Here is a 62,624-nt window from a genome sequence, read left to right on the forward strand (position 1 = left end):
TGTTAGTTTTGGGAATGAAAATTTACAGGGTGATTCCATAATTTTTTCCTCAGAATTGAGTTATTCCATAATTTTCCCCTATGCTTGGTTTAAAAAAGTAACCATTACTGACTACCACATTTTTTGTTCTTGATTTCCTTCAGTGTTTCTTAAAGCCAGAAAGTTGCCATTTGAATTGACTTTAGTTTTATGCCATGTCTGTGATCTGCTTTTTTTCTACAAAATTAAACAACTGAATGAACATCCTCCAAGGCCGGTGATTCCATAATTTTTTCCAGGGGTTGTAGAATCCAAGATCCAAGATAAGGCATTTTATTGGAGAAGGATATAATCCAACCAACTAGATGAATCATGCAGGTGGGAGTAAAAATTATAATTGCTGTCTTATGGGTGCTGAAGCCTCCAAGTGTCATAGAGCTGCAGTCGTAAAAAGGCTCTCCTGATAAGCTTAATAGCCTCAAAAGAGAGATGTGACATAGTGGGTCAAGGGTAGCATTGAGGTCCCACAAAATATTATAGACCCCTCTTCAGGTGCTTCACAGAAACTGAAGCAATGTGTAAGGAAAAAATAAACATTTAATTTTTTTCACAAAAAAAATTTACTAATGACTAGAGTTGAGCGATACCGTCCGATACTTCAAAGTATCGTATTGGATGGTATCGGCCGATCTTTAAAAAAAGTATCGGTATCGCCGATTCCGATACCGGAAGTCCCATTCAAGTCTATGGGACTTCCGGTATCGGAATAAGAAAAACCCTTTCCTGCCCTTGTACAGCCTCTCTGGGGTCTGTACGGGCCTTTCGGGGGGCTGTGCCGGCCTGCCAGGGGGTCTGTGCAGGCTCCGGTGGTCTGTGCCGGCCTGCCGGTGGTCTGTGCAGGCTCCGGGGGGCTGTGCCGGCCTGCCGGGGGGCTGTGCCGGCCTGCCGGGGGGCTGTGCAGGCTCCGGGGGGCTGTGCCGGCCTGCCGGGGGGCTGTGCCGGCCTGCCGGGGGGCTGTGCAGGCTCCGGGGGGCTGTGCCGGCCTGCCGGTGGGCTGTGCCGGCCTGCCGGTGGTCTGTGCAGGCTCCGGGGGTCTGTGCAGGCATCGTCCGATGGGACTACAAGTCCCATCGGGCGATGCCTGCTACCATGACAGTGATTGACACATTAGCCAATGATGGGACAGTAGTAGTCCCATCATCCGGCTAATGTGTTAAATGTAAAAAAAAAAAAAAAAAAAATTACATGCTACATACATACAACATGCATACTACATACATGCTACATTCATACTACATAAATACTACATGCAACATACATACTACATATATACTACATGCATGCTACATACATACTGCATGCTACATACATACCACATATATACTACATACATACTACATGCATGCTACATGCATGCTACATGCTACATACATAACACATATATACTACATGCATGCTACATACATACTACATGCTACATACTACATATATACTACATGCATGCTACATACATACTACATGCTACATACTACATATATACTACATGCATGCTACATACATACTACATGCTACATACATACTACATATATACTACATGCATGCTACATACATACTACATGCTACATACATACTACATATATACTACATACATACTACATACATACTACATGCATGCTACATGCATGCTACATACATACCACATACATAACACATATATACTACATGCATGCTACATACATACTACATGCTACATACATACCATATACATACTACATGCATGCTACATACATACTACATGCATGCTACATACATGCTACATACATACTACATATATACTACATGCATGCTACATACATACTACATGCTACATACATACTACATATATACTACATGCATGCTACATACTACATGCTACATACATACTACATATATACTACATGCATGCTACATACATACTACATGCATGCTACATACATACTACATGCTACATACATACCACATACATACTACATATATACTACATGCATGCTACATACATACTGCATGCTACATGCATGCTACATACATACTACATACATACTACATGCTACATACATACCACATATATACTACATACATACAATACATTCATACAATACATACATAGACATACAGTACATATAACATAGAGTAACATACTTACCAATACTTGTCACATTGTTCCCCGAAGCCATTGTCTTTTCCGGAATAAATATTAACATAACAAACCACAAAAATACTCACCCACGATCCGAAGCAGTCCACGAGTGTGTCCCACGACGATCTTGGGTAGAGAACTGCAGCATCAGCTGTTGCTGCCGTTCTCTACGGGCTGCAGGAATCCAATGACGGAAGGTAGGTATCCTTCCGCACTGTATTCCTCCGCCACTTAAAAAAAAAAAAAGTCCCTAGTCTCACTTTATGCCATTGCTGTGTGGGAATTTCCCACGCACTTGTAGTCCCATCGGACGATGCTTGCACAGACCCCCGGACATCAGCACAGCCCCCCGGCAGGCCGGCACAGCCCCCCGGCAGGCCGGTACAGACCCCCACAGGGTGCACAGACCACCGGCAGGCCGGCACAGCCCCCCGGCAGGCCGGTACAGACCCCCACAGGGTGCACAGACCACCGGCAGGCCGGCACAGCCCCCCGGCAGGCCGGTACAGACCACCGGCAGGCCGGCACAGACCACCGGCAGGCCGGCACAGCCCCCCGGCAGGCCGGTACAGACCCCGGGCAGTCCACACAGCCCCCCGGCAGGCCGGCACAGCCCCCCGGCAGGCCGGCAGAGACCCCCGGAAGGCCCGAAATGACGGCGCATCATGATGCGCACACACCGCGCATCATGATGACGTCAGTCTGTCAATCAACTTTGAACTTCCGATTCCGATGCCGAATTCCGATATTGAAAAAATATCGGAAGTCGGTATCGGAATTCCGATACAGCAAGTATCGGCCGATACCCGATACTTGCGGTATCGGAATGCTCAACACTACTAATGACCCAAACTTTTTTATTTTCACAAGGGTAACAGGAGAAAATGGACCCCAAAATTTGTTGTGCAATTTTTCCAGAATACGGTGATACCTTTTGCGGAGGAAATCTAATGTTTGGGAGCACGGCAGGGCTCAGAAGGGAAGGAGTGTCATTTGACTTTTTCAATGTAAAATTTGCTGGAATAATTAGCGGATGCCATCTTGTGTTTGGAGAGCCCCTGATGTGCCTAAACAGTGAAAACCCTTCACAAGTGACCCCGTTTTGGAAACCAAAAGGGGTTAATACTCTTATAATAATTATATAGATATTACTGATTGATACCACTTGGATTGATAGCTGACTTTGCAGAGCCTCAGTACAAAGCTTTCTGTCAGTTACAGTACTGGGTGGTGACTGCAGCTGCATCAATGGCGGAAAAAAGTACATTTTCTCATGAAAGTCGTGCTTTCAGTATGGTGGCTGGACACCTATCAAATGCTATTAACCTGCAGATTATTCCTATTTTTCACCAGTTGAATAAAGCAGCCAATCAACAAGCTTTAATGCTTTGTGGCCAGTTCCAGCCCCAACACAGCCATGCTTAGTTCTGGGGGGCGGTAGATGACAGCCAGCAAGATCCCACCGCTGACACCGATATGTCACGGGCCTGGGAGTGTGACCTACGGCCGCACACGGCTATCACATGTACAGGGGGCTTATGTCAGCTATCCCACCGCTGCCACAATGTGATAAAAAAACAGCAAGCTAGCCTTGCCCTAACAATTTATCACGGGGGGTTATTTTGGTTGTCCCACTACTGCCAGCAATACTTCACGAACTGCAGGGATTTATGTATATCCCACTTTTGAGTTCCACTTTGGAACTCACAGCTCTCCAGTGCCCCCACTTACCCTCAGGTCAGTGAGGGAACTACACCTGGGATAATTGGTCGCCGACTGCTTCAATGTGGACGGGCCACCCGGCACACTGCAGCAAGGGAATTATAAATGCTCTGGCCGCAGTCACACAGAAGCTTCTAAAACCCCTTCCATCACTGTCAGAGGTACCCTGGACCCAGAACACACTTCGCTGCCACCAGCTTCGATTGCTCTATTAATTAATAATTAATAAAGGGGTCCGAAGCCAACCCAAATTAGTAGCGTAATTATCTTATATGCACGTGAATTAGTCACAGAGCAAGGAGACAAAGCTAATAAATTTGATAGTTTATTCCCAAAAATGAGCAGTGTTTATAGAAGATAAAAAAAAGGCTTTACAAAATGAGACAATAAGAATATGTACAATACGATTACAAATAAAATAAGTGTTAAAATGGAAAGTAGACACTCACATGTTGGTCAGATCATCTTAGGCAAAACCATGCGGGGAGGAGGAGCCAAACGTCACCATTCATTTGAGATCTTACTGGCACAGTATCTCAGGCTACATTTTTGTAATGGGTAGTAAAATACATAATGGGGTGGGGCTCGTTGATTCATTACCTAGATGATTTTTGGTGTGTAGGCCCCGTGCAATCGGAAGTCTGCAATACCATCTTAAAAATAAAATGTAAGTCCGCAAGGACAGGGTCCTCTCCCCTCTGTACCAGTATGTCATTGTAAATTTGTTTACTGTTAACAATATCTATAACTTTGCATGTAACCCCTTCTCATGTACAGCAACATGGAATTAATGGCGCTATATAAATAAACTAGATGGTGGCCTGATTCTATCGGGTATTCTAGAGTCTCTGTTAAAATAAGAAATAGTTATATACTCACCTTCCGACGGCCCCGGAACTCTTTCTCTCCTCTCCACGCTCCCGGCATCTTCCGGTTCCAGTAAGGCTTTGCGCGAAACACCGCTGATGACGTCGTGCTCTTGCGAGAAGCTAAACATTACTGGAACCGGAAGATGCCCGCCGCGTGGTGAGAGGAGGGACAGAGTCCGGGGGCCGTCGGGAGGTGAGTTTATAACTATTTTTTATTTTAACAGAGACTCTAAAATACCCGATGCGATAGAATCGGGCCACCATCTAGTGTATTATACTCTTGTTACACCTGGAGCTGCTGTCAGTGTTCTTCTGTTACGTAATGTATTGTACTCCAGTTACACCCAGAGCTGCTGTCACTGTTCTGCTGTTATCTAATGTATTGTACTCCAGTTACTCCCAGAGCTGCAGTCATTGTTCTGCTTTTACCTAATGTATTGTAGTCCAGTTACACTGAGAGCTGCAGCCACCGTTCTGCTCTTACCTAATGTATTATACTCCTGTTACAGCCAGAGCTGCAGTCACTTTTCTGCTCTTACCTAATGTATTGTACGCAAGTTACACCCAGAGCTGCAGTCACTGTTCTACTGTTACCTAATGTATTGTACTCCAGTTACACCCAGAGCTGCAGTCACTGTTCTGCTCTTATCGAATGTATAGTATATGTACAGGACTGTGCCTGAGTAATGAGCGAGGCAGCAGTGATGCCTTTAACGGCTGTAATGTGCCTGTACAATAAGCAATGCGGCCATGTTGCCGCGACGACTAAGTGACTGTTGTAGATTGGTCACGGCCTAACTGCCGCGACCAATCAGCGACGCAGGATTTCGGTTACAGACAGACATGATAAGACAATTATATATATATATAGATAATAATATGTTGCAGACCAAATCATGTGTGCTCTGCCTTACAGCATCAGTGGCAAGGTCAACATAACCACCGATATGTGGACCAGTATGCAAGAGCAGGGACGTTACATCTCCTTAACTGACCACTGGGTAAATGTATTGGTGGCTGGGCGATAGGCGGAAGGCATTCTAGCACATGTTTTACCACCACCGAAGATTGCTGGATGTTTCTCTGTCCATGTTTCCTCCTACTCTTCCTTCACCACCGCCTCATCCAGTCACAGTAAGACCTGCAAAACCAACTTCAGCACACTCAGGTGGAACTGACAGCAGGTCGTTTTGAAACTGATCTGTTTGGGGGACCAATCCCACACCGTGCAGGAGCTGTGGATGGGGATCAAACAGCAGACAGCAGTGGTTGGTGCTACTGAACCTGTAGCCCGGCCTGGTGGTGAGCATTGATGAGCGAAATATTGTAGCAGCTCTGGGCCTAGCTGGTTTGAGTCACATCCTTTGCTTGGCGCATGTGCTGGATTTGGTGGTCCTGAAAAATTATCCAGATATGTCAGAGCTGCTGCTGAAAGTGAGGGCAGTGTGTGTACGCTTTCACCGTTCTCACTCTGCTGCTCAACTGTCTGTGCTTCTGCCTTCCTGCTCACCACCTATTAGGCAACGTACAGTAGTGTTCTAAATAATAGCAGTCCAATATGACTAACAAGATTAATCACTGTTTTTGGTATAAATGATATTACCACATGTCAAACAATTTACCAGTTCGTGCAGTAGATTCTAAGAAAACCAACAGACTCCGCATTCATGATCTGCATGTTATTTAGAGTCTGTGTATTAGAATAATTAATTAAAAGGGGGTGTGTTCAAAATAATAGCAGTGTGGAGTTCAATTAGTGAGGTCACTCATTCTGTGAAAAAACAGGTGTGAATCAGGTGGCCCTTATTTTAGGGTGAGGACAGAACATTTTGTACATGCATTTCTCCTTGAAAGCCTGAGAAATATGGATCATTTGAGATATTGTTCAGAAGACTAGCGTACTTTGATTTAAAGTCCAGAAATAGAAGGCGAGCACCATCACAATAGTCCACACATCCGAACCATCATACGTGTATAAAAGAGACGCAGCCGCCAATACAACTGTTTTACCCTTAGGTGCACATTCATGAAAAATATGCTAATCCACATAACAAAAAATAGTAGAAAAGAACGGCACTCATCGGGTAGTGTAGTCAAGGCTTTATTATAAAAGCATATCAGCGGGAGAACGGGTGCAAAAAGGAGAGAGCAACGACGATCGTTTCGCGCTGCAAAGGCGCTTCCACAGGTTAACCTGATATGCTTTTATAATTAAGCCTTGACTACACTACCCGGTGAGTGCCGTTCTTTTCTACTATTTTTTGTTTTTGTACTTTGATTTAAAAAGTTGATTGGAGAGGGTAAAACTTATAAAGCAGTGATCGGCTGTTCAGCTAAAATGATCTCCAATGCTTTACAATGGAAAATCAAACCAGAGAGACGTGGAAGAAAACGGAAGACTACCATTTGAATGGCTGGAAGACTAGTCAGAATGGAAAGTGTTCAGTCAAAGATCAGCTCAAGGATGATCAAAGACAGTCTCAAGTTACCTGTGAGTACTCTTCTAACAAGAATTGCCCACAAAGTTCAACCCCCAAACTCTGCATTCAAGCCACAGTACACTCTGAAGACAGTGAAGCATGGTTGTGCAAACATCATGATATGGGCACGTTTCTCTTACTATGGTGCCGGACCTATTTAGCACATACCAGGGATCATGGACCAGTATGCATATATTAAAATACTTGAAAAGGTCATGTTGCCTTACACTAAAGAGGATATGCCCCTGAAATGTGTGTTTCAACTAGGCAACGACCCTAAGCACACCAGTAAACAAGCAAAATCTTGGGTCCAGGCCAACAAAATTGAGGTTACAGGGATCATGGACCAGTTTGCATATATTAAAATACAGGTTCATGTTGCCTGTGATGGTGTGATATGTTTGTGGGTATCATTTTGTGTCTATATTTTACGGATTTCCATAGTGTTCTCTTGTTGCCCTGTATCATTCCGTGTATTCCCCATATTGTCTAGAGTCTCACTTACCTTCCAAAAGTCTGATAATTGAATTAGCTCACTTACTGTCTGCAGCCTGACTGTATCTATGCCTCTTGATGAACCCCCTGTAGTGCCTTAACCCCTTCATGACCAAGCCTATTTTGACCCTAATGACCAGGCCATTTTTTGCAATTCTGACCAGTGTCCCTTTATGAGGTAATAACTCTAGAACACTTCAATGCATCCTAGCAATTCTGAGATTTTTTTGTGACATATTTGGCTTGATGTTAGTGGTAAATTTAGGTCGATAATTTTTGCGTTTATTTGTGAAAAAATCAGAAATTTGGCGAAAATTTTGAAAATTTTGCAATTTTCAAATTTTGAATTTTTATTCTGTTAAACCAGAGAATTTTGTGACACAAAATAGTTACTAAATAACATTTCCCACATGTCTACTTTACATCAGCACAATTTTGGAAACAAAATTTTTTTTTGTTAGGAAGTTATAAGGGTTAAAAGTTGACCAGTGATTTCTCATTTTTACAACAAAATTTACAAAACAATTTTTTTTAGGGACCACCTCACATTATGAAGTCACTTTGAGGGGTCTATATGGCAGAAAATACCCAAACGTGACACCATTCTAAAAACTGCACCCCTCAAGGTGCTCAAAACTACATTCAAGAAGATTATTAACCCTTCAGGTGCTTCACAGGAACTAAAAACGTGGAAGGAAAAAATGGACATTTTAATTTTTCCAACAAAACTTTTCTTTTATCATCAATTTTTTCATTTTCACATGGACAACAGGATAAAATAGATCCTAAAACTTGTTGGGCAATTTCTCCTGAGTACACGATACCTCATATGTGGTCATAAACCACTGTTTGGGCGCACGGCAGGGCTCAGAAGGGAAGGAGCGCCATTTGACTTTTTGAATGGAAAATATGCTGGAATATTTAGCAGTTGCCATGTCGCGTTTGGAGAGTCCCTGTGCGCCTAAACATTGGAGCTCCCCCACAAGTGACCCCATTTTGGAAACTAGACCCCCCAAGGAACTTATCTAGATGCATAGTGATCACTTTGAACCCCCAGGTGCTTCACAAATTGGTCCGTAAAAATAAAAAAGTACCTTTTTTTTTTCACAAAAATTTTCTTTTAACCTCAGTTTTTTCATTTTCACATGGGCAACAGGATAAAATGGATCCTAAAATTTGTTGAACAATTTCTCCTGAGTACACCGATACCTCATATGTCGTCCAATCGTTATCGGACACCATGTCGCGTTTGGAGAGGCCCTAATGTACCTAAACAGTGAAAACCCCCCACAAGTGACACCATTTTGGAAACTAGACCCCAAAGGAACTTATCTAGATGTGTAGTGAGCACTTTGAACCTCCAAGTGCTTCACAAAAGTTTATGACGCAGAGCAGTGAAAATAAAAAATTATTTTTTTTCCTCAAAAATGATTTTTTAGCACGCTGTTTTTTATTTTCACATGGCTAACATGAGAAATTGGACCACAAAAGTTGTTGTCCAGTTTGCCCTGAGTTCGCTGGTACCCATGTACCGTCCCCTTCCTCCCCCTCCCAGACCCACCGGCCACCACAGCACCAGCCCCTCACTGCTCTGCTGTGCACAGGACCTATAATGAGGTCACAGAAGGGGAGGAGTCAGGGGTTACGTGATCAGGGGCTTCAGTGGAGGCCCCGATCATGTGACACCTGACTCCTCCCCTCCTGTGACCTCATCACAGGTCCTGTGCACACAGCCCTCAATGTATTGTATGTGGGACTACTGTGCTGGTTGTCATGGTGCTGGATGAGGGAATTATGTGTGGGGTCAGGAAGGGTTTACAGGTTGGATGTAGCTGCGTGTGTGTGCGAGGTGTTTGGAGCGGAGCTGTGCACGAGGTGTACGGACCGGAGCCGCGTGTGTGTACGAGGTGTACAGAGCGGAGCCGCATGTGTATGAGGTTACGGTGCGAAGCTGCGCGTGTGCGAGGTGTATACAGCGGAGCCGCATGTGTGTACGAGGTGTACGGAGCGGAGCCGCGTGTGTGTACGAGGTGTACGGAGCGGAGCCGCGTGTGTGTACGAGGTGTACTGAGCGGAGCCGCATGTGTATGAGGTTACGGTGCGAAGCTGCGCGTGTGCGAGGTGTATACAGCGGAGCCGCGTATGTATGAGGTTATGGAGCGGAGCTGCACGCATGCGAGGTGTACGGAGCGGAGCCACGTGTGTTCGAGGTGTATGGAGCGAAGCCATATGTGTGTACGAGGTGTACGGAGCGAAGCCACGTGTGTGTACGAGGTGTACGGAATGGAGCCCTGTGTCTACAGAGCTGAGCCGTGTGTTTACGGAGCGAAACCGCGTATGTACAAGGTGTACGGAGCGAAGCTGCATGTGTGTATGTGGTGTACGGAGCAGAGCCGCGTGTGTACGAGGTGTACAGAACGGAGCCGTGTGTGTACAAGGTGGTCCTCCACATGCTGAACATCTGGGACATGACTAACATTGCGCAATGTGCGCTTGTTCGTCGCCAGATGCAGTGTCGTGTCCAGTGTGTGAGGAGATGGCGACTTGTCTGTGGCGTTAACCCCTCTGCTGACATGTTGGGCACAGCCTGTGAGGAGGAGCGTCTCTTCCTGTGTATCCGGCCACAGGCTGCACATCGGAGGCTGCTTCTTCTATCTGGGTAAGTTCATGAAGCAGAAGCCTCTGTGTGACTCATGTTAAGTAACTTGTCTGACAGGTTGTTGGGTCCAGGTCAGCAGGTGACTGCAGACTATTAGCTGGTTTCGATGTTAGGTACAGGTGAGTCAGGACTAGATGTTGGGTGGAAGCCTTCCAGTATTTGTAAGGCCTCGTGCACACGCTGAGTATTTGGTGCGTTTTTACCTCAGTATTTATAAGGCCTTGTGCATACGCTGAGTATTTGGTGAGTTTTTACCTCAGTATTTGTAAGGCCTCATGGACACGCTGAGCATTTGGTGTTTTTTACCTCAGTATTTGTGAGGCCTCGTGCACACTTTGCGTATTTGCAGAGGTTTTTTTTACCTCAGTATTTAACCCCTTCCCGCCCCTTGACGCACCGTATGCGTCATGAAAACTAGTGACTTCCCGACCCCGTCACATGACCGGAGGGTCCACAGAGTCTGAACAGCCCGGGGCCCTGGTTACCCTTAATCCACCCCTGGTGGTGATGATCGTGTGAAGACAGCACATCAGAGAGAAAGGGAAGCATATGGACCCATTTTATCCTCTGTCTGCTGGATTATTGGACTCTCATCTCCTTGGACATTCATCCTGTTACTGAACTACATTCGTGTTCTGGACTATTGTATACTCAGTGTGGTGGATTGTTTATGGATCTTTTAGTTTTGCCTATAATAAAGGTCTTGGGCTTGTTCACACTTCCCTCGCTCTGTTGATTGTGTGGTATCGGAGAAGGACCCCGTGACATTGCCTTACACTGAAGAGGATATGCCCTTGAAATGTGTGTTTCAACTAGACCCTAAGCACACCAATAACCGAGCAAACTCTTGGGTCAAGTCCAACAAAATTGAGGTTACAAAGTGACCAGCCCAATCACCAGATCTTAATTCGATAGAACACTTGTGGGGTGACATAACAAATGCCATTTCTGAGGCAAAGCCTTTAACAGTGTGTCCCTTCCCCGGCTTGTGTTCCTGGACTGTAATGTAATCAGGCCTAGCCTAGGTTCACCTCGCTTGTACATCTAGTGGGGGATTCTGTCTTTGTTCTTCTCAGCATGGGACTCATCCAATACACAAACCTGTAACAGAGCGGAGCCGGTAGCCAATAGACTCTTGTTTTTGGCTGAGTCTGTTGGTGGTGACCTGCGAACTGCTGGGATCTTGGGCTGAGGCAAGATCCCAGTGACCATGCGTATTGTTAGAAGCTGCCACGTGGGACTGCGTTGTATCCCTCATCTGCTGGATCCATTGAACTCATCCAAAGACAATTTCTATATTTCCCTGGTGTTGGATTACCGGGTGGTGCTCCTGGGTCAGCTTCCTTTGTGTGGACCCATTGTGGACTCATTACAGACACTGTAGCATTATCCTCATTTGTGCTGCCAAGCTCCCTGTTCCAAAAGGTCTCGTTGGATTGTTTATCAGCTTGGTGTCTCTTCCTGTTCTGTCGCATACCCCATCACAAAGCCGACAAATGACAAAAAAATGTGGGATGTAGTCAAAGCATCCTGGACTGGACTAACAGTTGACAGGTGCCAGAAGTTGATTGACTCCATGCAACATATGAAGCAGTTCAAAAAAACTGTGGGTATACAACTAAATATTAGGTGATTCATAGGAATGCTAACTCATCATAAAAATAGGACATATTGTGAGTTTGTAAAAACAAATGCAGACACTATTTTGTAGAAAAGCCCAATGTTCATTTTTTATTTTCTGTAAAATAGTTAAAAATTATATATATATTTCTCTTCATGTTTTGAATTAGAAAACCATGTGCAATGTCTTCAATGAATGGAAATAAAAACTAGTATAGTTAGTTGCTAACTATGTATAAAGATTTTGTGACTAACTCATGTTTTTGAACACACTGCTGCTATTTTGAACACTACTGTACCAACGAGGTGGAACTCCACCTTGCATGTGCTGGAGAGACTGTGTGAACAGCAGCAGGCAATAGTGGAGTTTCAGCTGCAGCACGCGTGGGTGAGTCACTCAACGGAACACTTTATGACCAATGAGTGGGCCTCCCCTCTGGAGGTGTGTGTCATATTGCACTGCTTCAGCTATTCCACCAACATGTCTAGCACTTATGACGCCATCATGAGCGTTAGGCCGGGTTCACACGTGAGGAATATGGCTGAGACTCGCATGTTAATACCCGGCACTGCCGCTGGCACTCAGGACCGGAGTGTGTGGCCACATAGCAATACATGGAACCGCACACTATGCTCCCGAGTGCCAGCGGCAGTGTCGGGTATTAACATGTGAGACTCGGCCGTATTGCTCGCATGTGTGATCCTGGCCTTACTATACTACTTTTATGCCTGCTGAAAAAATTATTCAGATGTTGCTGGATGAGGTGGTGGCCCAGAAAGAAGGAGAGAAAGAGGAACAGGAACCATTCACACCATTATCAGGTCTGTCATCCACACATGGCTCGGAGGGTGGTTTCTTGTACCAACAGCAGCTAGGTACACGACTGTCCAGCTAAGGGATAGTTAAGGAGGATGAGGAACCATGTTCACAACAGGTTGGCACTCAAAGCAGCTGACGGGCACCACTGGAGCGTGGCTGGGGGATACAGAGGATCCAAGCGATAAATCTCCCACCGAGGACAGCTTGTCATTGCCTATGGGCAGCCTCGCACAAATGAGCCAATACATGCTGCTGTGCCTATGCAATGACTGCTTGGATTGTTAACATTGCTGATTACTGGGTGGCCTCCCTGCTGGAACCCTGCTACCATGACAACGTACAATTATTAATTCCATCGCTGGAGCGGGATTGGAAATTGTGTGAATACAAGACCACGTTGGTAGAGGCACTACTGACAGCATTCCCACCTGACAGCTGGGACTCAGTGGAAGATCAAGGCATAGGAGGAGGAGGAAGTCACCAATGCAGCTGGGGCACCAGCACCACCTCAGAAGGTAGAGTTAGCATGTCCAAAATGTGGAAACATTTTTCTTAACATGCCAGAACAATCAGCACCATCTGATACGGTATCATGGGGTTATCGCAACAGAGAGGAGCCAGAAGACCACAGCGTCTGAATGCTCCTCCTGGGCTGAAAAGAAGCACTTCACCTTTATAAATGGTGTTAATTCCTTTTGGCAGAACAAGGGTTAATCGGCTATGTTGGGTGCTCTGGAAGTCTGAGCTCTCAGCTGAGCATGGTTAGCCATGCAAATCCCCTTTATGATCTTGGTCCTGATTAAAACCCATCTGAGAGCTAGCTTATGCTGCATGGCTTGGAGGAGAGGTGTTTACATGAGGAGTTTGGTTGAGTTTTCTGTTTCTTTGCAAGCCTGGTATTTTCAGTTACCCTTGTTCGTCGGGTTGGTGTACTGCAGTGCATGGCTGCCCCCCTCTCCCCCCCCCAATTTGAACCTTAATTCTATTGATACTGTATTTAACTAAAGTCTAAGCCAAGGTACATTCCTGTTTTTTCCACAATGCTTTATTTAACTCCCATAAGTTCCCCCATAATGTCCTGAGATTTCCCCCATAAGGTCCTCAGGGTTCCCCCATAAGGTCCTCAGATTTCCCCCATAATGTCCTCAGGTTTCCCCCCTAAGGTCCTCAGGGTTCCCCCATAATGTCCTCAGGTTTCCCCCATAAGGTCCTCAGGTTTCCCCCATAAGGTCCTCAGGTTTCCCCCATAAGGTCCTCAGGGTTCCCCCATAATGTCCTCAGGTTTCTTCCTCCTCCCCCCTATATGTCCCTCATAGTTCACCACACCATATCAATGTCAGCACCCTGGCCTTGCTCCTCACGCACTGTCCTCAGTCAATTTACTCCCCCTGCTCCTTCCCTATCCATGTGAGTCCTCAGCCATCCTCCAATCTTCCCTTGCACTGACTCCATATAGCGTCCATCCCCAACCATCCCTTCATAGCCCCAGAGCATGTCCTAATAATTTCGACCAATAATCTTCGGTGTATTCAGCTCCATTACCCGTCTGGAGCACTTACCACCAACCGCAATGCTGACTCACTTCCTGAGTCTTCGCCTCTGAAGAGCCGGCGTGTGACGTCAGCAGCGTGATCATGTGTCCTGATCACTCTGTTGACGCAGCTTCATTGATGCAGAAGTGCCGGCGGCGGTGAGGCGCCGCTGACACATCGTCTACAAGTGAGTTTGACAGTGAGTGTCAGTTTGACAGCCGGCTCAGAGAACGGGAGAATCTGAGTGTGGGGACGGGGAGCCTCCTCCTTGGACCGCTGCATCAGGAGGCCCGATGACACCCCCTGTCAGCTGCACCCGGGGGCCGGGGCACATGCCCCGGCTGCCCCCCCTGAATACGCCCCTGAGCTAGGGTGTCCCCTAGTGTTAGGGACAGGGAAGGAGCCTCTAGTCCTGGGTCACCCGACAGCTGAGTCATGACATATGGTCCTGATAGGAACTGAAGGAGTTAAATTGAGTTCTGTCTATGTTGCATTCTCTTGTTTAAAACCTTATCTGTTCTTCGAGGAGATGTCTCAGACATCTCCCTTGTGAACCAAGGTCAAATACCTCTGCTTTTTCGCCTAAATGACTTTCTTTGTCTAAAACAAGTTGTAAAATCATTTGTACTGCGCATGTCTGTAAAATGTTTAAATTCTTTACTATAAAAGACGGAAGCCTAACTGATAAGCCAGAGGCGTCTTGGAGGCATCCTGAGTTGTACCATACAGCTGGTGTCTGTGTAGTTCTTCTCCACGGAGCTGATTTAATTAGAGACATATGATGCTTCACACCCAAGAACATCGGTCCTTCAGATGAAAGAGTAATCTGAGGGATCCCGACAGTTTCCTGGCGCCCGAAACAGGGACCTGATATAGGCACCTCTCCAAGACTACCCGATCTACAGACCACTCCAGTTACTGATGAAATTGTGAACAGCAGACCTAAACACCTGGCCAGGTAAGAGATCAATTTTTCTCTTCTCTGCTCTTCATAATCTATCATTATAACTAAGGTCCGTATAAAGGGGAATCTAGTAGAGGAGGGGGCCGTAAAATCAGGTCCATATAAGAACTCTGAGGAAATCGGGTGTGACACGCATATGTAATTTCTGCTCGAATGAGAGGTTACTGTAGGTTCTGTGTGTGCACAGCTATTTTTAGAAAAAGAGCTGATGCAAATCAAAATGGGAGAGGTCTGACATTACGGAATATAAGGCTGGGTGAACAGTTCATACTGCGCAGCCCGGACGGACAAGTTTTTCACAATAGACGATTCCGCACTAGGAATAGAGGAGGTTGTTGAGTGACTGCCTTGATTTGAAGGACTGTGGAAAGTAGAAAAATAAGCTGCACAGTAGGTATTCGTTCAAAGAGTGGTGATATTGCCTAACTGGGCCATGTGACAGCGTCCTTTCGGGGAGGTCACCGCCTAAGCTTAAATCAACACCCTTTACGAATAAACCTTGTGACAGATAAGAGTGTGACCGAATGAGCACAGGACCGTGAAATGAGCCTGTGACAGGATATGACTGAAGAACCCCAGTAGATGGACACTTTATTTACAATCCTGTGTGTTGTGGGAGTATTTCTGTTCGGATGCTACATAGCATATAAGTACACGAAACACGTAGTACACCGAGGAACAGACACTCCATTTAGCCTGTTAGCACCTTAGGAAGAAGGTAACGAGGTATAGTAGAGCCTAGTCTTGAGCTTACCCAATACACCACCTAAGGCAGGGGACTAACAGGAAGACAACAAGAGAGACAGGATAAGAATAAAAGATAAGATGGGGAACAGTCAGGGAAAGATACCTGAAGAAGGAAATCGGTTATGTGATATAATTGAGGATAGATATGGAAGTAGTGCAGCAAAGAACCTGGAAAAAGTATTAATCAAATCCAAAGTGCAAGATAGGCAGGCTGTGTGAATCCTTGTATATATGTCTATGAGAACCTCTGAATAAGATGAGAGATGAGTAATTGAGTATAAAAAAAAAAAAAAAATCAGTGAATGAGCACGTATGAATGAATCATCACACATCATTTTTGTGTCAAGAGATTTGTGACCTTTCTAGTTGTGGTGGAATCCCGGACAGATGCGTTATAGATATTTCAAATCTACATCTGAGACTGAATGAATTGAGTAATGATATAGTTCGTGTTATATGTGGCATTACATTGTAAAGTTTCCTGAATGCATTTGGCCAGAAAAAGGGCAAGGCATGGTTAATCTCATTATACAGTTATCTGCTCTTACAGTGAAATCCCGTGATTTTGAGTTTCTTTGTAGAAATTGATTTTGATAAGTCTAAAGAACTACAGAATTCTGTGAAGGACGACGCTGCATTCTGACGGGAGGGGTGAAGGATGGAGCTGCGCAGTTTCTTCTCCCTTCGCTCTTATCTCTGCTGAGTGTGAGTTGTGCTCAAAATTCTCTGTAATTCTATCCGTAAGGTACGCGCTGAAAGATTTGTGCATTTTAAAGCAACAGTACTTAATTGAAGATTGGAAGTTAAAAGTAAGATATGGTGCCTAATTTAGAAGGGAATTGTAAGTGATTGCTTGGTCATTAATGTGTTTGAACCTGCTTCTAGTTGTGTGATTGATTTGTATAGCAAATTGTGTCAAATTACAAGAGACAGAGAAGGAAGGAAGCAGTAAAACAAGTGGGACAAACATTGAAAAAGGCAAAAATACCAGAGTGTGAATGTTTGGATGTACAAAAAGGCACAGACAAGGGAAGAAAATAGCAAGTGAATAAATGATGCTTGAGAATGTGCAGCAGTGTGGAAGGTGTATTATGAATGTTTGATTGACAAAGTGTAACCAGAGACCCAGACAAAACAGATGGACTTGTAAACACTGTGGTCAGACTCAGACAAACCCAGACTGAATAGCTACTTGTGTGACCTGTGCTACTGACCTAAGAGAATTGCACTAAATCCTATCCAGACAAGATCATAAGAAGCTGACATAATAGTGTGGATAGTGGGTAGTGGGACATTGGCCCTTGAGGAGTAAGCTGACAGTAGACATCAGACGGCCAACCCCATCAGGACCTAGAAGTGTGACTAGAATAAGAAAGATGCAGGTGTATTATCCCTGGAGCCCCTCTGACCAGCTAGCTTTGCTGAAGCAGCTGCCTGCCCCTGAAGACCAACCATTCCCGTTTTACAGACACATAAAGGAAGTACAGCAGACATATAAGTGTACCTGGGCAGACCTAGAGAGGTTGATGAGTTTAAAGGCAGGTGACGCACTAGATCATATAATTAAGACACATACAGATGTGACAAAGAATCAGGCTTGGGGCATGGATGATAAATCTGCACAATCTGGGGAGACGTACTGTGAGTCACTAAGACAATGGGCTGCAGTGGAACAATCAGAGCAGTCTGTACTCCTGACTAATGTGACACAGCAAAGAGGAGAGAGTGTAGAGATGTACTTTGGACGGTTACAGCTGAAATGGGCAGACATGGGGTACATTTGCATAAACCCACTTGATGTTAGAATACTGGTGAATGCATTCATTGACGGTATGAACAAAGACTTACGAGACGCAGTACAGACAGCCAGACCTGAATGGAGACATGTAGATCCGAAAGACCTCCTTTAGGTAGCTAAAGAAATTGAGCAAACAAGGATAATAAAACGACCTGTCATGTATGCTGGAGCACAAGGAAAAAAGTGGAGACGTAATAGGGAAGGCATGTGAGATGACACTGACGATCCATGCCATACTCCTACAAGTTCAACCAAAACATCTGTCTATGGCCAGACAGCTCCGACTTGAGTGTGCTCTACTAATTCCTGAGTATGTCACTCCTCAAAAGATGTAACGTTCTGAATCCAGCCACCCTCCTGCCTGTGGATTCAGAAAAGGGGGAATTGGTGACCGTATTGGCAAGTGAGGAAGGATACTTTGACATGACGCATGAACATGTCTGCATAGAACTGATGAGTCAGGAGACAGTTGGGTTTGCACACATTCATGAAAAACCTGTTCCTAATGCAGACTTTGAGTTTCTTTTTTGTAGATGGCCCCAGATACCACCAGGATGGACGATTCTACACTGGATATGCAGTAGTATCCTCACATGAGGTAATCCGAGCGGAACCACTCTCTCCTCACATGTCGGCGCAGGAGGCAGAGTTGAAGGCACTCACTGAGGCGTGTAGAGCCGCTGCAGGTAAAGTCGCTAATATTTTCACAGATTCGAAGCCCATTAAAAATGCAGAGCTGGTGAAACAATTGATGGAGGCATTGATGTTACCAGTCCAGGTTGGCATTGTCAAGGTAAAAGCACACACAAAGGTGACTCCGTGGAGGTAGAGGGCAATAGAAGGGCGAATGAGGCTGCTAAAATAGCACAAGGCGGCCTAGAGAGAGCAGTGGACGGTGGCGGGGAGTCAGCGTATTCCAGCCACATTGGGTCTAGATGTCCTGAAATCCCTCCAGCAAAAGGCTGCCCAAACAGAGAAGGTACACCGGGGGAGACTGGGAGCTGAGCTGAACTCAAATGGAGTATGGGAGAACAAGGATAAAATGTGCCCACCAAAGTCCCTGTTCCCAATCATGGCGCAAGCAGCACATGGCCCCAATCACACCTCAAAAAGTCACATGTGTGCCATGGTAGATGCCTTCTGGATCGCTCCTGGCTTCAGTTGCGCAGCCGCGAAACTTGTACAATCATGCCTCATCTGTGCACAGCACAACCCAGGTAAAACTGTAAAAGTCCCTAAGAAAGCGACACCTAGGCCTCTCTACCCGTTTCAGAGACGGCAGATTGACGACATACAGCTACCAAGGTAGGAGTGTATGCAAATATCCTAGTATGTGTAGATCTCTTCTCTGGATGGCCAGAGGCCTACCCGGTGAAAACGGCTACAGCTCGAGCCACTGCAAAGAAACTGGTGATGGAACTAGTACCACGATTCGGTGTCCCTGAAACAATTGAATCAGACAGAGGTACACACTTTACTGCTGAGGTAATGCAAAATGTAATGCAAATGATAGGTGTAGAACAGGCATTTCATACACCCTACCACCCACAGAGTTCAGGGAAGGTAGAAAGAATGAACGGGACACTGAAATTGAAAATACAGAAAACCATGGAGCAGACCCATAGACCATGGCCAGAGTGTCTCCCATTAGCATTATTCTCAGTAAGGTACACACCCACGGGGAAAACTAAACTGTCACCCTTCGAGATACTGTTTGGAAGACCACCGAACACAGCGTTGTACTACCCACAGGTCTTAACACTTAATGTGGATAATTTGACAAGTTATGTAATCCAGTTGCAAAAGCATTTAACTCAAATGCATTCTCTAGTTTTCTCTTCCATTCCAGATCCAGATAGTGTGGAAGGAACTCACTGTCTACAACCTGGTGATTACGTATATGTCAAGAAACACTCCAGAAAGACCCTTGAACCCCGATATCAAGGACCTTACCAAGTACTCCTAACAACGCCTACTTCTGTTAAGTTGGAAGGACAACCAACCTGGATCCACGCATCGCATTGCAAACTAGCCACAGGACTTAACAAAGCATAAGAGTGCATAATGTTTTGGTTTGGTTTTGTTGCATTATCTGTAATAATGGTAGCTGCGTGGGACAATCTAAATTCTCCAATGTCCTTGAATAATAAGTTTATACAACATCATGAAAAATTACTGAATGATTGGTCAAATCATTTGCTGGATCTGCACACATTCACCAGTATCAGCCACTAGTATTCCGTTCCTTGTTATTCCTATGCCACCCGAGGAATTATTTGCCTGGACCAGTTGTTCTGATACACTTGCTAATAATGCCACAAATAATGTGAAGTTATGGAACACAACTGTTGGAATACCTATTGTGGGATGGGTAGGATACCCTTGGTGGCAGGGTAATCTTTCAGGAAGTAATACATACCTTCAATATCTGGCATATAAAGGGGGGGCTTGGGTACCCAGGAATAGAACTCGATTAACCTACCTGGGGCAAATTCCAATGTATGGCCTACAAGTTAGTTTTAATGTAACTTCCCACTCTACTGATGCCTTCAAACCAATACTGCTAGAAAGAAGGTTGCATAACACGTCCTGGGAGTATTCCAATTTATTTCCCCAGGGCAATAATGAAACTTGTTTTAATATTTCAGGTAATATACCTTGCAACGAGTCATCTGGATATGAGAAAGGAACTCCCACCTGTGGAAATCCCGATGTAGGGTAGTGTAGCCCTTTAGGACAACTTCCAAATTGGTGTATGCTTCAGAATGTATCTGCGTTCATAGATTTAGTTCATAGACTGGTATTACAACATTCAGCCCTATGGGACCTACCTAGTGACATGTACTGGGTATGTGGAGACAATGCATATAAATGGTTGCCAGTAGGGGTAAAAGGTGCTTGTACTCTGGGTCGTTTGACTCCAGCTACCTTTGTTATTCCGAATGACCAGTTGAATACTCAGAGCATACCTAAACACACGTTGTACAAAAGAGCTGCTGACAATACACCTCGCCTCTCTGGGAGACCACATATAGTGCAGATGAGTGTGGCTAATAAAATTGTCAGCTCTATTTTTATTTATCCTATGATCACTCAAATGTGGGATAAATTAGTCAGGGCTACAGATTACTTAGATGACCAAATATGGGATATATTGGATATATTGAACACCACCGTTGCTGTCCAAAATCATTGTTGTTTGTATCTTCGTAATATATGTGCTATTGAAACTTGTTTTTTGGTGTATCTCTGTATGCAAGAAAAGATGTAGAAATAGATAAGGATGTTTGACTGTAAACAACAAGAATTTAACTATTATTCCTTTGAGTCCTAGATTGACATCTCATTTCTGGCATGAAGGAGCGTACTCTTGCAATGATGGACGTGGCTTCAGTATCTGGGGGATGGAGAAGGTAGAAGACCTGTCTCCCTTGGGCAACCCGTCGGCCTGGGATAGTACCTGGTGAACGAGCCACTATCCGCTGTTGTTGCAGGATCCAGTGTTCCAGATTGTGGAAAATGAAGATGTCAAAGGGGGGAATGATAGGAACTGAAGGAGTTAAATTGAGTTCTGTCTATGTTGCATTCTCTTGTTTAAAACCTTATCTGTTCTTCGAGGAGATGTCTCAGACATCTCCCTTGTGAACCAAGGTCAAATACCTCTGCTTTTTCGCCTAAATGACTTTCTTTGTCTAAAACAAGTTGTAAAATCATTTGTACTGCGCATGTCTGTAAAATGTTTAAATTCTTTACTATAAAAGACGGAAGCCTAACTGATAAGCCAGAGGCGTCTTGGAGGCATCCTGAGTTGTACCATACAGCTGGTGTCTGTGTAGTTCTTCTCCACGGAGCTGATTTAATTAGAGACATATGATGCTTCACACCCAAGAACATCGGTCCTTCAGATGAAAGAGTAATCTGAGGGATCCCGACAGTCCATATTAGCAGAAGGCAGCATTACAACAACATAGTAGAACAGTGCATGTCTCCACGTACTAACTGATAGGTGTGCTCAATTTAACTTCTGGGTCTCCAAATTAAGACACATTGCCTGAGTTTGACCTTTACAACTTGAAGGTACTTTCCTCTCCTGTGGTAGGTACTGTCGGAACGTGTGTTTAGCACGGAAGGGAGTGTGATCGCAGACAGGTGCAGCTGCCTGTCCACAGCCAACGTGGGCTAGCTCACATTCAATAAAATGAACCAGACATGCACCCCACAAGACTTGTCAGTATCTCTTGGCTGACTAGACAACTATACCAGCTGCACCCAAAATTTGTTGTTTGTTTAATTTTGGGGCCTCTTGCTCTTACCACCATTTTACTTTTATTTCATCCCTTTAGCCCTTATTGCAACCATTTTACAGCATAAAAGTTTGGGTCCCCATTGGCTTCTACTGAACTTTGGACTACAGTTCATCCAAGCCAGAACATCCACAGGTTTGCTCATCCTTAGTCGTACACACACGGATCCTCTCAGTACACATCGTACAAACAGGGCTCTGCTCCATACACATCATACACACACGGCTATGCTAAACTTCACACACGGCGTACACACACGGCGTCTGCTCCATACACCTCATATACATGTAGCTCTGCCCCGTACACCTTGTACGCATGCGGCTCAGTTCCGTACACCTCGTATGCACGTGGCTCAGCTCCGTACACCTCGTACACACACGGCTCCGCTCCGTACACCTCTTTCGCACGCGGCTCTGCTCCGTATACCTCGTACCCACGCGGTTCAGCTCAGTACACACAGCTCCACTCCGTACACCTCGTACACACGCGGCTCCGCTCCGTACACCTCGTACACACACGGCTCCGCTCCGTACACCTCGTACACACGCGGCTCCGCTCCGTACACCTCGTACACACGCGGCTCCGCTCCGTACACCTCGTACACACGCGGCTCCGCTCTGTACACCTCGTACACACAGGGCTCCGCTCCGTACACCTCGTACACACACGGCTCCGCTCCGTACACCTCATACACACGGCTTCGCTCTGTACACCTCGTACACACGCGGCTCCGCTCTGTACACCTCGTACACACGCTGCTCCGCTCCGTACACCTCATACACACACGGCTCTGCTCCGTACACCTCGTACACACGCGGCTCCGCTCCGTACACCTCGTACACACGCGGCTCCGCTCCGTACACCTTGTACACACGCGGCTCCGCTCCGTACACCTTGTACACACACTGCTCTCCTCCATCCACCCTGTAAACCCCTCCTGACCCCACACAGAAACTTCCCCTCATCCAGCACCATGACAACCAGCACAGCAGAGTCCTGCATACACTGAGGCCCCTGATCATGTGAACCCTGACTCCTCCCCTCCTGTGACCTCCCCAGGTCCTGTGCGCACAGAGCAGCCATATATGTGGAGTGCGGCTCTGCAGGTGGAGGTAGGTGCTGGAGATTCCCCATTACTGGGCGAGGGAAAGGAGCAGTAACCCCTTCAACTATGAATCTTTTTTTCGTGTTTTTCTGTTGCCACTTTCTAAGAAATACAGAATTTGTGTTTCCTTATGCTCACACCGTACTGTGCCATTTTATTGGACCCTACACAGTGTAATGTGTCCACTGTACCGCTTGTGATGGGGTGTGTGACTGAGCAGGAAGGGACAGCAGGCTGATGAAAATCCAACAACTTTTATTGAGACAGGGAAAATATAACGCCAAACGTAGATTTCTTGGAGTCTGCAAGGTGGAAACACAGAAGGGACAAATCCAGGGGCAGCCACCCGGTAATCTGAAGCCAAGGAATATGTAACAAAAAACCCTAGATTTGGTTGGCAAATGATCTTCAATCCCCTTACATGGCACAAGACCTGGCCGCAGCTGCAGATCCTCGCCCTTCCCAAGACGCAGCATCAACTAACTATGAAATCTCTCTTGGCATCATCCCCCTTGTTGGGTAGAGATATGAACACCCACCCCCTTAAACATAGCTCCAAGGATTAAGAATGTTAAAGAAACCCAGTCTCCAGCCTGTCTGCAGGTTTGTGTATTGGAGATGTCCCTTGCAGAGCGGAACAAAGACAAATATGACCCCACCAGATGCAGGACAAGGATGCTAATGTAGGCCTGATTACAGTATGGTCCATACAAACAGTCTAAGGGTGACACTCTGTTACACTGCCACACAGTATAATGTTCCCACAGTGTCATCATCCCCAACATAGTATAATCTGCCATCTACTGCCATCCCACACACACAGTTATGTTCCCACTGTACCGCCATACCCCCACACACAGACTAATGATCCCGCAGTACCGCCATTCCACTACACACAGTATAATGTTATCACAGTACTGCCATCCCCCCCACACAGAATAATGATCCCACAGTACCGCCATCCCCCACAGTGTATAATGCTCCCACAGTACCGCCAACCCACCACACACGGTCTAATGTTCCCACAGTACCACCATTCCCCCCACACAGTATAATGTTCCCACCATACCGCTATCTCCCGCGCACAGTATAATGTTCCCACGGTACTGCCATCCCACCACACACAGTATAATGTTCCCACAGTACCGCCATCCCCCCGCACACAGTATAATGTCCCCACAGTACCACCATTCCCCCACACACAGTATAATGTCCTCCAGTACCACCATCCCCCACACACAGTATAATGTCCCCACAGTACCACCATCCCCCCCACACACAGTATAATGTCCCCCAGTACCACCATCCCCCACACACAGTATAATGTTCCCACAGTACCGCCATCCCCCACACACAGTATAATGTTCCCACAGTACCGCCATCCCCCCACACACAGTATAATGTCCCCCAGTACCACCATCCCCCACACACAGTATAATGTTCCCACATTACTGCCATCCCCCACACACAGTATAATGTTCCCACAGTACCGCCATCCCCCACACACAGTATAATGTTCCCACAGTACCACCATCCCCCCACACACAGTATAATGTTCCCACAGTACCGCCATCCCCCCGCACACAGTATAATGTCCCCACAGTACCGCCATCCCCCCACACACAGTATAATGTTCCCCAGTACCACCATCCCCCACACACAGTATAATGTTCCCCCAGTACCGCAATCCCCCACCCACAGTATAATGTTCCCCTAGTACCGCCATCCCTCCACACACAGTATAATGTTCCCCCAGTACTGCCATCCCCCCACACACAGGATAATGTTCCCCCAGTACTGCCATCCCCCCACACACAGTATAATGTTCCCCTAGTACCGCCATCCCTCCACACACAGTATAATGTTCCCCCAGTACTGCCATCCCCCCACACACAGGATAATGTTCCCCCAGTACCGCCATCCCTCCACACACAGTATAATGTTCCCACAGTACCACAATCCCCCACACACAGTATAATGTTCCCACAGTACTTCCATCCTCCCACACACAGTATAATGTTCCCCCAGTACTGCCATCCCCCCACACACAGTATAATGTTCCCACAGTACCGCCATCCCCCACACACGGTCTAATGTTCCCACAGTACTGCCATTCCCCCCACACAGTATAATGTTCCCACCATACCACCATCCCCCCACACACAGTATAATGTTCCCACCATACCGCCATCCTCCTGCACAAAGTATAATGTTCTCACAGTATTACCATCTTCCCACACGCAGTATAATTTTCCCACAGTACCGCCATTACCCCATACAGTATCATGTTCCCACAGTACCTCCATCCCCCACAAAGTATAATGTTCCCACAGTACCGCCATCCCCCCACACACAGTATAATGTTCCCACAGTACATACATCCCCACACACACAGTATAATGTTTCCACAGTATAACCATCCCCCCCACACATAATGTTCCCAAAGTACCTCCATCCCCCATCACATAGTATAATGTTCCCACATTACCGTCATCTTCCCACAAATAATAATTTTTCCACAGTTCCACCATCCCCCCACACATTATAAATTTCCCAAAGTACTGACATATCTACCCACACATAATAATTTTGGGTGGTGACCATGGTGGCCATTTTAAAGTCGGCCATTTTGGATCCAACTTTATTTTTTCAATGGGAAGAGGGTCATGTGACACATCAAATTTATTGAGAATTTCACAAACAAACAATGGTGTCCTTGGTTTTAACATAACTTTATTCTTTCATGAGCTATTTACAAGTTTATGACCACTTATAAAATGTGTCACAACCATATTGAAAAGTTTTCCCCCTCCCATATACTAATGTGCCATAAACAGGAAATTGATATCACTAACCATTCCCATTTTATTTAGGTGTATCCATATAAATGGCCCACCCACCCTGTAGTTATGTATATTTCTTATTGATAAAACTCAGATTTTTTTTTAAACACTTACAACTAGGGATGAATTAACGCTGTCATGTCGGACGCTATTCACACCACAGCGTCCGGCAGGCAGCGGTAGTTCCATCTCCGTCCACTATAGCCTCAGTGGCGCCGGCTTGATTTTACTCAGGTTATTGGGGGTTACTCTAGCTGGAAATCAGGTGGGATGTTTGGTCACGCCCATGGTCTTTAAATAGTCGTGCTGGCCTGTGGGCATCGCCGATTATAGCTTGTGTTTTATGCCAAGTGGTTCCGGTCTGGAGAGGTGGTGTTGAAGAGAGAAATTCGTAGCTGGTGGCGTATGATCCGTTGTTACCTTTTCGCCTTCCTATATTTGTGTTTTGTTTTGCCCTGTTCACATTACGGTATTGTCCTGTGTGTATGCGGCGCGGTGCGGTTTAAGTTCTCCCTGTCTGTCATTACTGTGTGGGCTTTGGTGGTTTGACGACTCACTGGGTGGAGGGTGGAGGGTTCAGCTTAGGGCTGAGCAGGAGTTAAGGAAAGGTTGGAGGCTCAGGCATTTGCACCATTAGCAAAAACCCTGGGTTGAGGGTCAGACAGGGTTTTCCCTAGTTGGAGGGACTCCGCAGGGGCCCCGGGTATTTCAGCCTTCTTTGACCTAAGCCCCACGTAACAAACGCTCAGCAGTTGGCGAGCATTAGCCAGTGCTTGGATTTGAAGTTTGAATCCCTGCCCTATGTTTGGCACCTGTTACGCAGTAAATAAACATGCGGGGATTGCCTACCAGTCACTGTAATGCCGTAGCCATCTTGGTAGTGGCATTACTGTATTGGCTGACCATATTCCATCATCCGGGGTTATAAAAGAACAGGGGATGCCACGCTCAGCACACTGATGCCATTGCACAGCTCAGGGACAGTTCTTATTGGAGAGAGAGGGGTTGTCCAGGCCTGTGTGTGCACAGTATAACTAATCAGAGTCCTCTTTGTCCAGGCCTGTGTGTGCACAGTATAACTAATCAGAGTCCTCTAGTGTTTATACTGGTGCTGATGTTGAACCATCATACTAACAGTCCTTTTAAGGGCTAATCTTGGGCTTTGCTGTTTGTATCAGATACTTTCTGCATTTAGTCAGGGAGTGGCAGGAGCAGGGAGAGTGACAGAATGCAGCTTCTAGGCAAGGCTTAGGGCTTTGCAGTCCGTTGTTAAATATATATCTGCTGCACATGACCACGTTATTTTTTTGGGGGGTGAAAAAATTGACCATTGTTATCCATAGAAAATGAAGTACTTTGTGTTACATTTTGGTGGTATATAAGACTACAAAAAAAGTAAAAAAAAAATCTGGATTTAGTTATTCATCCATAGAGTATTATGTACTTTCATTTTGGTATATAACACTCCAAAAAAGTGTTCAAAGTTTCTTCTAGATTGATTTTGTCATCCATAGAGTTTTACATGTTTTGTTACATTACGGTGATATGTAATACTCCAAAAAAAATTTCCCAAATTTTTCTGGATTTAGCTTGTAATCCTTTTATGTGCTCTGTGTTACATTACGATGGTATTAAGCTAACAAAAAATGCTGACTGCTGCAGGTGACAATTTTTTTTTAATTAAACATAAATGTGTATTCAAGACACCTAGCAATTACAAAATTGTGTGCTAAGTGACTGGGAAGTGCTGATGATGGTGCATGCAGATGGCTAGGACATGGGGCAGGTGCAACTACGTCTGTTGCTGGAGCACAAGAAACATCATATATAGGTTCGTGTCCCACTTTGCACGGAGGCATGGTACACTACTTCTAAAGCCAGAGCAGTGCGAACAGGTGCTTGAATAGCAGATAATGCTTTCAGCATGCTTGGCAGCCCTAGCCAAGAGTCTGAATCACTTAATCCTCACCCTGATCCTCCTTCCTCCCACCATGTTGAGTCCCAGGAGACTAGTGATCCCACACTAGGACACTCCAAGGAGCTATTTACAACATCATTTCTTGAATGTGGCCTCTCACCCTGCATTGCCCAAGAGGGACAGGAGTTGCTGTTTAGTGATGTACAAAACTTAGAGCAGCCACGGCCACAAGAAGATGATGGCGTGTAGAGATGGGCGGACACCTGCATAGTCGGGCCTGGCGGGTTCGGCCAAACAGTCACAAAAAGTTTGGGTTTGGTTACCAGAACAGTATCCGAACTCTGGTGATGTGTATGACAGCGCAGCAAACACCGCTTTTGAACTGCAGTAAAATCATCACTGCTGGTCAGACAGCCATGGTTCCTATGCTGTAAAAAATCAGCGTGAGCGCGCAGCTGTGATTGGAGCTATAAAGTTTACCTTCAGTCACTGCTGTTATTTGGAAACTGCTGCTCCCATAAGCCGACGTCTGCTGCCACTAATAATGGCTAGAGCAGAAGCAGCTGATGGCAGTTTTCATCAGCCGATGCCCGCGCTGTTAATTATTTTAAAAATAAACGGCGTTGGTTCCCCTGTATTTTTGATAACCAGCTAGCCAACCCTCCAGCTGGGGGCTGCAACCCTCAGCTGTCAATTTCAGCAAGTTTGATTTTCAAGAATAAAGGTGGTCCCCACTCCAATTTTTTAAAATTATTTAAATAATCAAACAAAACTGCATGGGTTCCCCCCATTTTTGACAATCAGCCTTGCTAAAGCTCACAGATGGGGGCTGGTAAGGAGCCATGGATATTGCTCATCCCAGCCTAAAAATCGTTTTTTGTTCCATGCTGTAATCCATGTCTAGGGGGTAAACAGTTTTCAATCTGGATGGTGCCAAGATGCGACCGTCCATGTTGAGAACCACTGAGGCAACCGCAGGTCACTGAGGCTGCATTTTCAGCTTGGCTGAGCTGCGGTGACCTAGGTGAGATCCATGCTAGCACAGTGAGAAAAAGTCTCACAGTGCAGAGGCGAGTTCACCGTGAGAATTTAATTGCGGCGAACTCGCCTTTGCATCATGAGTCTTTTTCTCATTTTGGTAGAGGGGATCTCACCGACGTCAATGCAGTTCATTGGCGCGGCTGGGAATGCAGCCTCAGTGACCGGCAGTAACCTCGATGATGTCACCGCTGCTGCGCTCGCAGCAGCTTATTTCCCAGTGGCTCTTAGCCTGGACAGTCACATCTTGGCACCGTCCAGGTTGAACACATTTTATCTCTCAGACCTGTATTACGACATGGGACAGAATGACAGTCAGGTGAGGGACAATACAAAATTGACATCAACCCCACAAATATGAACCCCATTTGCCACCGCTACACGGCAAGTGGGAAGAGCCGGGCAAAGCGCCAGAATTGGCGCATCTACTAGAAGCGCCTTTTGTGGGTGGCTGTTTGGGCTGTGACAAAGTCACTGGTAATGTAATAGAGGGGAGATATGTGTCACTACACTTAATGGTATCAGTGATTTGAGACCAGAGTGTTTTCCTCCAGCACACTACGTGTTGTGCGGGTTAAGTTAAAGTTGCATAATGGGCTGGTTTTAGTGGACCTTCAAAGAGCGGTAGGGAGGAGGTCCACCATATCTCCACATGCAGAGCTGACAGGACCTGTGTGATGTCATAATCATGTGGTCAGTCACATGATGGAAAGAGTCACATGGTCTTGGGTTTAAATAACTGGGCTCTAGAGGCAGGCTTTGGTCAGCAAGACTGGAAAGAAGATTCTCCAGTGGTTTTTGTGTCTTGAGGAGAAAGACTGAACCTGGGTTGCTCCAGATCAGGATGTTACTCGCATAAGTATGGAATGTGTTGAAGCGTTTTTGTTTTTCTTTGTTGTTTTCCTGTTTCAGCCTGAAAGGCTGTTTATTTTCCCTTCTTGTTGGTTTATGCCGCATAATAATAAACCAACCAAGGATTTAAAGAGACAGTGTTCCTATTTTCTACCTCAGGATACCACCACATGAGTTGAACTACCACAGGGTTCACCCATCTCTAATGGTGGGGAAAGGCAAATTTTGACTAAGAAAGAAGTTGATGATGAGACAACGCAGTTTCTGATAAGTCAGATTGTTGTTAATTCAGCTGGCAGCAGCGCTTTGTGGGAGGTAAAGCAAAACCCAAACAGGAAGAGAGAGGCAGTGGGGTGACCAGAGGGAGAAGGCGTGCAACTGTTACACAGAGCACCGACACTTGTGAATTTCTCCGTCAAAGATTTAGGTGTTGGACTTTTTAAAGAGAGTTCTGAGATAAAAAATGGTCACTTTCAATCTGTTCCATGACAAGATCAGGAGGTGACTTGACTACTAAGGGCCTAAACGCCACCTGCATAATCAGGCACATCATCTATGCACCCGGTCAACCGAATGCCTGGGTCCACGATTGACGCCAGCGGATGACACTACTGCTTCTTCCTCTGTGTCAGGTGCTTTCCAATCCCCTGTTCATGACACTGGTGCAGATGCCTCCTGCCCTGCACCTGCCTTTGCACATTCTGATAATAGTCTAATTCACCGCACACTCAGAGGGATTTATGCAAATAAGTGCTTATTTTATTATATACAAAACATGTGGGAGCCAAACAAGAATATATAGCACGAAGTAGAAGCGATATAATAACACGACGTTTCGGCTCAGTCCGAGCCTTTATCACTTTTATCGCTGTATTGAAAGTCGGATCTTTGAATAAAGAGGAATAGAACTCCCAAGAGAATAGCCCAAGAAAGATGGCTGTTGATAGGGTGCTATACAGCGGCGCTCCCACGCCTAGCTGCAGTGGCGCCACTGCAGCTAGGCGTGGGAGCGCCGCTGTATAGCACCCTATCAACAGCCATCTTTCTTGGGCTATTCTCTTGGGAGTTCTATTCCTCTTTATTCAAAGATCCGACTTTCAATACAGCGATAAAAGTGATAAAGGCTCGGACTGAGCCGAAACGTCGTGTTATTATATCGCTTCTACTTCGTGCTATATATTCTTGTTTGGCTCCCACATGTTTTGTATATAATAAAATAAGCACTTATTTGCATAAATCCCTCTGAGTGTGCGGTGAATTAGACTATTATTAGTAATAGGACCTACTGGTCCGTTACACCTGCACCTCGCCATTGGACTTGAGTGCACGCTATCCTCCTAGTTACGTTTGCACATTCTGAAGCACCATCATCAGGCACTTCCAAATCGTTGCCCCAGCACAGCGTTCATCTTTCCCTAACCTAGGCCTTGGAACTAAAGAGAAAATTTCCAGCCACCCACTCACAAGCCCAAATGCTAAACGTACACATTTCCAGGCTGATGACTGTAGAAATGTTGCCATTTTGGCTTGTGACACCAAGGATTTCCGCTGTCTCATGGTGGAAGCTGTCCTCAGTACTCAGTCTCCGCCTTGTACCAACACGTATCCTGGAACATCACCTGTGCCCTTACCAACGCACTTACTGGGATTGTCCAATTAATAACTAACATGTGGACAAGTGCTTATGGCTAGGGATGCTAAATTTCAATGACCAACATCACGAAACAATCACTGACCTCAGGGAGACCAGTCAAAGAAAACACTGCGGCAGCCGGCAAAGGCGCTCAGTCACAATGAAATCCTAGGTGCATTGCTCCCTGGGAAATATGAATATGCAAATAAAGTCCATGGAGCCTCATTTAAGAGTCTCAAACACGGGACTAGCCAGATCTTCCTCCAGGGAAGGACCCAGCCAAGGAGTGGCTCCTTTCGGAAACCACCATTACAACCATATTAAGTGGCCCTTTAAGTCAATATCCTTGGCTGGGTCCTTCCCTGGAGGAAGATCTGGCTAGTCCCGTGTTTGAGACTCTTAAATGAGGCTCCATGGACTTTATTTGCAAATTTCAATGCCGGCACACTGAGTGAACATTGTGGAGTGAACATTGCTGGGGCCGAGTCCCACCCTGGCACGGCACATGTGCTCTCGACGAAGAAGATTGCTGGCCCTACTTCTATGGGAGATTCCTCCACCTCCAGCATCAGTTCTTGCACCCCCTCCTACTGCTCCTCATCCTCCATCTCAAATGTGTTACCTCAGAACACGTCATCCACATCAGTCAGGAGCTGGAAGAATCGATCTGTCTCAGTGAAGCGGCATCAGGCTCTGCTGAAGCTAAGTTGTCTAGGAGACAAACTGCATACCATGGCAGAGTTACTTAAAGGAATAACAGAGCAGATAGATGTGTTTTTTGCCGCTGAATCTCCAACCAGGCATGGTCATGTTTGATAATCGGCGTAACCTGGTGGCGGCTGTGAAACTTGGCAAACTCACACACGTACAGTAGTGTTCAAAATAATAGCAGTCCAATATGACTATCCAGATACATCACTGTTTTTGGTATAAATTATATTAAGATATGTCAGACAATTTACCAGTTGGTCCAGTAGATTCTAAGAAAACCAACAAATTCTGCATTCATGATCTGCATGTTTTTGACTCTGTGTATTACAATAATTGAAAGGGGGTGTGTTCAAAATAATAGCAGTGTGGGGTTCAATTAGTGAGGTCAATCATTCTATGAAGAAACGGGTGTGAATCAGGTGGCCCTTATTTAAGGATTAATCCAGGACATGTTGTACATGCATTTATCCTTAAAAGCCTGAGAAATAAGGGTCGTCCGAGACAGTGTTCAGAAGAACAGCGTACTTTGATTAAAAAGTTGACTGGAGAGCGTGAAACTTATAAAGAAGTGCAGACAATGATCGGCTGTTCAGCTAAAATGATCTCCAATGATTTAAAATGGAAGGCCAAACCAGAGAGACGTGGAAAAAAAGTGAAGACTACCATTCAAATGATGGAAGAATAGCCAGAATGGTAAAGGCTCAGCCAATGATGAGCTTCAGGATGATCAAAGACAGTCTCAAGATACCTGTGAGTACTGTGATTGTTAGGAGATGCCTGTGTGAAGCTAATCTCTTAGCAAGAAGTCTCCGCAAAGTCTCATTGTTAAAAAAAAAAAAAAAGACATGTACTGAAGCAATTTGCCAAACTGGCCTAAAGAGAAATGGAGATACATTTTGTGGACTGATGAAAGTAAAATTGTTCTTTTTGGATCCAAAGGATGCAGACACTTTGTCAGACTGCCCTCAAATGCTGCATTCAAGCCACAGTACACTCTGAAGACAGTAAAGCATGGTGGTGTAAGCATCATGATATGGACATGTTTCTCTTACTAGATGCCAGTGGGTCGCCCGCCAGGGCCGTGGGGTACTCGGTACCGGGCCGGTATCTCAGAGGGAAGTGTCACAGTAGTGGTGACCTGGTCCGTGGCCCTGGGCGTCCATTGTAAAAGGGGAATGTTGTTGAGCGTGGATGATGATTAAAGTTTATAAGTGAATGATTCGTGACGCCACCTGTGGTGTTCAGCAATGAAGGTGTTAAGCAGACCCTGCAGATAGATCCTCTGGGACAGATGGTGTGGTGCAGCAATGATGGTGTAGTCCCAGGGCAGTGTAGATGGAGAGCTAGTGAGGAGAGCGTAATGGTGCAGTGTAGCAGTGCTGAGTGGGTTGGCGCAGGAATAAGCGGAGGACACCAGGGCATGTAGTTCCAAAGCTTTACTCACAGTCTGTTGTGCATACATGTGCCCGCATCCGTGCCGTGTCCTCCAGGTCAGGGGCTCAGCCAACCTACAGACAAGATGAAGTACTCCTTTACAGCACTCCACCAACATATGTGCCTTTTCTGAACATCGCCCTTCTAGCGCCTATTTGAAGTACTCCCAGTACTGAGTTACACTGGACTTCCTCCTTTCAGATGTTCTTAGAACTCTACTTGTATGGCAGACAGCTGTAGCCTGCTTTGGGGACTCCTTGCTACTAAGTCCCGGCTCACTTACGTTGCTGTTGTGCCCCCAAGTCTTGTGTGAGAATAAAGTGGTGACAACTTCTATTCCTCCGGTGTCTGTCGCAGGACCATTAGTATCCATACAACCTCGAGGACCGGACCCCGGCCTTGCGCTTAGTACTTGAGGAAGGGCTCTGCTCTAACCCTAATCCTTAGTTCTCCTCTTCTCCTCACGTTCCGTACAAATCAATCTTTCTTATGGAGAGTCAGGCTTTCTATAATCTCTTTCCTGTGCCAGCAGACCCAGGTCACTGAGGTCTGCTGCAGCACTTCCTTCCATCCATCCCACTCAGGGGATTTCCTCTCACAGACTCTGAGTCAGACTCCCCCAGTCCTAATAATCTCCTGCTCTCTTGTGCAGACTAAGCTCCACCCACCTCCCAGCACTCTTCGTGTTCCAAGCAGAGAGCCACCAAAGGTGCTTTGCTACACTACTACGTTGTGTGGGATGCAGGTGTTGGAGTGTGGTCAGGTGTCTCCACCTTACCTGAATGGTGGGGTACCACACCTCAGGAGGAGGAGCAGTACCTCCGTGGTGACTGAACCCTCAGGGGTGCCACATACCCCCCGTTAAACACAGCACGTCCGCGGGCTGCAAATGAAACAAAGATGTTACAAAATAAGGAACATACAAAAATTTTGAAATGCTTAATAAACAGTTCTTAAACTAAACTTCCCAATTTGGGAGGCACTGATTCTTGAATGCTACAAACAATTTAACAGACTATCTATAACTTGGCATATTACCTATTTTAAAGTTATATGGAAGTACTAATTACTAATACGTTAACTACCAATTTAAGTACTGCAGTATCTCTTTCTTTTATCATACACATTTCTTTTAGACCATGAGTGACAACCGCTGATGCCTGGTTCGTCACCTGAATGTAAACCTTTATTTCTTTATTCAACACAGATCTTTATTAAAACATTATCAAATTCTGTCTATTCCGATACCTACTAAGTTCTATTGCTATCAGTATCTTTATCAAAAACTATCATAACAACCTATTCTTATCCTTCACTATAAAATACTAAACAATGATTATTAAGACATTAGTGCAATTATTCTTGGATAAAGTAGACACTGGTCCAGCCCAAAATGTCTTGAAATGTCCTTATGATAAGAGCAGAGCTCCCAGTCCGAGGTAGTTCTTATTTAAAGAAGGCCTATGTAAAACCAAGAGATGGCACCTTAAAAGGCGCAACTATATAAAAGAAAGTCTGTGACTCATTCCAAGTTCATGATCACGGCAGTTCAAATTTCAAAAATACTAATGCCAAAAACTAGGCAAACTTGAAGAAAAACATGATAAACAATGGGGAAAAATAACAAGGGCAAACGTGCCAATACCCTCTTGGGTAACAGTTAGTTATTGTGGAAATGTCCTTTATTGATGATCTTCTCTTGGGGTAGTGGAAGCTGGTTTCTTTTGCTGCTTCCAGGGAAGACTTTCTGCTTTTCCACCTCCTGTGGGTTAATGAATGGTTGGTATTCCTTCTCCCAAGGAGTTAGGTTGGTGGCAGCCTGTGTAGATGAGGTGGCAGCTGGTAGAACTGCTGCCTGTGGTACAGCAGGGGTGGTGACATGTACCAATGGATGTTGTTCCTCAGCTTCAGGTGGTATCTCTGCTGCCTTGGCTTTTGGTCTGACTGCGGGTGAAACTTTTGCCTGTGGCCGCTTGTAGGATGAAATGCGGGTATTATGAATCTCTGGAAGGGGAAACCCATGATGCATAGTAACACCCATCAGCTGCTCAGACTCCTTTGCTGAGATCAGAAGATGTTGAATGGGACGCGCCTGCTCCAGCCTTACTCTTTTCAGCAGGGACTTCATCCAGTTCCCCATCACAGTCAGCTTAGTGCCTTGGAATTGAGAACACAGCTCTTCCAACTGTCCCATGCGGAGTACCGGCCCATTGCACTCAGTGAAAAGAAGCTCAGAGAGCAACCCGATGGCAGGGGCGGCGGTCGTACCTGACGTTTTCTGGCGGTGTTCTGGCTCTGGTGCAGGCACTGGATTACAGCCGGTGGCAGCAGCGGTGACTGGAGTTGCCTGGTCAGAGGTGGGAGATGGTGGTGGAGCGGATGGTGTCTCCTGGTCCGCAAGGGCCTCCGGTGGGACCTGCGCGGCCGAGCTAGGTCCAGGCAGGAGCACAGCTTCCTCCTGCTCAGCTCCCAGGCCCTCTGGTAGCTCCTCCTGGCAGGTAGCGCTCAGTGGCGGTTGCAGCGGGGAGATGGTAACAGGCGCTGCTGATGGCATCACAGCGGCCGCGGGCTCCACAGATGCTGCCTGAGGGAGAACCAGTGCATCGGCGGTGGGTACCGGTAGTGAAGGTACCGCTGGTGTGGGCCCCGCCTGGGCGCGCTGCAGGTTCAGGGTCCAGAGAGCCTCTTTTCTCAGCCCCAGACGGTGAGTCAGCTGGGCAATCTCATCCTCCAGCTGCTGGCGGTCCATTGTGGAAGCAGGGTCGGAGCCTTCAGCTACTGCCCCGGGGAAGTTCAGCTCAACCTCCTCGCGCGCTTCGGGCCTCCTTCCTTCTTCTGTTCTGGCATTCCCTCTCCTTCCTTGGCTCCTTTCCTGCCACAGGGCCTCGCTCCTCCTTCTGGGGGCGGCATCTTCTTCCTACTCCTCCATACCAGGCCAGTATACGAACCCCTCTGCGGGTGGGCCATGTTGCTGTTGCATAGAAGTTTAGGCAGGGGAGGCCCAGGACAGTTCGCACTCTTTTCTTAGGTCCACCCATGTTGTCACACCTTTCTACACCGCGCCGGTGGCCATTTTGAGAGTCCATTTTACAGTCTATCAATTTGGTTATTTTGCACATTTTCAGCAATCACAAGTCCAATAAATCTTCGGCACACAGAACCCGGTGGCACCGGGCTTCGTCATCCTGTTTGTGACGCCAAAAATGGGTATCCCGCCAGGGCCGTGGGGTACTCGGTACCGGGCCGGTATCTCAGAGGGAAGTGTCACAGTAGCGGTGACCCAGTCCGTGACCCTGGGCGTCCATTGTAAAAGGGGAATGTTGTTGAGCGTGAATGATTCGTGATGCCACCTGTGGTGTTCGGCAATGAAGGTGTTAAGCCGAAGCTGCAGACAGATCCTCTGGGACAGATGGTGTGGTGCAGCAATGATGGTGTAGCCCTCCACAGGCAGGGCTGTAGTCCCAGGGCATGTAGATGAAGAGCTAGTGAGGAGAGCGTAATGGTGCAGTGTTCAGCACAGAGATGTAGCAGTGCTGAGTGGGTTGGCGCAGGAATAAGTGGAGGACACCAGGGCATGTAGTTCCAAAGCTTTACTCACAGTCTGTTGTACATACAGGTGCCCGCATCCGTGCCGTGTCCTCCAGGTCAGGGGCTCAGCCAACCTCCAGACAAGATGAAGTACTCCGTTCCAACACTCCGCCAACATATGTGCCTTTTCTGAACGTCTCCCTTCTAGCGCCTATTTGAAGTACTCCCAGTACTGAGTTACACTGGAGTTCCTCCTTTCAGACGTTCTTAGAACTCTACTTGTACGGCAGACAGCTGTAGCCTGCTTCGGGGACTCCTTGCTACTAAGTCCCGGCTCACTTACGTTGCTGTTGTGCCCCCAAGTCTTGTGTGGGAATAAAGTGGTGACGACTTCTATTCCTCCGGTGTCTGTCGCAGGACCATTAGTATCCATACTATCTCGAGGACCGAACCCCGGCCATGCGCTTAGAACTTGAGGAAGGGCTCTGCTCTAACCCTAATCCTTAGTTCTCTTTTTCTCCTCACGTTCCGTACAAATCAATCTTTCTTATGGAGAGTCAGGCTTTCTATAATCTCTTTCCTGTGCCAGCAGACCCAGGTCACTGAGGTTTGCTGCAGCACTTTCTTCCATCCATCCCACTCAGGGGATCTCCTCTCACAGACTCTGAGTCAGACTCCCCAAGTCCTAATAATCTCCGCTCTCTTGTGCAGACTAAGCTCCACCCACCTCCCAGCACTCTTCGTGTTCCAAGCAGGGAGCCACCAAAGGTGCTTTGCTACACTACTATGTTGTGTGGGATTCAGATGTTGGAGTGTGGTCAGGTGTCTCCACCTTACCTGAATGGCGGGGTACACCTCAGGAGGAGGTGCAGTACCTCTGTGGCGACAGAACCCTCAGGGGAGCCACACCAGACCTATTTACCACATACCAGGGATCATTGACCAGTTTGCATATATTAAAATACTTGAAGAGATCATGTTGCCTTACACTGAAGAGGATATGCCCTTGAAATGGGTGTTTCAACAAGACGTCAACCCTAAACACACCAGTAAACAAAATCTTGGTGCCAGTCCAGCAAAATTGAGGTTATGGAGAGGCCAGCCCAATCCCCGGACTTTAATCCAATAGAATACTTATGGGGTGACATAAAAAATTCCTTTTCTGAGCCAAATCCAACAAATGCCAAAAAATTGTGGGATGTAGTCCAAGCATGCTGGACTGGAATAACAGATGACAGGTGCCAGAAGTTGGTTGACTCTATGCAACATAGATGTGAAGCAGTTCTAAAAAACTGTGGGTATACAACTTAATATTAGGTCAGTGATTCACAAGAATGCTAAATTGTCATAAAAAATAGTACATATTGTGAGTTTGTAAAGACAAATGCAGACACTGCTATTTTTAGAACAATTCTATGTACATTTTTTGTAACTTTCTGTAAAGTAGTTAAAAATATATATACATTTCTCTTCATGTTTTGAATTACAGTAGAAAAAAGTGTGCAATGTTCCCAAAGCATGGAAATATAACCTAGTATAAAGATTTTGTTATTAACTCATGTTTCTGAACACACTGCTATTATTTTGAATACTACTGTACCATGCTTGGCACATGTGCTCAACTTGGTAGTTCAGCAGTTTCTGAAAGCGTACCCAGATTTGCTAGAGCTTCTGGTCAAGGTACACCCATCAGCGCCCATTTCCGCAAGTCATCTACAGCTGTCTCCGCTCTGGCACTGTTGCAACAGCACATGCAATGTCACCACGCGCTGGAACTCTACACTGCACATGCTGTCAAGGCTTTGTGAGCAGCAGAGGCCAGTTGTGGAATACCAACGCCAACATTGCTGTCAGTGCTCTGGTCAGCCTCTGAACATAACAACTGAAGAGTTGGTATGGATGCCTGACATTTGTGTGGTTCTCCAAGACTCCACAAAGATGATGAGGGGCAGTGACGCCATAGTCATCGCAACGATCCCAATTCTGTGCCTACTTAAGCAGTCGCTGCTTACAATTTAATATGGAGCTCTGCATGTGGAACAAGTGGAGATGAAGGAAGAAATGAGACAAGGAGATACTACCCAGCCCAGTCTCATCTCATCTGCTCAGTGCAGATTGGTTAATAATGAGGAGGTGGAGGCTGAAGATGAGGAACAGAAGTTTGTTCAGAGCACAACAGAGGCTAGTGCCAACTTTTGTCCATCTCTCCTACGTGGATGAACTGAGGAGGGGAAGGAGGAGATGGAGAGTCATCATGCTGGAGACACGGAAGTGTTGGCTGTCAGGAGCAAGACACATACAGTGGGGAAAAAAAGTATTTAGTCAGTCAGCAATAGTGCAAGTTCCACCACTTAAAAAGATGAGAGGCGTCTGTAATTTACATCATAGGTAGACCTCAACTATGGGAGACAAACTGAGAAAAAAAAATCCAGAAAATCACATTGTCTGGTTTTTTTTCATTTTATTTGCATATTATGATGGAAAATAAGTATTTGGTCAGAAACAAGCAATCAAGATTTCTGGCTCTCACAGACCTGTAACTTCTTCTTTAAGAGTCCCCTCTTTCCTCCACTCATTACCTGTAGTAATGGCACCTGTTTAAACTTGTTATCAGTATAAAAAGACACCTGTGCACACCCTCAAACAGTCTGACTCCAAACTCCACTATGGTGAAGACCAAAGAGCTGTCAAAGGACACCAGAAACAAAATTGTAGCCCTGCACCAGGCTGGGAAGACTGAATCTGCAATAGCCAACCAGCTTGGAGTGAAGAAATCAACTGTGGGAGCAATAATTAGAAAATGGAAGACATACAAGACCACTGATAATCTCCCTCGATCTGGTGCTCCACGCAAAATCCCACCCCGTGGGGTCAGAATGATCACAAGAACGGTGAGCAAAAATCCCAGAACCACGTGGGGGGACCTAGTGAATGAACTGCAGAGAGCTGGGACCAATGTAAAAAGGCCTACCATAAGTAACACACTACGCCACCATGGACTCAGATCCTGCAGTGCCAGACGTGTCCCACTGCTTAAGCCTGTACATGTCCGGGCCCGTCTGAAGTTTGCTAGAGAGCATTTGGATGATCCAGAGGAGTTTTGGGAGAATGTCCTATGGTCTGATGAAACCAAACTGGAACTGTTTGGTAGAAACACAACTTGTCGTGTTTGGAGGAAAAAGAATACTGAGTTGCATCCATCAAACACCATACCTACTGTAAAGCATGGTGGTGGAAACATCATGCTTTGGGGCTGTTTCTCTGCAAAGGGGCCAGGACGACTCATCCGGGTACATGAAAGAATGAATGGGGCCATGTATCGTGAGATTTTGAGTGCAAACCTCCTTCCATCAGCAAGGGCATTGAAGATGAAACGTGGCTGGGTCTTTCAATATGACAATGATCCAAAGCACACCGCCAGGGCAACGAAGGAGTGGCTTCATAAGAAGCATTTCAAGGTCCTGGAGTGGCCTAGCCAGTCTCCAGATCTCAACCCTATAGAAAACCTTTGGAGGGAGTTGAAAGTCCGTGTTGCCAAGCGAAAAGCCAAAAACATCACTGCTCTAGAGGAGATCTGCATGGAGGAATGGGCCAACATACCAACAACAGTGTGTGGCAACCTTGTGAAGACTTACAGAAAACGTTTGACCTCTGTCATTGCCAACAAAGGATATATCACAAAGTATTGAGATGAAATTTTGTTTCTGACCAAATACTTATTTTCCACCATAATATGCAAATAAAATGAAAAAAAACCAGACAATGTGATTTTCTGGATTTTTTTTTCTCAGTTTGTCTCCCATAGTTGAGGTCTACCTATGATGTAAATTACAGACGCCTCTCATCTTTTTAAGTGGTGGAACTTGCACTATTGCTGACTGACTAAATACTTTTTTTCCCCACTGTATGGCCGACTTTATGAACCGCTCCCTTTCCTGTGACCCTCGTATGATATTTATCTTGGCTGAAAAAGTGTGTTGTTTGTTCACCATGCTAGACTCGCGCTACAAGGAGAACTTTGCATCTCTACTTCCTGAGGCGGAGAGGTCTTCGAAAATGGTGCTATACCTCGTCTCCCGGTACTTTCCTGCACGCAACCTCCGATCCTCACAAGATCTCCTTCTCTACTCCCCTCTTATCTCCTCTTCCCACAATCGCATACAAGATTTCTCTCGCGCATCACCCCTACTCTGGAACTCTCTACCACAACATATCAGACTCTCACCTACCATCGAAACCTTCAAAAAGAGCCTGAAGACCCACCTCTTCCGACAAGCCTATAACCTGCAGTAACCACCGATCGACCAAACCGCTGCACGACCAGCTCTACCCTCGCCTACTGTATTATCACCCATCCCTTGAAGATTGTGAGCCCTCGCGGGCAGGGTCCTCTCTCCTCCTGTACCAGTTATGACTTGTATTGTTTAAGATTATTGTACTTGTTTTTATGTATACCCCCCTCACATGTAAAGCGCCATGGAATAAATGGCGCTATAACAATAAATAATAATAATAATACCAGAAGGTCACTGTGGAAAATATGTTGAAAAAATTCCCAGCAGACAATGCTAGCAGCAGGGGGCAAGCTTCCTTGCCCAACCAAGGAAGGGAGATGAGGGAGACAAATAACAGAGGCAGGGGTACAGTGTCAAAGGCCTGGGACTATTTATTGACACCATTCCAGCGTTCATGGTCTGATGACCGGGTATTTTTGACAAGAAGGGAAAAGTTTTTAAAGCTAGTCAAGCAATACCTGTCTGACCAAACCAGCGTACTCCCTAATTCCTCTGTGACCTTCAACTTCAACAGCAAAAAATGTTTTTAAAAATGTTCTGTATTTGAATGAGGCCTACTAGTTGTTGCCTTCAAGGGTATATGGATGACCCTCTTTGTAATTTTTTCTGGCTTTGAACTATGTGCAAAGCCTTTATAAGAATAAAAGTAATGCAACTACACTTAGTTTTTAATGAGGCACTCCAGCTGATGTGTTCAGGGGTGTATGGATAACCCTGCTTGTAATTTTTGGCAGACGTTGCACTTATTTCAGAGCCTTTATGAGTCTAGGAATACCACTACATAACAGTTTAAATATAGTGTGTATGAGGCCCTCTTTTATCTCTAATAACGGGTGTATCTGAGTCACTCTTCCATCTAATTTTTGACAGTTCTTACTTCCTTCATAAATTACACTGAAATGTTCAATTTTTTAATAAATAATACAAATTTTAATAAAAATTCATAAAGATTCAATTTTGGTTTACATAATTTTTTTTTAAATCCTTTTTAAATGTTGCCTTATATGCAAGTCACTATAGAGGCAGGAATGTTTCTTAATATTTTTTTTCCTGTAAACTCCAATTTATCATAGATTTTGAATGTTTTATTGTCAGTCCTTAAAATGGAGTAACAGTATGACACCATTGTTCTGAGCAGCATCTGGAAGTCAGAGATGCTGCCGGGGGATTTCCACATGCTATTCTCCTTCCATTTAGCATTTTTTTCCTCCATTTCAAAATTTTCACTGCTCCTCTGACCTACTTGTTCAGATTTCCCATTGACTCCCATTATACTTGTTAATGGAAAGGGGCATCTGAGCATTAGGAATTGCTTGGTAAGTCCCTACTTAGAACCTATTTTTAAACGTTTCTTCACAACTCTCATTAGTGCAATCATGCAATGTACAAGCCTCTGATTGCTCCGGTGATGCCCTGTACTACTGTAGTGCGGGGTATTATCCCTGCCAGTCAGTGTGATACTAATGGCCCCATACACAGTAGATGAGTGTCGGCCAAACGATCTCTTCTGACTCACCCATACAGATGAACACTCTGCATGCCCGAACCTTCCTGTGGTCTGTATGAGAAAGCTGCTGGCAGATTCCTCTGGCAGAGGATTATATCCAGAGAAAACAAAAGGATCATCCTCTGTAATTTAGCATAACTGATCCTACGCTCACCTATCATCTGCCAGGAGGCCTCCATATGCAGCAGCCGATCCTGCTCAAACTAGCTGGTTTTACTTGAGTTTCGTCTACTGTGTACGGAGCCTAAGAGCTATCTTATTACACTCTGCCTCTGGCATAGCCTAATCGTCTTTCATATGTTGCAGGCACAGAGGCCATTTTTAAGCCTTCAGGTACTACAGCAACCCAGCAGCACACCACGATCGAGTAGTGACAGGGGGTATTAGGCTGATCGAAGGAGCCACGTAACTCTGACAACCTTCTAAAATGCTATGGTTGTTTGCAAATAATTAAACAGTCGGGATTATCGATGCAACTGTGCCCATACCATGCATGTGACAAGCATGAACATTGTGGTGCCAAAAACAGTTGCTGTTTAATTTTAATCTAATGTTTAACATTTGATATAAAGGAGCACCATGTGTTTTGTACTTTATTCATGCTTTTCACAAAAATTGATCCTGCCAATTTTATTTTGTAATATTTTAACATCTTTTTATCTGGTGATTTTCTTCTAATATAAAGAAGCCTAAAAGGAAAATGAAAGGACAAAATATAATACCCAGAGGAAAAAATTGCCGTAGGTTACAAATAACTCCTTTCCTCTGTGTTTTTGGAAACTAAAATGTCTCAAGCTGTTGTTTGTGAACCAGACGGAAGTTCTAACACGATAGAAGATTGCAGCCCGGGGAAGACGGGAAACATTCATACAGGCGGCCGGTGGTGATGGAGTCAGTGACGGACTCTGGCCAGATATGTTTCTAGAGCCGTAGTAGAAGATGAAGATGCCGTCCTCACCATGAAGTAGTTATTTCTCATGTCACGTGTAATGAATATCTCCTGCAGTATTGCTAATGCCGATTCCAGTGTCGGAAAATGAGACGAGAATTAGCGTTATGGGAGATGAGTCTATGAGAAACGTATTCAGCTGCCGACTCCGAGGAAGAAAATGCTGGATGTGTGTGTCGTCTAAAATATATATTTATTATTTTAGTAAACTATAAAATAAATACATTAAAATAATAACATTAGTGATTATACTCAAAATAATGATCCCCAACTAATCCTGTACCACCGCTGTTGGGTCCCCGGCCAGTCTCTGTATTTCCTGGTCATATAGGATCTCTACAACAAATCAGTGGCTGAAGCAGTAACTACAATACCCAGTGAATGGGACAAGCTGACTGTCACCAATTCAAATATTGTTCTAGTGTATACGAACTAACAGTCCAACATTTACATATTCTACCTCCTCATATGTTCCATTATTATCTCCAATAATTGTATTATTACATTGGATTTTTTATGATGTTACATCGTCTTCTTCCTATTCAGGTCCCTAGAATATTGAATCCTCTTAGTGGAAATGTTCTGTATAACAGAATTTTCCTGATTTACCAACGTATCAACGATAGATATGGACAGGAGGAAGAGAGCAAAGAGGATATTAAACCTCACCCTAGAGATCCTCTTCCGGCTTACTGGAGAGGTGAGAGATTCTGATGTTGTCACATTACATCATTCTTATCTATGGGAATAACAGATGGACAGAACTGGAGAGGTGAGGACTCTGGAAATGTCTGTAGTGAGATTTATTAATGTGTCTCTCCATAACCAGGATTACACAGTAGTGAAGAAGACCTCTAGTGAGCGCTGTCAGGCCGCTGGGTCTGAGGGATGGGGAAGACCCCTGAGCCCAATCACAGAGCCTCCACCTCACTCCCTGATACATGAAGACATCAATGACCAGGAGATCCTAGAACTCACCTACAAGATGATTGAGCTGCTGACTGGAGAGGTGACACTGCTGGGAATGCTGGGACATTATACAGTAACACTATGAAGGGACCGGGCGGGATGACGGTATCATTGTATGTGTCAGGTTCCTATAAGGTGTCAGGATGTCACCGTCTATTTCTCCATGGAGGAGTGGGAGTATTTAGAAGGACACAAAGATCTGTACAAGGATGTCATGATGGAGGTTCCCCAACACCTCACATCACCAGGTAATAGACAGGACTAAATGCACACAGCCTATAATTATCTGTATGTAAATAATGAATTCAGTCCCTGTATGTGTTTCCTCCAGTTCTATCCAGTAAGAGGACAACACCAGAGAGATGTCCCCGTTCTCTCCTCCCACAGGACTGTAAACAAGAAAATCCCAATGTCCCTCAGGATCATCAGGTAGATGGATAGAAGGTGTCATGAGATCTCCCCTATGATGTGTAGATGGCTGTGAAGGTCTTGTGCTCAGTCTTGTTTTATCCCCCAGTATTATATGTTTTATACTTGTGTAATGAGAACGGTGGAGATGGCAGGACTAGAGCTGATCATAGATGTGACTTCTACATCTGTCTTTAACTGTTACAATACTCGTTTCAGGGTAAAGATCTGACCCATATTAATACTACAGAGACATATGTGATGGGTTATGAGTGGTGTAAAGAGGAGATTCCTACCTACGGCTACCCAGGTGAGTAATAAACAGTAAGTGTAGAGAAGTCACAGATTCTTTTCGCTATGACTGCTTTATCTTCAGTGTAGTCCATCCATATCACAGTCATGCAGTCACTATTCTGCTAAACTCAAACTGCCCCCATTAGTTTTGGCATTAGAAGTCCTTCTGTTGGAGCGAGGCCTGTCCCGGCCAGAGCTTACAGCCCAGAGAAAGCTCCCTACTACCTGGAATTAGAAGATGCTGACCCTTACCTTCCCAGATCTCTAAACTGCAAAGTCAAAATTTCAGTGTACGTAGAATGTGCTGATAACATAGAAAATCATGTGAAGAAAAATATAATCCGTATAGTGGGCCTTGCTTTTATGATGAGACACCAGACCAAATCCTTTTTAGCCATATGCTCCAATATAAACAGTAGACACAAACACAAGAAATATAATAGAATTATTCTTTTTTTTATAATTTAAACACTTACCCGACACCTCACATTTAGAGGAGAGAAAGAAGAGAAGCCGTTAAATCAATAATTCTTGCCCATATTTCCTTAACTCTTAGCTTCTACCTATTTCAGCACCTAATTTTTGGAGATATGTAACTTGGACTAAGCTGTTGTTAGAAAAATATATTTTTAGAAGTTATCCAGTCCTCAAAAATCATTCCCCTTGCAGATAACAGTGAACTACCGTACTTTTCAGACTATAAGACGCATCGGACCATAAGACACACCCGAAATTTTCAGAAGGAAAATAGGGTAAAAAATTAATACTTCAAATGGGAGTCCATCTTACAGTCCAAATTCAGCTTACCGGGGGGAGGGGGGGTGATTGGGAGCGCTGGTGGAGTGGGGGTCACAGGATGTGTTCCGTGTTCAGGCGATGATCTCTCATCCCAGGCTGGTGCGGCAAGTTCGGCGGTGCTCAGTGGTGCAGGGGCTCCCCTTACATTTTTTGAAAGCCCGGAGCCCCTTTACTTCCAATGCTGGAATGCGGCGGCCTTCGGGAAAATGGCCACTTGAGGTGGTGCATGCGCAGAATGAGATCTCGTCTCCTGAGATCTCAATCTGCACGTGCTCCGTCTCCGGCGGCGGCCATTATCCACAAGGCCACTGCATTAAAGCAATGGAAGTACGGAGGTTCCGGGCTTTCACAAAATGTTGGCGTAGTCACCGCACCACCGAGCACCGCCAAACCTGTTGCACCAGACTGGGTTGGGAGTCAGGTCAACGCCCTGTAGCGTCGGACCACCGATCACCCCTCTTCCCAGCCCAGGGCTGGCAGAATCACCCGATTTCTGCTGCTGCCACACTCTTGGAAGTACATCCAGACTATAAGATGCACCCCCATTTTCCCCAAAAAAATTTTTGGGGAAAAGTTTGTCTTATAGTCCGAAAAATATGTTAATTAGATCCTTAGTAGGACAATCCATCTTGACTCCTATAAAAAAAAATGAAATGACAAAACAATATTCGCAACAAATGTGATAACTGGTTCCCAAAATTCCCTAATTTCCCGGCAGTCCCAATACATATGAGATAGGTCTGTCGCCTCTGAGTTACACTTGGGACATTTAGTACATTCAATATATCCGATATTCTGCATAAGAGCCGGGGACGGTTCATCCTGTGAATAACCATAAATTGGAACATTCTCATGTGACGTAGAGAAGAACATTAGCAGAATTTACAATTATTTCCCATTGTGTAAGAAAAAGCCAAGATCTGATTCCAGAATTTATTCTCTTCTGAAAGTCGATTAATCAAATGTTTTTATAGGGAACTAATTCTGCATTTACCAATATTTATTGTAAAATGAAAATCAATGAAAGGATATGTTCACCCAAAACAAAAACCCGAGATGAAGACTAAATAGAACGTCTAATCTGCAAATAAGGAAAGAAATCTGAATCCTCTAATCCTACTTGTATATCACATCCCTCTGTTAATATTTCTGACAGTAATTATTCCCTTTTTTATCCAAATTTGACAAAGTTTGAGTGTAAGAAATGAAGGAAATTATTATTATTCCACAATGGGTACCAGAGGCTTTTCTTGAAGGGAATAGTAACACAAAAACGTTCACTATAGTAAACCAAATGGCACTTCAAATCAAACATAAACACAAATTCTGGTGCCTAGTAGCTCCAGAAAAAAAGGAAGAGATCCATAAAATATTTAAAGCTTTATTAATAATAATATTAAAATCCAATCACAAAAGAAAAAAATAACAAATGACAGAGTGCCTCAAAGAGGAGAACCACTAAATACATGAATATACTAAATTATTAGTGAAAATAAATAGCCAAAAAATTGAGGCAAAAATAAATAAATATGGCAGGGAACAAAGTGTCAGAATAAGGGTATACCTCAAAAAAGGAGAAAAATAAGGGGAAATTAAGTGAGTTCAATAATACATAATAATGAATATACACTAAGTCACCATATTGCCATATCACATAACAAAGTCCCCTAGGCAATTGCACCACCACAACAATATTAAATCAGATTCTCACTGCCAAAGAAAAGAAACCTATATACTATGCTCCACAGCCATAGAGGCATAAACCCAACAGTGGGCGGTGATTAAGTAGTAAAAGTAAACATACTAATACCTCAATTAAATAACAGAGTGGACTCCCCACACCCCAACGCGCGTTTTACCGCAGGCTTCATCCAGGGGTGTGACAGTAATTATTCCTTTTTTATCCAAAGTTTGACAAAGTTTGAGTGTAAGAAATGAAGGAAATTATTATTATTCCTCAATGGGTACAAGAGGCTTTTCTTAAAGGGAGTCTGTCACCACATTTGACCTATCCAGACTATTAATATGGGCATACTGGTTATAGAATGCTGAAAACAGTCCTCTCGGTGTCTCCCATATCAGATGTGTTGTTTTTGGGAAATCATCTTTATCACTTTATATAAATTACCTCTTCCAGGCTCTATGGAGGACACTGCCCACAAGATAACTCTGCCTCCAGAGCTTGTTTAAAATATAAGGGAGTTGCCAGAGTGATGTGTAATGGCACTCTCTGCTCTCCTGATGACTGACATCATGCAGGTTCTTCTCAGGTTCAGCCTCCCTCTCACAGGCAGACAGGGCTGCAATATTGTTGCAATACAGCAGAGCTCAGAGAGAAGCAAAAAATGTGTTTGCAAGAAGAAATATTTCTACTGTTCTGTGTTAGTTACTTGTCTTACTGGTAAATTTCCTTCATGTAAAATAATCTATGGAGCCAGAATTATCTCCAGACACCATCCACCCCGGAGCCTGGAAGAGATCACTTATATAAAGTGATAAAAGATGATTTTCCAGCAACAACACATCTGATAAGAAACACACCAAGAGGACTGTTTTCAGCATTCAATAGCCTCTATGCTCATATTAATAGTTTAAATAGGTCAAATGTGGTGACCGATTCCTTTTAAAGCGAACCTGTCAGCAGGATTTTGGCTTAGTGCAGGATAGAGCAGGAAGATAAGACAGTCCCACCCCGGAGCATGGGCCTTTCATTAGCTGCAAACTTCTAACACTGATTACACAAGAACCACAAGATGGATTTTTTCACCCCAGGTATTATATTAATCAGTTTCACACTGCCAACCTGACAGTGTCTGTAGTTTATTTAGCAAACTCCTGCTGACAGGTTCACTGTAAATGTCTCACAAAATTTATCTATCGAAAAAAGTAATTTATGCATAGAGGTCTGATATTTTACCTTCAAGATCCTGGAAGATATTTTCACTGTTAAGAATTCTACAAATGTCCATTATATAAGAACTTGTACTGGAGCCATCGATGGTTGAGTATATAGGCCCCATCACACATAGCGAGATCGCTAGCGAGATCGCTGATTTTGTGACGCAACAGCGATCTCGCTGTGTGTGGCACGCATCAACGACCGCCCCCTCCGCTGGGTATCACTGATCGTGCAGGAATGTCCTGGGCCATTTTTTGATCGTTAGTCTCCCGCTGGTCAGCACGCATCGCTGCATATGGCAGCGGGAGACCAACGATCAGAAAGCTCCCAGCGCTGTAAACAGACGCTGGGAGCTGGTATCCAAGGCGCTTAGTTACCCGCTGTTTACCTTGGATACCAGCATGCTCGCACTGGGAGCTGGTATCCAAGGTACACAGCGGGTAACTAAGCGACGCACGCGCTTAGTTACCCGTTATTTACCCTGGATACCAGCGTTCTCGCTGGTCCTGATCGCTGGTGAGATCTGCCTGTTTGACAGCTCACCAGAGATCATGTAGCGATGCACCAGCGATCCTGACCAGGTCGTATCGTTGTCGGGATCGCTGGTGCATCGTTTAGTGTGATGGGACCCTTAGAGGGCAGAAAATAAAAGTCCCCCTTCATTAGAAGAATAAATCAAGTTAACCCTTGAGCTACCAGAGTATTTCTAATTTTTGCAATTTGGTTTATTGCTTGTCATCTTTTAAGAGTCATAACCGTTTTTCTTTTCTGGCAACATTGACGTCTTGGCGCATGTGTTTTTGTGGGTCAAGTTCTAGTTTTGAATGACACTAGTCTGTTTACCATAGAATGTACTGAACACAGGGGAGAAAAATTCTAATTGGAACGAAATTGTGAAAAAATGCAATTCTGCCATTTTTTTTTGCTATTTAAGTGATGAAAAAAAAAATCTGTATATTGAAAAAAAAACTTTTCCCTTTGTGTTAGCAATTGTCCGAGACTCATTTACTGATCAGGTAAGTTTTTAATGGTATCATTTTGGCCTACATAATATTTTTTGCTGGTGTATTATTCCAGTATTTGGGAGGCAGAATGAACAAACAGGGTTGAATATCACGCTGTACTCATTCGTGCTCTGAGGTCTAATGTTTGATAGTCAGTTGGTTTTGTCTAAACTTGCAATTTCTATGGATATTTTAGAAATTTTGTACAACTACTATATATTTTTAAGGATATTTTATTCAAAACTAATATTCTTTATTCTTGGCAGATGACTGTACCAGGAGATCACAGGGACAAGTGACATCTGCAATTTTTAAATCAGATGACAGTGAGATCACACAAGATATAACTGAACTGAATGCCATTACTCCAGATATTCCATCATTCCTTCACAGCAAAGATCTATTATCTGATCTTTTTAAACAGATCCAAACTTCTGATTCATCACAGACTATTAAGAAAAATGAAAATCACAAAAGAGAAATTAGAAATCAAACTGCTCTTATAGCAAAGAAGGCACTATCAAGTGCCGAAAATATAAATAATTTTTCCCTTAAAATGTCTTGTGTTCCTCATAACAAAATTCACAAAAAGGAGAAAAGATTTTCTTGTTCACAGTGTGGGAAATATTTTAACCATAAATCAGAGATTGTTAGACATGAAAGAGTTCACACAGGGGAGAAGCCATATTCATGTTCAGAATGTGGGAAATGTTTTAATAACAAATCAGGTTTAGTTGTCCATCAGAGAATTCACACAGGGGAGAAACCTTTTGCATGTTTAGAATGTGGGAAATGTTTTGCAGATAAATCAACTTTTGTTAAACACCAGAGAACTCACACTGGGGAGAAGCCTTTTTCATGTTTAGAATGTGGGAAATGTTTTACAAGGAAACCAAGTCTTATTACACATCAGAGATTTCACACAGGGGAGAAACCATTTTCATGTTCAGAATGTGGGAAATATTTTGCAGATAAATCACGTTTTGTTAGACACCAGAGAACTCACACAGAGGAGAAGCTATATTCATGTTTAGAATGTGGCAAATGTTTTAAACAAAAATCAATTTTCCTGTTCCATCAAGAAACTCACACAAGGAGAAACCATATATTTTTCCAAACTGTACAAGAATACTCATAACAAAGACAGGCAAAGTAACGACAAGTATGTAAGAAAGAAAAAGTTATAACTTAAATTACAATTAAAATATATACAGTTGCTAATAGACATCTCGTATCTAAAAAGCAATGTAACATTTGTATTAAATATTTAATATTGTCATATATTTATATATTCACTATATGGACAATAGTATTGCAACCCCCCCTCTCACCACATCCCAAAAAAAATACCCAGCATTTCTTCCTTATTATCCCTAAAGCCCAATCTCAGTGATCTTCCATTCATTACAATTTTTTTAAATTCACAATCTCCATGTGTGACCAAACGTCTTTAGTTTATGCATATTACAGTAATAAACATGTTGATGTTGTAAGTTACTATTCACATTCCACTCCTTCTTTGTAGAAACATCTGATGGGATCCACATTTATAAAAGCATATTCCCTGCTAAGTATAGTAGTTTTTAGCTATCATTGGGAACTGATTACCTTTCAACAACCCAATACACATATTATTGGGTTCTATAGGATTTGATTTTAAAGACTTCCTCAATTGTTAAAATAAACTAACCCCTGAAATAAACTGGATTACTTACCGGTAATGCTCTTTTATAGAGTCCACGACAGCACCCACTGAGAGAGGGGATCTGCCCCTAGGAACAGGAAACCTACGGAGAGATAAAAGGGGCGGTCCCCCTCGCTCCCGCAGTTGGATTACAGAGAGTGAGAGAAACCACCCACCACAGTTTTAGTAGGATCTCAAAATATTACTATTTGTATTCAGTCAAATCAATATATCCTAAGTTTATGAACCATTCACCACTAGCATTGAACTATGTGTAACCATCATTAGGGATGGAAGTGAGTGGGTGCTGTCGTGGACTCTATAAAAGAGCATTTACCGGTAAGTAATCCAGTTTTTTCTCTTCGCCACGACAGCACCCACTGAGAGATTTCCAGAGACAATCACCTGGGGGGGACCACCGTGTCAAGACTTGATCTTCCAAAGACTTAAGTCGGTAGAGGAAGATAAGTGTAGTCTGTAGTGACTGTAAAAAGTGGAAGGCGAAGACCAAGTTGCGGCCTTACATATGAGTTCGATTGGGACATCCACTCTTTTGGCCCAGGATGATGCTACAGCTTGAGCGGAATGTGCTTTCATGCCCAGCGGCAGGTTCTCCCCTTTCGTTGAGTACACCAGACTAATTGTGTCTCTAATCCATCGGGATAGCGTGTCTTTTGTGATTCCAGATCCCTTCTTGTAGCCTTGAAAGGAGACAAAGAGAGCCCTGCTCTGCCTTGAGTGTCTAGTCCTATCTAAATATGTTAGGATGGCCCTTATCACATCCAGTGTGTGAATTCTTTCTTCTTCCTGATTTGTGGGGTTTTTATAAAAGGAGGGAAGAAAAATCTCTTGAGATCTATGGAATCTAGTAAACACTTTAGGCAGGTAAGAAGGGTCTGTCTTCAGAATTATTCTATCTTGAAATACTGATAGAAAGGGGGATCTATCGACAAGGCCTGAATGTCACCCTTCTTGCTGACACTAAGGCTACTAATAAGGGAAACATATTTTATCGGGGCTAAGTGCAGTGGTTCAAATGGGGCTCCTGTCAATGCATCTAGCACTAAGTTGAGATCCCAAGGCAATATTTGAGGACTATGCACTGGGTCTGCCCTCTGAAACGAAGCGAGCTACCCATTTGTCCCCCACGACTTTGTAACTATATAAGGCTCCTAGGTCCGATATTTGAACTTTCAAGGTTTTGACTGAAAGTCCTAACTCACGCCCCTTCTGTAGGAACTCTAAGATAGCAGGACTGGGTACTTTTTCGGAAAAGGACACTGACTGGAAACTAAGAAATTTTCTCCATACTCATATAAATTCTGGTGGTGGTCTCTTTCCTACTTTGTAAGAGGGTATCAATTAGGTTTTCCGAGAAACCTCTTAGTCTTAGTATTTGCCTCTCAAATTCCAAGATGTTAGTCGCAAGCCCTTCACCTGAGGGTGATAGAAGGGCCCTTGTGATAGTAGGTCACAATCCCAAGGGAGAATCCACGGATCTGAGATTGACATGGCTTTGAGCCAAGCGAACCATGGTCTCTTGGGCCAAAATGGGGCTATTAGAATTACATTCGCCCCTTCCTCCCTTATCTTCCTGATGACTACTGACAAGATTATCATTGGAGGAAAGGCATATGCCCGATGAAAGGTCCATGGGGATTGAAGGGAGTCGAGAATGTCTGGGTTGTCTGTTGTGTACAACAAAGCGAACCTTTCGACTTGTCTATTGGTTCTTGTCGCAAATAGGTCTATCTCTGGCATGCTCCACTGGTCCGTTATCATTCTGAAAATGCGACGGTTGAGTACCCATTCTCCTTGAAGGAGGGTATTGCAGCTGAGAAAATACGCTCTGGAGTTGTCTACTCCCCTGACGTGCAGAACCGACAAGGACAGGAGATGTTTTTCGGCCATTGTTAGGATTCTGTCCACAATAGACATGAAAACTCCCGATCATGTTCCTCTTGATGATTTATATATGTCACCGATGTGATGTTGTTTGATAGTACCCTTGTATGAGTCTCTCGCAACTGTGGGCACTGGACTATGGGATGGAGGATATGTATGACGGGTATATGGGCACGGGACTATGGGATGGAGGATGTGTGATGGGTATATGGGCACTGGATTATGGGATGGAGGATATGTATGATGGGTATATGGGCACGGGACTATGGGATGGTGGATATGTATGATGGGTATATGGGCACGAGACTATGAGATGAAGAATGTGTGATGGATATATGGGCACTCGACTATGGGATGGCGAATATGTATGATGGGTATATGGGCATGGGACTATGGGATGGAGGATGTGTGATGGGTATATGGGCACTCGACTATGGGATGGAGGATATGTATGATAGGTATATGGGCACAGGCCTATGGGATCGAGGATATGTATGATGGGTATATGGGCACTATAACCACAGTTAGTTACTATGCCCGGGCAGCGCCGGGCTCTTCAGCTAATACATACACATATATATATATATATCAAGAAAAGGGCAGCACTACCAAAATTAAATAGTTGGTGCAAAACCTATTCAGCAGTGTCCAAACAGCCAAATTAACAAAAGTAAAAAAATAGGCAGCACTCAAATTAAATGTGAAAAAAAGTGGATACTTTACTGATCCTCAAGTGGCAACGTTTCAACGGTGACCCGTCTTTATCAAGCCTGATAAAGACGGGTCACCGTTGAAACGTTGCCACTTGAGGATCAGTAAAGTATCCACTTTTTTTCACATTTAATTTGAGTGCTGCCTATTTTTTTACATATATATATACATATACACATGTAGCTTTGACGCCATAAAAGGAGGGGGGCCCAGACACATTTCTTGCACAGGGGCCCCAAGCTGTCAGTGTCCGCCCCTGTATAGGATGGAATATAATTATTAGGGAACTCCCTTTCTTATTTTCACCTGCCTTGGTGAGAATCTCATCTAGTTTTCTGCCAAATAGGTACTCACCCTGGCATGGTAGGCCGCAGAGTTTAGATTTGGTCTGCGCGTCACCTCTCCATCCTTTCAACCATAGGGCCCGACGACCTGCATTGGTTAAACCCGCTGACTTGGCCGCTAGGCGTATACAATCAGCTGAGGCGTCTGCCACGAAGGCTGCCGTGCCTCTGATCAGAGGCATGGAGGACATTGATTTTTCTCTGCATAGGCCGCCTTTTATGATGTCTTCCAGATCGTTTAACCACACTAACATGGATCTCGCCGTACATGTAGCCGATATAGCTGGCTAAATTACTCCTGTACATGATTCCCAAGATCTTTTTAGAAGTGAGTCTGCTTTGCGGTCTAGGGGGTCCTGTAGGATCCCTGAGTCTTCGACTGGTAAAGAGGATCGTCTTGAGGTGGAGGCTACAGCTGCATCCACTTTGGGAGCTTTTGTCCAGGAAGACAGATCTTCGTCATCAAAGGGATAACGCCTTTTAGATGTTGAGGGAAGGCCTTTTTGCCCTTGTCTCTCCCATTCCTTTTTTACTAACTCTTTTATTGCTGGAATCACCGGGAATGCTCGTCTCTTTTTCTGAGAGAGACCTGCAAACATAATATCCTGATGAGTTTTAGGGTCTTTAGTATTCGTAAACGCCATGGTTTTCCGAACCGACCTGACAAGGTTGTTAATACTATCAGTTGGAAAACATGCATATTGTTCTCCCTCTGAAGAAAAAGATTCTCAGGAGGAATCTGAGTCCCTTTCACCCATATCCGAGGAAAGTTCTGATTCCGGGGAGTCATATTCTCTATTTAGCCTTTGCTCTCTAACACTACCCGAACCCCCTAGGGCCTGCAACTCTTCCCTGATCATCAGCCTAATATCCTTCCTCTGTTCTTACTGTGGACTCTTCCTGCAGGGTATGTCCGATGCATATTTGACATAACCTTTTGAGGTATCTGTCTGGAATGGGGTTGGGAACACAGGGTGCATTCTTTATGCTTGGATTTTCCAGTCTTTTTTGCCTAAGGGGTATACAGAAAGAAGGGGCTATCAGCTTAATAGGTGTGATTAATAACACTCACCCAGTGCAGCTTTGTCAACATGGTACTGGTTGCGAAGGTGAATGCACAGGCTGAGACGTGGAGTGACCAGATTTCTTGTCTTTCCCACATTTGATCGTGGACCCGCTCTGTTTAGAGCGTCCACTGCCACTTCTCCAACTGCTGTGTGCTGACACTGCTGTTTCCTCCAGAGGGAGCATAGCGGTATCTTTAGGGGATGACATTGCTGCACACTGGTAGGGCTCTGGACGGTGTTTTTATGCAGGTTTTCCTCCCTAACGCCGGAAACTGATAATTGACATTTCTTTTTTTTTTTTTCTTCTTTCACCCGGAAGTGCCTTGCCACTTCCGGGCCCGGCCGTGCTGTGTGCGCCTGCGCGGCCTTGCCGCTCTATACAGGCGCAGCCTCTTGCCTCCTCTCAGTACCCCCGTAAGTTTACTGATCACTTCCGGGGGAGAGCGCTTCTGGAGACTCTACACACGCGCGCACCAACAGTATCGTCTCGGAGGTGCGCCTTTGGGGACCGTACTCTTACCTCCATCCAGCATATTTGTGTGCAGCCTCTGACAAGTGCCGGCCCATCCTGCTGCGTCGCGCTTTCCACGTGAGCCAGGGCGGCCACCCCAGATCCTAGCCTCACAGCGTCCTGTCAGCTAAGGGGGGAGCTGGACACAGGAGTCCCCCGATGCTGCTTCTGGAGACCCTGCCTTTCTCTCAGCAACCGCACAGGTGGCATCACAGCCCAGGTATCCTCTTGCAAGCTTTTCTCCACAGGTTCCCTTAGGAACAGGAAACCAACTGCAGGAGTGATGGGGACCGCCCCTTTTATCTCTCCGTAGGTTTCCTGTCCCTAGGGGTGGATCCCCTCTCTCAGTGGGTGCTGTCATGGCGAAGAGAAAATACATTTTATAGCATAACACATTTCTGGTGTAAGAAACAAGAAGCAGTCAGATATAATTTAGTTTGTTTGTTTTTTTTGCAGAAATAAAAAATATCTGTCTCTTTCCCCTTTCCCAATCCAATATGCTGGGGTAAGATTATCTCTAGAGAGTGAAAAAGAAAGTAATGCTCGCCGACACTGCAAGCTCCAGATAACAGCTACTTAGTAGGACGGAGAGGGAATCATCCATGGATCTTATAACAGTCCCCAAGGCAGGTAGAAAAGGAGACACAGGTAGTGCTGCTCAGCTCATACGGAGAACTATGTTGTAATCCAGGTAAGAAAAATAGCGGCACTCAATACCAAATAAAGTGCTGACCTTTTATTGAAGCATGAAATTGCTAAATCGGGAAGATGAAAACAGATGGCCATTGCCATTTTGCTTGAGCGTTTATTCACTGAAATGGTGTTGCCTTCTGGGTTTTCATCTGTCCGGCTTATCAACTTTATGCTTCAATAAAAGGTCAGTTAGCACTTTATTGTGTATTGAGTGCTCCTATTTTTTCTTACCTGAATTATCTCTACAGAGCCCTCATGTACAGGAAGTTTAGGACCACAGCAACATCACATATTATACAGAATAGCGCTATCTCCATAGTTATCTGTACAAGAACATGTAGATCAGACAGGGTCCTCATATTCAGGCAGTTTCTATTATTCTCAAATGCTCTTTATATGACCAAGATCAGTGAGTCTCATTATACCAAGTAGAGAAGCTCCAGGGACAAAGGACCAGTGTCTTTCTTACATGCTGGAATATCCAACCACGGGGCCCGGATTCTCTCATTTTTGGCTGTAGCGTTTCTTGTAGAATAAATGCCGTTTTTAATACCACTTTTATGCAGATATGATCTTTTGATTGCCCGTTATTGCATTTTAGTGCAATGTCACAGCGACCAAAAAAACGTAATTCTGGTTTTTGATTTTTTTTCTCACTACGCCGTTTAGCAATCGGGTTAATCCATTTTTTTATTGATCGAGCGATTCCGAACGCAGCAATACCTATTATGTGTAGGGGCAATTTTTTTTTTTTTAATTTTATTTTGAATGTGGCGAAAGGGGGGTGATTTGACCTTTTATATTTTTTTTATTTTTTTCATATTTTTGAAATATTTTTTTTTACTTTTCGCATGCTTCAATAGTCTCCATAGGAGGCTAGAAGCATGCCATACTTGATTGGGTCTGCTACATATAGGCGATGAGCAGATCGCCTATATGTAGCAGAATTACTGCATTGCTATGAGCGCCGACCACCGGGTGGCGCTCATAGCAATGCGGCATCAACAACCATAGAGGTCTCCAGGAGACCTCTGGTTGCTATGCCAACGCATCGCTGACCCCCGATCACGTGACGGGGGTCAGCGATGCTCTCATTTCCGGCCCAGCAGCTGGAAGCGCCGGTTAAATGCCGCTGTCAACACTTGACAGCGGCGTTTAACGGGTTAATAGGCGCAGGTGGATTGCGATTCCATCTACGCCTATTGCGGGCACATGTCAGCTGTTCAAAATCCATGAGTGGAACGCAACCTGATGTGTCTAAACAGTGGAAACCCACCACAAGTGACACCATTTTGGAAAATAGATCCCACAGGGAACTTATCTAGATGGGTGGTGAGCATCTTGAACCCACAAGTGCTTCACATAAGTTTATAACATTGAGCAGTGAAAAAAAAATCTAGTTTTTCCCCAAAAATGTAATTTTAGCCCCAATTTTTTTTATTTTAGAAGGGTGACAGGACAAAATGGACCCCAAAAATTGTGCAATTTTTCCAGAGAACACCGATACCCCATATGTGTTCGAAAATTATTTTTGAGGCACAGTGCAAAGGTCAGAAGGGATGAAGCGCCATATTGGAGTTCAGATTTTTCTGGACCTGTTTGAGAGTGCCATGTCACATTAGCAGATCCGCTGAGGTGCCAGAACAGTAAAACCCCTCATAAGTGACCCAATTTTACAACCTACACTTCTCAATGAATTCATTTTGGGGTGCAGTGATCATATTGACACCACAGGTGTGTCACAAAATTTTATACCAATGTTCAGTCAAGAAAAAATAATTACATGTACATGAAATTAGGCGGGCTGTCGCCACTATAGAAATTACAAAAATGTGGATGCTAAATGTGGTTTAGGCACACTGGGGTTCAGAAGTGAAGGTGGCATTCAGATTTGGGAGTGCAGAATTTGCTGAATTTCTTTTGGGGGTTTGGAGCCATTTAGCTTTTCCAGAGCCTTTGTACTACCTGTTACATGGAAGCCCCCAATATTTCCGATAACAGACCTAAGTGAGGGCTTGTTTTTTTAGGGATTGATTTGAAGCTATTTTTGGGAACATTTTACATAACATGGGATCATATTTATCATAGTGCTCTACACAGAGCACTTACTTTGGGGTTTCCATCTAAATCTCCGAGTGACGTGACTCAGATGGAACCCTCAAGAGATCCATTTACTATGATGAGGCAGCAGAATTACTCTGGACTCAGTCTGGCCTCTGTTCAGCATTGTTCTTCTTTTCAGAAGTGCACAAAACTGTGGTGGACTGCGATTTTAGGCAATCCTAAAAAGACAGACACCGCTGGATCATAGGCGGCCAGACGGCATCCACAATGCCTCCATCTGCCTCATTATAGGGAATCTTCCATCAGGTTTTCCATCGGAATCACATATTTTAGAGATTTACATGGAAACCCTGGTGCAAGCGCTCAACGCACAGTGCAGGATAAATATGAATAATTGGTTTTATTTTTTTACGCCATTCCTCGTGTCATATAAGTGTTTAAATTACTTCATTCTTCAGGTTGGTGCAATTAGAGCAAAGCCATACATATATATAGTTTTTTGTATAACAGCTGTGACACACTAAAAGATGCTTTTTAATGCATACACAATTCTTTTGCATCGCCATATTTTGAGACATATAATTTTTCCATATTTCTGCTGACAGAGTTATGTGAGGGCTTGTTTTTTGGGACACAAGTTTTATTGGTACTATTCTTCATTTTTTGGTCAAGTAATGTTTTTTGATCGCTTTTTATTATGATCTGTGGAAGGCAAAATGAACAAAAACCAGCAATTCAGGATTTTTTTTTTAATGCCGTTCTGCATGTCATAAAATTGATAAGGCAGCTTTATTCTTCTGGTCAGTTCAATTACAGCGATACCACATTTATATTGTTTTCTTAAATGTTTTGGCGCTTTTACACAATTAAAACTTTCATAGAAAATTATTATTTTTGCATCGCTTTATTGTGAGAGCTATAACGTTTTTATTTTTCTGCTGATAGAGCTGTATGGCGGCTTGTTTTTTGTGGCACAAGATGACGTTTTTAGCTGTACCATTTTTATTTACAATATATTAAAAAATATGGCACTCAAAAATTATATGCAAATTGATTTATTTAATAGCGAAAATTCCCAGTATCTTGTAACGTTTCGGTCTATGACTCCGACCTTCCTCAAACTGGGATAAACAAAAAAATGCAAAATAATTACAAACAATCCCACAAAGACATAACAATAAAGTACAATGTGAGCAAGAAGATGTCAATAAGATAGAAAAATACCTAGAGGTATGGGAAAATAGAAGAACATGGTACATCCAAATTGGATATCAGTCTTGACGAATGGCGTCTGGCCGGAAATGATACACCAGAAGTGACGCCGTCATGGAACACAGTAATGGAACACAATTCCAGAAACCGGAACTAGCAGGGCCATGGAACGCATGAGTGGAACACAAGCTGAAAAGTAGCTCTATCAGCAGGGAAAAGGGGAGATAAAGTGGAGGAAGTAGAAAAGGGGGAAGAGTGAATAAAGAGTAATGTAGAAATGAAGGAGAGGAAAAGGGGAGCAGCATATGGGGGCATAATCTATGGAGCAGCATATGGGGCATTTTATGGGGGCATAATCTATGGAGCATCTTATGGAGCATACTTTTATTGGTATCTATTTTTATTTTTGAAATTTACCGGTAGCTGCTGCATTTTCCACCCTAGGCTTATACACGAGTCAATAAGTTTTCCCATTTTTTTGTGGCAAAATTAGGGTGGTCGGCTTATATACGAGTAAATACGATAAGTAAAAAAGCAAGTGCATTAAATAATTAACATAGGGTACTTAGTAAACACTGTTTTGATCAAAAAAGTATAACGCTTTCCCACTATGGCAAGGTGTACCCATTTGTGACAGTAACTACACTCTCTAACGTTAAAACCTACCTAGTGTGAATAGTGGCAGATAGAGTTGAGCGAAACAGGTCGGTCAGATTCAAAAATCGCCGACTTTCGCCAAAGTCTGGTTTCGCTGATAGAAACCCGACCCTAGCGTGAGGTCGGCCATGAGGTCGCCGATCAGTGCGCCAGAGTTGCGTTTCAAATGATGCTTTCAGCGTCTTTTCTCACCCAATGATGGAGGACGCACACTGTGGGCAACACGATGACATGCGCAGCGGCCAGCACCATTTTAGAGAAGGGCATTGAAGTGATTGGCTGGCTTTGTGTGGCGTCACAGTGGGTATAAAAGGCTGTGAACGCCAACCGCCATCTTACTTCTGCCGATCTTACAATAGGGAGAGGTGCTGCTGCTGATTCTGAACAGGGAGAGCGTTAGACAGGGAAGAAGAAAAAAAAACTGCTTCTGCTGATAGCGCTTTTCACTGTACAGTTAGTGTGCAGTGAAAGGGGAGGATTTTTGTTGTGTGCAGCAGCTTTGGTGGTGATTAGGCTGCCTTTTAAGGCTACCTCCTAGCTGCATTGCTGTGTGCACACTGCTGTTCAAACTGCTTTTTTCAAAGCACTCCAAATTTTATTATTTTGTCCTGGTGAGTTTCTGAGCGTTCATTTTTTCCCACACCGTCTAGCGGTGTACGCTCCTCACACACTACCGTGTATCGGCTGGTATCATGAACAAATAGAAGCTATCTGGGTGTGACTCTGGAAGAAAAAGCCGAGGAGTTTTTCCGTTTTTCCAGACCTACACCTTAGAGTTGTGTTCGTTTTTCAAACAGTTTCGTATATCTGTTGTTTGATCATCGTCTAAACTAGACAGAGACAGCGTGTGTCAGTCCGTATACAAATACACGGAGCTTGACAATTTTACATACACACCCCGTACAGCGGTGTACGCTCCTCACACACTACCGTGTACCGCCTTCTAGCACGGACAAATAGAAGCTACCTGTGTGTGATTCTGGAAAAAAAAACGAGGAGTTTTTCCATTTTTCCAGACCTACACCTTAGAATCATGTCCGTTTTTCAACAGTTTCGTATATCTGTTGTTTGATTACTGTCTAAACTAGACAGAGACAGCGTGACACTCCGTATACAAATACACGGAGCTTGACAATTTTCCTTACACACATCGTATAGAGCTGTCCGATTCTCCAACAGTATTGTATATCTGCCGTTCGCATTACAGTCACTTTTATACCTAGTCAGCGTGTGTGTGTGACACTCCGTAAATACATATACGGAGATTGTTAGTTGCACAAAAAACGTATACAGTTGTACACTTCTGATACAGTTCCGTATATCTGCTTGTTGGATTACGGTCCAATACATACTGTGAGAGCGTCTGTGACTAACATAATGTATACGTTGATTTAATTTGTTTAATACACCTTACACAGCTGGACGC

The 62,624-nt window shown here is 44.5% G+C and overlaps 1 protein-coding gene across 2 annotated transcripts; it reads left to right on the forward strand.

Annotated features, from left to right (window-relative positions):
• Window positions 1–23,213: 23,213 nt before the first annotated feature.
• On the forward strand, window positions 23,214–51,843 carry LOC141051096 (gastrula zinc finger protein XlCGF66.1-like). Of its 2 annotated transcripts, XM_073547966.1 has the most exons (7): window positions 23,214–23,277; window positions 44,525–44,678; window positions 44,808–44,987; window positions 45,072–45,195; window positions 45,279–45,376; window positions 45,575–45,665; window positions 50,617–51,843. In XM_073547966.1, the coding sequence occupies exons 2-7, from the start codon at window positions 44,607–44,609 to the stop codon at window positions 51,486–51,488; spliced, it is 1,437 nt and encodes a 478-aa protein (XP_073404067.1). In that variant the 5' UTR covers window positions 23,214–23,277; window positions 44,525–44,606; the 3' UTR covers window positions 51,489–51,843. The 2 variants fall into 2 exon arrangements, with proteins under 2 accessions (XP_073404067.1, XP_073404066.1); XM_073547965.1 differs by lacking the exons at window positions 23,214–23,277; window positions 44,525–44,678 and having other exon boundaries at window positions 44,733–44,987.
• The last annotated feature ends 10,781 nt before the right edge of the window (window positions 51,844–62,624 follow it).

Source organism: Dendrobates tinctorius, unplaced genomic scaffold, assembly GCF_039654945.1.
Source record: "Dendrobates tinctorius isolate UK_male_01 unplaced genomic scaffold, ASM3965494v1 ptg000155l, whole genome shotgun sequence".
In the NCBI taxonomy this organism is placed as follows: Eukaryota; Metazoa; Chordata; class Amphibia; order Anura; family Dendrobatidae; genus Dendrobates; species Dendrobates tinctorius.

Coding starts and splice junctions, on each gene's coding strand:
- LOC141051096 (XM_073547965.1), top strand. CDS start 44,733: ATGGACAGAACTGGAGAGGTGAGGACTCTGGAAATGTCTGTAGTGAGA. Junction 44,988..45,071: donor TTGAGCTGCTGACTGGAGAG/GTGACACTGCTG, acceptor TGTATGTGTCAG/GTTCCTATAAGGTGTCAGGA. Junction 45,666..50,616: donor TCCTACCTACGGCTACCCAG/GTGAGTAATAAA, acceptor TATTCTTGGCAG/ATGACTGTACCAGGAGATCA.